This window comes from Eleginops maclovinus, chromosome 11, assembly GCF_036324505.1.
Source record: "Eleginops maclovinus isolate JMC-PN-2008 ecotype Puerto Natales chromosome 11, JC_Emac_rtc_rv5, whole genome shotgun sequence".
Lineage (NCBI taxonomy): Eukaryota > Metazoa > Chordata > Actinopteri > Perciformes > Eleginopidae > Eleginops > Eleginops maclovinus.
Genome location: NC_086359.1, coordinates 18,351,179 through 18,423,267, shown reverse-complemented (window position 1 = coordinate 18,423,267; position 72,089 = coordinate 18,351,179). Strand labels below are relative to the sequence as shown.

At 39.2% G+C, this 72,089-nt stretch overlaps 1 protein-coding gene across 1 annotated transcript; it reads left to right on the top strand.

The window, feature by feature from the left end:
* Positions 1-26,367: 26,367 nt before the first annotated feature.
* Positions 26,368-65,506, top strand: fgf11b (fibroblast growth factor 11b). Its single transcript, XM_063895546.1, has 5 exons — positions 26,368-27,309; positions 47,662-47,772; positions 49,116-49,219; positions 64,847-65,045; positions 65,147-65,506. The coding sequence occupies exons 1-5, from the start codon at positions 27,117-27,119 to the stop codon at positions 65,281-65,283; spliced, it is 744 nt and encodes a 247-aa protein (XP_063751616.1). The 5' UTR covers positions 26,368-27,116; the 3' UTR covers positions 65,284-65,506.
* The last annotated feature ends 6,583 nt before the right edge of the window (positions 65,507-72,089 follow it).

The following is a 72,089-nucleotide window of genomic DNA, read 5'->3' as shown; positions in this document are numbered from 1 at the left end:
AAGTCTATGAAAAAAAGTGACCCTAATTCTCTGGATCTTAACCAAACTAAACGTTTTCGTGTTCTTTTCTATTTAAGAGTCTTCTTCAATGCAGCATAATGGTCACATTTAGAGTAAAATACACAATAATGCAGTTTATGCTTTCGGGGGTGTCTAACCTTCGATTCTCAGGTCCAAAACAAGGTGTCTGTTTCATCTTAGAACTTTTAACGAGTTCAGTGTGTTTACAGCTCATTAAAAGTAATTGTAACATTTAGGTTGCCTAATAATGGCTTCACTATTAAAACTCGGAGGGGGCTGCTTGTGTAAACTAAATAATGAGCTGAATCTCAATATAAAGCTTTGTAAAGCTGAGGAGAGCTGCAGATCTCCTCCCTACAAGCGAGCACACATTGTCATAGATACATTATTATTCGAATATTTAATATACCTCCTTTGACTCTTCGAAAAGATAAACATATTGTCACACTGAATATGAGGGCAGTATAGTGTGAAAACAGCATAACATTTCTTTAAAAAATATATAAACTGATGAGTTTGACACTCTTAGCTACTTTATGTAATGTAGCATTGAGATGAAAAGAAATCCAATCTGTTGGAATCATGTTTTTATGTGAATTCACTACAGATGTGTCTTTTTTTTTACTTAGCACAAATACTTTGTTAGTTTAGTTTCTAATTGTATCTTTTGGCTGTTTATATTTTAATTTTTATATATGTATTTTTTTTGTTTTTTATGTGTAGGGTGGACTAGCAAAGTAAGATTTTCATCGTACCGTGTAACTGTCTGTTTTTACTGTGCATATGACAGTAAATATCTTGAATCTTGAATCTTTAGTGATGCTGATTTTTTGGGTGGTTTGAGGAGAAGAAATACACCTTCTTTCTAAAAGTGCTAAAAATAACCATGACCATATGAAGAATAAGAATTGATAATGGAGGAGAGCAAAACATGAAAGGTCATCCAACCCAATCCACGAGAGATAATAGAGAGAACATTATGAAGGCTGATTGCAGATAGAAATGAGACTGGAATGATGATTTCCTCCCTATATTTAACACCCATTTAATCTCTCTCCCTCTCGCTTTCCCTTTCTCTCCTTCTCACTCAGTCCCCCTCCCTCCTGTACGTAACACTTTACTGTCTCCCTATCCATAGCTATGTCTTTAATAGGATGAGGAAAATCATGTTAAAGGATTTAAAACCTCTGCAGTAAAAAAAGCTGTAGCTTTGCCAAGCTCACTCTCTGTCGTTGGGCTCCTCATTCTGTCTCCCCTCTCGAGCACTCACCCCTCTCTGAATTACTGTTCACTCCCACAGAATCTCGACTAATAAAAGGGGTCCAACAAGGACGCTGAAAAAAAATAGTCAATGTTTGACCATTTTCTGTCTGAACAGTTTTTACACTGCACTCACTACATGAAAAGTTAAATCGTCAGGAGAGCTCCGGTGACTGGATTTGTAGGATCTCAGAGGGCGTTAAATATTGGAGAGAAAACTGTCTCGATCTTCGGATGACAAAAAAAAACCTCTGTCTAACTGTCGAGCTTTGAGGCTGCCGTTGAAATCAGAATTGCGAAACACAGAGGGTACTGCATGTACCGCCGTGTCCCAGTTTTTCGTCATTGTATCCAAATTTGCAAAGGACCTTTTAAATCAGTCCCCAATCCATTCAGGCAGGATTAAATACGGATACTGAAATTACAATATGATGATCTGGGGAGAGCAATGTGCTGTGTTTATTAGCCGTATTTGTATAACACAGATGGGACACAGGGCATGTGGGTCATCGATAGATTTAGTAAAGCAGGTGACCACATTTGAATTAAAAAGTATTTGCTTTCCTGCCCCCTCAGTACATTTCCACATAGAAAGGAATGTGAGGTGATGGGTTACTGTCACCATTTGTTATTCAATTGTCTTTATAACTAAAAACTGAAGATTTTTCCCCCTACTGTTGAAAAACCATATACAAAATAGAGCCCATTTCAAGATTACAGAACAAGGTCACATACTGTAAATTATATTTTTTGTCCCTAACCTAAGTAGACTCAATTCACAATGATATGAAATAGAGAAAAGAAGTGAATCCTCAGAATTAGGAGAATGGTACAACCAAATATTTCCCATCTTGGCCAAACCGTTATTTGATGAAGGAAATAGTTACAAAATACTTCTCTGTCAAGGAACTAATTGTTTAAGTTCTACATCTCGCTACACACTTTGGTCAACAGCTTTGAGATATTGAATTATTCAGAAACAACAGTGCTTGAACTGACAATGAACACACTATAAATTATCTCACATATCAGTTGATTACACGTAAAATAATTTTTGTCCCCTTAGGGCTCACCAATAAGATGAGAGCAATTTCCTGTTGCTTAGTAAGGCTGTGAGGTTTATTCTTTTACAGTATGACAGTGTAAATGCAGTTTGTTATGGATAATGTAACGATAAACAGGAATACAAACAAATAACTTCTTTCTTTCCAAAATGAATGATTATGTACATTACTGAAAGACATTATTTGAGTCAATAATCAATAGCGTTTTCTATAGATTGTCAGTAAACAATGAGAAATGTCCATCCCAGTTTCAAAAGTCCAATATGTGGTCTGTAAATGTGTAGTTCTGTCAGTCCCAAACCATGAGATGATCAGTTAGTTATGATATAAAACAGAGAAAAGCAGAACATCTCCATATTTGAGAGTCTGACAACAGCACTTATTGACGATTATTCATTTTTTAAATAAAATATTTCCACTAACAGGTGCCGCTCACCTACAATCCTCACATTAACTCAATCTTAAGCCTACATGAACTTAAATGTATTTTTGAATTGAAGAATAAGGCTGCTTCTGAATCGAGAAATGCCCTTGCTGTGTTTTTCAAGGATGCAGCAGATCCGGCTCAGTTGCGCTGCGCGTACAGCAGGAGGTGCTGGCTGACTGCACTCCGCTTTCACACATGTTCCTCTAATCCTGTAGTGGCTCTGTCAGCGGGAGATAGTCACGGTCTGTGAGTAAGACTATCAAGCAGGAGAGGGAAACCAGGATCGTAAGGGAAGATGGGAGGATACACAGGGACCGGCACAGCAAATGGTGCTTTAGTAAGGTGTTAAGATGAAAAGTGGGGGTATAGGTGCCTAAAAGTGTTTGTGTGTGTGTGTGTGTGTGTGTGTGTGTGTGTGTGTGTGTGTGTGTGTTTAAGCTGGATCCTTAAGGACATGGTTTTGGTTTAGCAGAAGCACTTTACTTCTCAGTGGCTGCCTCTCTTCTACTTTCCGTCCTCTTTCTCTGTGTTGCCTGACTGGCTTCAGACCAAGCGTTGTTCTAGTGTTACATCCTCTCCCGTCCCCCCTTTGTCCATCCTCTATCCCTCTGTTTTCTTCTTATCACTCTGTCAAATACTTCCTTATCCTATTCTCTCCCAGAGGCCTTTGTCTCTTGGAGTTGCAGGTGAAATTAAAGGATATCATTTCCTACAATCAGCAGAATCTGGTCCACAGCACCTCCCACCCCCCAGTCCCCTCTTGCCTTTCCTTATACCCCCCCCCCCCCCCCCCCACGAATCCCCACCGTGGCCAGGGGGCAGAGGGACATCAGCAGCTGAAGTGAGAAAAACCTCCCTTCACTCTCCACATTGGGTCACTTTCATCTTCTGATCGGGGGGGAAAGAACAAACCGACATGCGAAGGGAAGGCACTAATGAGGACGAAAAAGCAGATGAGCGGATCTTGATCCGGTGTGTGAGATGAAATGGAGAGAGCGTAAGGGGAAGGGCAGAGAAGGTGAGGGTCAAACTTGTGTGAGAAAGAAAAAAAGGATGCGAGTGAAGGGCATACAAGAGGAGGCGATGTGAAGGAGGACAAACAAACATATAACCACATGCACGTGCACACGCTGCTCGTCACATTGAACCAATCTGCCATGGATAAGGAGATTATGCCTCTGAGTTTCCTGGAATGTTCTCTAATGTACCCCCTCAACTACCAACCGCCCATCCCCCACCCTCACAGAACACTGTCTGTCTCTGTCTCCTCTCCAGGCTGCGGTTAGTGGACTCAGGCTCGGATGCCCCGATCTTCCACAGCTCAGGTTATATAAGCACAGCCCCGTCCTCTCCTCCTGTTTGTCCCCAAAGATGCCGTGAGCACAGCGGCGCCCGGGCCCCCGTCACTCAAAGGATGCTTCCACTGGTCTGACGCAGCCCCGGCCCTGCAAGACATTCTGTTTGCGGTCCATTGGCCTTCGCATGCAGACATGCAAACTCATCTGGAGGGGAGACGGTGACAAAGATGTAAACTCCCAATGTTACATTTTGGGGCATTCAGGCCATGATTTGTATATCTGGCAGATGCACTAACATATGCATGTTCATGTTCATCTCTGTGAATATATTTGGCACATTTCTGCACAGCCTTTAAAAATGTAATACACTGTAGTTTGTCGTACAACGTCATATATCCATTGTACTACGGTTTTTAAAGTTTCTTTTGTTTATTTTAATGTGGTATAAACACTTGTTTTTTTTTGTTTTTTATTCTCATAAGTTCAAGAGAAGAAGTATTTTTGAAGTTCTTCTCTTATAACTTACCATACCACCATACACAAAAGCAAATTCCATATATGTGTAAGCGTACCTGGCAATCGAAGGTATAAAATAAAATATTTTACCTTCCAAATGTATGCTACTTGTACGTATCCTATTTCTCTCCTTCCTGCTTACCTAATTCATCATTTCCTGATTCTAAATCAGTCAGTAAATGGAAAAAAAAGTTGAATTTTCACTTTTTTATTTTTATATATGACTTAAACCGTGTGTCTTAATCCGACAGCACACTGACAATCTAAAACAATAATTCACCAGTAGCATAATTGTTGCAAAAACACTTTTCCAAAAGGCAACAGGTCAAAATAGGCTATACAACTAAACAACACGTCCTATACTATGAAACAGAAGATACTAAATTAAACGAATAATTTAAATAGATAATTAGTTGTATCTTGGCAATATGCTAATTAAGTAGATGACAATTGCTTCTGTGAATGAATATTTCTGCTCTTTTGCGTCTCGGATGCGTTTCCATTCACATGTACAGTACTAGAAACGGTGGTTCAACGTCAACTTCCATACTTGTTTGATTACGATATCTCTCCAGTGTTGTAGCCGATGTGGAACATGGGCCTCTAACACGTCAGCATTCGTGTTAAATATGCGCGTGGTATTGGGCAACTGACTGATAGGCGAATCTGCCTTTTGTTATGACCTAGCTCGCGACGTAGAGCTAAATCTTGGTTAAATATTGTGCATAAATAAAATGATAAAATAATGTATTACATTAGTAGTAAAAATAATAATAATCTTTGCTGGAACAAACAATTCACTTCTGAAGGGGATTTCCCCAAGCAGCCCCCTTGTCATCATATAGCATCTTAGCTATTTGACACCACATCTTAACAACAACCAGCTTCTGTTAACTGCGAACAAAGGAATTCCAGGAAATGCTTTATCTTTTGGCTATTGTTTTTCTTTCATTTCATGCTTAACAAATACACGTTTTGTTATCAACTTGTATACCACAGTACACCCCCTTGTTGTTCACCCTCTAACAGTGAGGAGGGACAATAAACTGTAATTATTGGGAGAACACCTTGCTCTGAGGGGGGAATGTTTTTCACCACAGAACTTAGTGTTTCCTTTCCCCCGCCTAATGAAATCTATCCATCTTTCTCTGCGTCCTTGTTTCTACCCACTCTCAGGGCGCCCCACCCCCCTCCGCTAACACTCACACACATGATGTTTTTTCTTTTGCTCTTCCATGTCCGTTTGTTGCTTGAAACCATTAATCTCCATTAACACAGAGAGAGTATTAATAGTTTCTGGGGAGCAAATGAAAAGAGAGCACTGCTGGGGGTTTTAGGGGCAGATTACCTTGGTCAATGAATAGTTGATTTACATTTTGTCTCATTATTTTATATGTGTGCGTACATGTATTATGGTCCTTTTCATCCCTGTCTTTTAATTATTATTATTATTATTGTTATGGCGTGAATAGAAGCTGTTGTATAAAGACTAATGTCCTGCACAATAGATTTATTCATTCATTCAATGTATTTCTGCAAAAGCAGTTTGGAACACTATGAGAAATAAACATTTAGTAAATCCTTTCTTTTTACAACGCAAACTACGCAAGGCTATTCCTACACTACAGCTGAGTTAGGAAGGTGGAGACCTCCACCAATGGTTGCATCTCCAAAGTTGGGCAGTCGTTATTTTAACTTTGGTGTTTCTTAGCTCATAATGTGGAAACAACATGAACACTAAAGATAAAATGATTGCTACTTCATTATTTTCATGTGTGTATTCTTTGTTGAGTAAAAAACAATTTGTATATTGATTAAAATGGCAGTAGAGTAGTTTTAATTCAACAATAAATGGAGTTATTACATGCAGAGTTAAATATTAACACCAAAGAGAGTAAAAATAATGATTTGATTTATTATCTCAAATTGTATATTATTTACTCTATTTAAGTTTAGAACAAATGTTAATATGCTTTGGACAGACAGACAGACAGACAGACAGACAGACAGACAGACAGACAGACAGACAGACAGACAGACAGACAGACAGACAGACAGACGGACAGACGGACGGACGGACGGACGGACGGACGGACGGAGGGACGGACGAACGGATGGATGGGCGGACGGGCGGATGGATGGGCGGATGGATGGATGGATGGATGGATGGGTGGATGGGTGGATGGATGGATGGATGGATGGATGGATGGATGGATGGATGGATGGATGGATGGATGGATGGATGGATGGATGGATGGATGGATGGATGGATGGATGGATGGACCGACGTATTGATGGATGGATGGGTGGATGGGTGGGTGGGTGGATGGATGGATGGATGGGTGGATGGATGGATGGATGGATGGATGGATGGATGGATGGATGGATGGATGGATGGACGGACGGACGGACGGACGGACGGACGGACGGATGGATGGATGGATGGATGGATGGATGGATGGATGGATGGACGGGTGGGTGGGTGGATGGATGGATGGATGGATGGATGGATGGATGGATGGATGGATGGATGGATGGATGGATGGATGGATGGATGGACGGACGGACGGACGTATTGATGGATGGATGGATGGATGGATGGATGGATGGATGGATGGATGGATGGATGGATGGATGGATGGATGGATGGATGGATGGATGGATGGATGGATGGATGGATGGATGGATGAATGGATGGATGGATGGATGGATGGATGGATGGATGGATGGATGGATGGATGGATGGATGGATGGATGGATGGATGGATAAAAGGCTACTTTGTTGATCCCAAATTTACAGCAGCAGCAGCAGCAGTGTGTTTAGGCAATAGTTTAAAAAAATGGAATAAAGTACAGACATAATAAAATCAAAAATAAACAGCACATTTTAAAATGTAAAGATATATATTTTTTAATTGGACATATCGTAAAAACAACGAACATTGTATTCCTAACAATAATGTGAAAGAAAGATTTGAATTGTAATTGTATTTCAGATCTGCAAGCAGGGAATCACACACTGTAACTCGAGGTAAGTATAAGAGTCTTCTAAGAAGACCAAAAATATCTCCTGCTCCGAAGCTGATGGATTGAGACTTTTCGGTTCTCACATTCTGTATCAACTTCCACTCTCCTCTCTGTTTGCGTCATCCCTCGCACTCCGCTCCTTCATCAATCTTCCCACTTTCTGCTCTCTTTTCTGTACTATTCCCATTCTATTACAGTCTATGGTCCAACATTGCTGCGGTTTCTGATCATAAAAGGGGTTGCACTATGGTGAACAATGTATCATTTATTTTGGACAGGTAACGTTTTCATGCATTTCCCTGCCATCTGTTCGAAAAAATTAAAGACAAACTAATTTGTGATTTTGAAATATCCATTAGCTGTAAATTGGGGGCATCTTTGACTTGAATATCAACACAAAAGGGTAAAAAAATAAAAAAACACAGTGGATGACGCACAGACAGAAAAAAAAAGAAAGTTGCTGAATGCTTGAGGGAGAAGAAAACAGACTCCTAGTGGGGTGTGACAAATTATTCCTAAAGCTATGACGCACTAGATGGGCTGCAGTCCGAACACAAGGGCAGTAATTAGACGAGGATGCCTTCTCACACCAGAATCACCCAACATGATCCAATGAAAGCGCAGATGGTAGTATCATGTGAAAAAATAAGAATTAATAGTAAATTCAATTACAAAAAACAACTATCTGAGAGCAACTTAAGGCGCTAAATGTTAGTACTCGTTTGTAAAACATAAACCAGGCTTTAATTCACTGTCCATTTTAATGGAGCTTTGACTTCATCTCTTTAAGTACATAAAGTCTGCACAGTGAGCGTAACGCATTTTATGGCTCCTCTTTCCAGCAATTTGTGACTTGAGATTAATCTCAATTTATACTACTTATTGCCAAAAGCGTATGTGGTCTACTTGAGAAGCAGATTCAGTGGGCTATTAAACCACCATATTACAAGGATGTACATTTTTAGTGCTCATTTTTAAAGTAAGAGCTACGATATTTGCTGTTCCTCAGATAAAAGCAAATTTTCACAGATAGGAGGAGAACATAGAGACTGACCTCCAAACAAGTAAACATCACCAACAGCAGTTTGAGCGAATGTCTCATAATGACACTAGTGTCCGTGTTGAGTGCCTTTTTATAATGGCATAGCAGGAGTATGCTGTCTATCTTTAACAATTATTCTACTGGCGTATTATTGTTTTAGATTGTCAGTGTGCAGTCGGATTAAGACACAGGGTTCAAGTCCTATATAAAAAGAAAAAAGTGAAAATTAAACTTTTTTTCTGATTTAGATTCAGGAAAGGATAGACCACATGTTTATTATTGTATCCATCGCATCAAAAGTCCTGAATCTTGAGGTCCTAACTCTTTGTCTATATTATGAAATTAAAGTATTGTGGTAATTGTTTCATGATATCGAGGTTTGTCTTTTCCTGGTTTCTGGCTCCATTAAAGTACGTTGATTTTTCTTTTTTTTTTACTTTCCCGACTGTTGCATTTACCCACTTAGTCATTGTATCCACATTACTATTGATTACTATAATACACTGTGAAATGTCTTTTAAGCAAAAGCATCAATGGGAAACCCAAGATTATTACTACAATATATCGTTTTTGGTGAAGAATATTAAGACATTTGATGTTCTTTATACCCCCTAGCCCTAACTGTGTCCTTGACTCAGTAGTCATTTTAACCAAATCTAGGATGTTTCCTTAACAACACCAACAATGATCTTTATGATTAATTAGAAGAATGTTGATAGGGGCAGCAGATCAGAAATAAGTTTCTCTGTGTTGTTTTAGAGGGCACAGACCAACAACATACTATTACATTGAATAGTGAGTGTTTATGACCATATATAAACAAAAGAAATACCAATCCCTCAACTTTACTTTAGTACTACTGTATATAAGTGCCAATAATCAAAAGTAAGAGAACAAATAAAAACATCATAGATATCACCAGAGGTGGAAGACGTAAGTAAAAGTAGAAATACTACAGTGTCAAAATACTTTGTTCAAAGTAAAAGTCCTGAATATAAAATCTTCCTTGAGTAAAAATAAACAAGCAAGTATATGTCTCATTTCAGAAAAAAGATATATTAAACGATTGGATTATTATTGTTGACGCATTTTTGTGTTCATCACAGCTGATGGATCTAATTTAATGACTGTGTATACTTTATACAGCTCCGGAAAAATTAAGAGACCACTCCAAATTTTTCTTAAATCTTTATCTCTACATGTTATGGCAGCCATAGTCTGTTGAATTCCAACACAGAGAAAAACGTAGTAGTTTATAGAATACAATTTAAAAAAAAAACCTTTTAGCTCAAAGACATGTCTATAAATAATAAAACAAGGGAAACTGATAATGCTGAAGAGGTCCCTTATTTTTTTCCGGGGTGTATATTCAAAGCAGAAGGAGTCTGAGCTTTTGGGAAGCTTCTGAACTTTGAAACTCTCCTCAATTGGATTTAGGATCTTTTGACATTGAAGACATGTAAGAAAGCAGCTAAAGACCCATTTATTTAGTCATGCTTTTGTTTGTCTTTTGTGTTTTTAGTTGATCTTTATTTCAGTTTTTTTGTTCAGTATTAACATGCTTTTGATTGTTTGTTGGGAACTATTACCATTCCCCTCTTGCATACTTTCATACATGTGACGCTTATGTGATGCTCAGTGTAAAATGAAATCTTGAAAGAGATAAAAGAACATGTAAGAGTGCATACGACTGACGCATCAGCAGTATACAAAAAGAATTTGAGTGTAAATGAGAGTGTCAAGGGACCCACACCCACACTTTGGTCTCATCTGATAAGCTGACATAAATATCCACTTCGTTTGTGCGAGTGTGTGTGTGTGTGTACAAGGGGACATCTGCACTCTGTATGCACTCACCACACATCCACGTGTGTCTGTGTGAGGGAGCAGCATCTGTGGGGATATTTTTTTGCGGATCTGATGGCGGGAGTAAAAGGTATCATATTAATATTTTAATTGCAGGCAGTGTTTAGGATTCTGTTGAGAGACAGGCTTAATATGTGGTGACAGATGAGGGTTAGGGGTAAACAAGGATTTGGCTGTCCTCCAAGGGAATTGAGAGGACAGAGTTGGTGGATTAAACTGCAGTTTTGGCTCTAAGGCACCTAGTCTGTGGCGGCATGGATGCAAATCCGAGGGCTGATTACCGGAGGGAACAAGTATTAGACACTATACACCAGTTCCCTGCATGAACTCATAAGCCCGATGTCACATTTCAGCCTGACAAATCTATCTATGTGATTATCTTCAAATCCCGATGAAAGTAACAGTTGTAGCTACAGAAGGGTACTGCCTGTGATGCCATCCACACAGCACAGGTGTTAATTGAGCTGCTTTTCAAACAATTTGGAACATGGCGCTGGGTCAGAGACTTGGTCTGCTGCCTCCCAGCATGAAGGTGCCGCTTCCTCCGAGGTGAAAATGTGACTACGACCGTGTTAATCTGTGTGAGCCTTTTGAAAGCCTGCCAACCTGCCCAGTGCATGCTGGGATAAGCTCTTACCCTTTGAGAGGTAGGGCATGCCACTGTCTCGTTTTAAACTAATTTGCTTACATTAAAAAAAATGTAAAACTGCACATGACTTTCAAAACAGTTAATGAATAGAGGGCCGGTGTAAAGAAATTAAAAACTGCTTTGATATTACAGTTAACACCGGACTAGACCGGTTAACTTTACCACTGGGTGTTGCAGTTAGGACTCTTTTTACTGCAGTGATTACACGTTGCATGTGTGTTTTAATGTAAAGATCCAAGATGGTGGCGTGAACAGACCATAAAGAGAACTGGATGCAATGTTGGAGACGGGTTCCGCCTGTTTCTAAGAATGTTACTCGGTGTCGCAAGAAGCCAAAATGGCTCAGTATTGAGTGCAAAATTACCTGGATATTCCGTGAATTTCCTGCATCCACAGGATCCATGGAGAATATGCACTTGTGATTTCCGTAAACCCAACTCCTGGATGCTTACAGCCAGGCTCTTCTGGTCTCAGCAAATTTAAATGAAGAAAAAAATACAAAGAAATGGCCATTCAATTGTCCATACTTGGGCTTGATTTAGCTAGAACACCATGAATTTTCTTTCTACGTGAACTTCCTGGAGGATTGACACAAAAGTAGTAGCCCGTTTTTGGCATGTCAACCCTAAAAACACATCAACTTTTTACTGAACAAACAACATATGCACCCCCCAACACATCTTCTTCCACTGATATATGATCTTCTTTATGTTAAAACAAGCACACAACACGGTTATTGACTTTATAATGTTACCTATTACTATAGCAATACAGGTTGCTGCAGGTAGCGCTGTGATTCTGCTGGCACAGGTTGCCTCTGTAGGCTTTCTTCTTTAATTTGCCAGCATGTGTCATGAATGGCAGTTCATCTTGTTTGCATAAAATCAAACTGGTTTAAACTTGTAGACCGAACCGTACCTAACTCTATCGAAGACTTTTTTTTAATAGAAATGATTGTGGCTTTTCTTCCACGGCCTCAATGGCTTTACCTTGGCTCCTCTGCAGACCCAGGATTGATTCATGCATAATGCATTCCCTTAGTTCAACTTAAATTACATGACACACACACACACACACACACAAACCCACACACACACACACATAGTCAAGTTCAATTTGTGCCCCACTGTGTACCATAATGCACCTAAAGCCGGATTTAAAGTTGGCATGTGTGAGATAAAAATACTGCTCTGACCACTATATTAAACTTCCCCCACACTAAACCCGTGCAGAGCAATTCTCTGGTGCATGGATGTTGAGCAACTGAAAGAAATTGCAAACTAAATAAAAACATGGCACTTATTTTCTGATCAAAATATTTCTAACTCATCCCAAAACCAGGCAGGCCTTTTATGAAATCCACAAAAACAAGCCCTCAGCGATACTATCGAACATACATATAAAGCTCTCCCTGAGATTTGCCACTTGGTTGCAGGGGAAATTTACTTTCCTGATTTCTAGCGGCAATTGTTAAGTTTCATCGTGCATATCATTTAATTGGGACGTTTCTCTTTCGGAAGACCTGACAGAGCAAACAGGGAACTATTTTTACCACTGTGTCGACTTATGTGCGCGTGTGACAGTGCATGTGGCGTTTCTTCATATCACAGCAGGTAATGAATTATCATATGCCAGCCTGTGTCTCCTGCATCTCTTGTGTCTGTGTGTTTTTCACGCAAAGGGAGTGTTAGATTGTCCAAAGCACGACAGAAAAATCAATAAACCCAACCTGGAAGACAGAAAACGGGAGATGGATTGCGTCCAGAGCGGCCATGATCACATCTTGTCAAGGGAAGGACGTAATCTGGCAACAAACTGCTATTAACTTAGAATTTACGACTGCCGTTACAGATCTCGCTACAATTCCAATGTTGTCCTCATGGACTCTTGCAATATACACTGTCATGGAAACATGGATAACAATGTCTTCCTCTTGCCCCAAGCATGGCCTTGTCATAACAACCTTCTTTTTTTTTTACATCTGAAAAATAAACACAGGAGCTCATGGCTTTGCCCCTCACTGGGCCATATGCAGGGCATGGCCTGTGGTAAGTTGATGATAACAAAGATCTGCATGGTCTGCTCATAATAGCAAAAGCAAGCCCCCAGCAAGAGTCTTGACTGCAATATCCATTAATCCACTGCAGTTTCCCACTGGTTCAAAGGCTGTCTTGCAGCGGAGCTCTATAACATCAAAGAGTCCTCTCTCATGAAGGGTAGCAGTGAAATGTGGAACTCTCAGCTCAGCTATCTGCCACGCTGCAGAGGAGTCTTTGGGATTCACCAAGAGATGCAATTAAGACTGGTTTGATTGGAATGACCTCTGCATTGATGACCTGCTAAAAGTCAGGAGAAACTGATAGCTAGCTGCTTCTGCTTATTGTACTCTCATGATATCACCATTCCTTTCAAGGCTCTTCTGTTTGGGATTATTTACTGTTTGATGTATTGGCTATGTAGAGATCACTGTTGCAACCAAGACAAAGGAATGTCATATTTTTCATGATAGTTGGAAGTGCATCATTTTCTAGACCAATTTGGTTTGTCTAAATTAAACTTGCTTTTACAATGTTTATTACCAATAGTATATTGTCATGTGGGAGCTTTTTCCCCATTTCCATTATTTCCATTTTAAATGTTTCCAATCATGAAATCCGAAATGTCTGTCAACAAGGAGAAACAAGAAAATACAAGTGTTTTGTCCCTTCAGTAACCTGCTTTGTAGAAACTGTATGTTGGCACTTATCTTAATTTTGAAAACCAAGGTTGACAGGTTTACTAAAGGGATTCTTTAAGGTAATGTAATAACCCAATATGTTTCTGATTTCCACCTTTGTTCCTGAGAAATTGTGTTCTGTACATCTATCTCCAGCAGCCATGAAGCAGAGCTGCAATGACTTCAAAATGCTTTGTCGGTTGATTTAGTCCAAAATAGACCTAAAATCCTAGGAACCATTTATTAAAACCTGCAAAAACAGATTTTGCTTTCATTCATAGTCTTGATATAGTGATCCTGTTAGCAAAGAGGCTTATTTACACATAGGGAATGTAGCGAAAGACTTGTTCAAATGCAATGGCACTAACTCCATTCAAACAAGGAAGTGTGAAAAGTCAAATGAGGTCAACAAACATTTTGGGAAATAAAGACCAAAGGTGCTTCTCAAAGCAATTCTAAATTTAACATTTTGTATCAGTTGTATTTATAAAATGTCTTTTCGTTTGTATTCAATTTGAATTCAGGACTTAAGTTCATTGCGTGGGGACTTTGGGATTTTAAGATATATAACATATATGTTTATATGTATGTTATGTATATTATTACAATATAGCAGCAAAACCCCTCTTAACTGTGAATTTCACTAATTCAATAATATTCTAATATAAACATTTTACGTATTTATTTATTGTTGTTAGGTATTGTACAATCTGCACATTTTGTTATCATCATATTTTTAAATTCTTACATTTGTATTTAGGCTTTCAAGTTGGGAATAACGCTCATGATTAATTTTCAAAACATTAGTAAAGAAAACAAATTGAAATGAACACCAATTATTCACATCACCGAGTTTGACCCCAACTTCACACTTGAATGTTTACCATGAACTGCATGGCAGTGAAAAGGCAAAGAAAGCTGAGAAAATTGGCAAATGTCACACGTCAACAAAACTGCACTCGTTGGCTTTAGGTGTTAAAAACTGGGCGTTTTGCTAAAGCATGCCAGTTATGGTTGACCAGGAGTGGAAGATAGCAGACAAGGTGACCACTGTTGGAGCAGAAATTAAGAAATAATGAAATAGAATCCCTCTTTTATACCTTCTTTAACCAGTTTGCCTTGCATTTTCATTATTACAACACCACACAACCTATTTGTTTAACTGACACGAAAAACCCAATATCCCAAAGCCTTTAAATCGTTTTATCTTGAATCTTTATCATTGAAGATTAATCAATGTCATTGACCTCGGGTGGAAAGATTAGGAAAACAGTGCTTGCCCCTCTTGCATTACAACTACCGAGGTGCCCTTGAGGAAGGCTCTTAACCCCTAGTTGCTTTAATAATGCTGCTCATGGTCCTGTAGATCAGACTGGTTATACTGGGAAGCCTCAAGGTGTGTTTGACTGTGAGTGTGTGCAGTGGGTTTCTGAAAAGAAAGTGCTACTCTCAGTGAAACTACCCTGGGCACATAAATGTTCAAAACTAAATAAAAACATACCCGCTTTCACCTTCCCTCTGACTCAACCCTATAGACATCAAAAGCAGCACTAGAAATAATTACACAAGTATGAGAGGCTTTAAGTGGATTTGTTCAGTGGCTGCTGTGACCACCTGATAGGTGACAGATGAGAAAAACAGCTGGAAATAGACTTTAGTGACCATAAACAGAATGCCATGCCAGCAGTATCAATGCCATAGATTGGCTGTACACCTTGTACAGAAGTGGAAACAGAACCCCACAGAAAGATAACACTGCCACAGAGAGAGCAATAATTATGTGTGAGAAATAACTTCAACTGCTGCCAGGTTATGACATGTATATCTGAAGTAATTGCTGACAGGGAAATCACACAGAGATGCCTTACCTGCAGAAGCCATGTTTTCCTGTATCACTGTCCGTCCAGCATGTGCACCTTTCTTGCATTGCATTGCATTCTCCTGGCGTCATTTTGTCTGCAGGAGGAGAACAAATTGTTAGTACGAATTGCATGGCATTTAATCATATGACTCATTTTGAGTTGCTTTGGTAACAAAGGCTTAGAAACACTCAGGTTTGACGAACAACGGTTAAAAAGTAGAGAAAGCAAGTACAAATACGGAAGGCTACATCCATGCTAGGAGCTCTGTGAGGTTGCACTTAGGCACAGCAATGCTTTGAGATAAATACTAACATCGGCATGCTCAGAAGCTGATATATAACATCAGTGACACTTCCTGGGGTTCATGCAAAACATTTACAGACCAGACAACCGAACGGTATTCAAATTAGAAAATTATAACTAACAATATTTTCCCACAAATACATGATATCTATATCTTGTCCACTCATATATTTAATTAAACATATCCCTAAACATTCAAAATTTAAATAAAAGCTAATTGGTATTGGCATCAAGGTGAAAACAATTCTACGCTGTCACTGCTTGAGTGTGGCTTCACTTTCGCATCATTTTATACATATATCTTTATAAGCAATATGACCTGGAAGTGAGTTCCACGCATCCAAAACTAATGCCCAGGCTCAGTTTACTGACCTTTTTATGCACAACCAATCAGCTAACTAAGCTAGCAGAGGAAGTTACTATAGAAACAAAACATAACTGGCTGGTTTCACCGCAAAGATCTCGCGGTGAGCAAAGAGCAAATCGCATATCATGTGAATGCACCTTTTGGAAAGTCCTCATTTTGTGGGTATTACGTCATAAGCCATAGTTTTGGACAAATTACCATAAAACTGATAATGGCACTAGATAAGATGTAATGGCAACACCAAGGTTAATAACATAGTTATTGAGAACTTTCACTTAAAACCATAAAAGGCAAACACATGGTTGGTAGCGTTGGACCAACAGTCAGGGGATAACAAAAAAGGATGCATTGTGGATATCAGCAGCAAACATCATGGCAATACATCCATACATGTGTTGTATGTCAACATATAATGTCAACCTCACCAAAGTCAGTAGAATTCATCCTTTGGAAACGACTAATGTCAGCACAAAATGCCATGCCTAGTCAAATAAATCCTTCCCAGACCAAGGGGTGGATCAACCAAAAAACCAGCATTAACACCACAATAGATAAAAAAAAAAAAAAAAAAAAGATTCAACTTTATTGTCATTGCACAGAGTACAAGTACTAGGACAACGAAATGCGGTCTCTGCATTTGACCCATCCTAGTGTTAGGAGCAGTGGGCTGCCATTATGTACGGCGCCCGGGGAGCAGTGTAGGTAACGGTGCCTTGCTCAGGGACACCACGGGAACAACTTGGTCTTTCGGGGACTTGAACTGGTGACCTTCCAGTTCCCAGGCCAAGCCCCTATGGACTTTGCCACCACCGCCCTAAACCAGAATAAAACCAGAATACTGAGTCAATAAGGAGGTAGAGTAGGGCCACACACCCTAAATGCTAAGCTTTCAATGACTGATAACAATTGTTTAATCAAGTGATAACATTCAAAGCAGATGAACTGCATTGCTGAAAAAGCCTCATGTACAAACATTTAATCCTTCCATAATTGTTTAATATCATTTAGTACAAAGCTACGAAGGCAAAAATCATCTAAATTACAATTTTCCTGACTGATCTTAGCAGTGAGGAGGTGGAGTTTGTTTGTGCTCATGACTCTGCCTGCTTGCTGTTTCACTGAGTCACCAAATCATGTCATAGATTTGCCGTATGCATGAAAGCCTTTGTTTATAAAGCGGAAATGCTAGGCTAATGAGTACAAAGCACTTGAGTTGACTGGTCCCACAATTCAAAACAAACTGAGCATGAAACAAAGCTGCCCTCCCTTTGTACCATAACCTAGACTGATAGACAAATTGGTAAAATAACACTTATAATCCACATAAAGTGCTCAGTGTAGTGAGCAGGTGCGGTAGTTTCGGTGCCAGAAGTTAGTTTTGAGTGTTCTAGAGGTGTTATGATCCAAAATCAGCAGAACATCTGTGATGGGAGGTGTCTATTTGATATCCTCAAGGACATGCCCGCTTTTACCCACCACTTCCTTCCTCCACCATAAGCTGCATTTCTGCATAAAACTCACAGCCCAATATGGAGTATATCAGACGTTTGTAATAAACTACCAGAAGTATTTACATATTTTGTAGTTTCAGTCATCAGTTAATTAAGTCTGGCTTGTTCAGAAGTCATCATAGAATGAAAAGATCAGATTTCTGAAACGATCGAGACATTATGCAATAATACGCTCTGAATTCTAAATGAGTTATTGTTATATCTGCAGCATATGTAGAAGTGAAATGCCAAGAAGACTGATGGAACACTTGAGAGACCTCCAGAAACACAAAATCAATATTTATATTGAAAATGCTGCCAATCTCAAAACCCATTTATGTGACCTCGTTTTGATGGCATAAAATGATCTTATTTCTGCATTCTCTTCACATGGGCATGAATGCATCACAATAATACAAAAAAAGCAGAAGGCACATACATTGGTGCACAAAGATCACACACTTTGATTTCCTGCACTGTTGGTGTTTACCCAGAACAGTTTTGGAGGGATGATGAGATTTAGTTCCAGCTAGATTAGTTCATAAATCAAAAGTCATTATTTAAAGCCAAACATTTCATTTCCACTCCTAATCCATGGAATGAAAGGTCATCCTAATCTGACATAGGCCTATTTCTGTTTTCATTCATTTAATAGAAACGAGGGATGAAGATTGCAGAAGAAGGGAAAAAGAGGTTGAGGATTGAACAGCAAAGATCATCCTAGGCTTGTATTAATCACGCCAGACATTACTGTTTCATCTGACTGTGTCATTAAACTTGTATTCAAAATCAGTGACTTTGACCAAAACCCATTGGAAGTTCTGAGGCAGTTTTAAAAAAAGAAGAAATGTCTCTCGTGAAAGTTAAATCGTTTGAAAAAGTTATCATTAGACTGAAATAAACTTTTAATGCTGAGTGAAAGACAATTTATTATAGGAGATGAAACATCACTATACAATGTTGGTCAATTGGGATTAACTGAAGCAAGGAACAACTGAGGGGCCCCATCAAGCAGGTCTTACTTTATAGAAGGGGCCCTACTATGTTCATATGTGTATTTTGTGCCTCTACTATGACATATTTATATGCTGTTATGTTCAAAGTGGTCTTATTTTTCTATGATTTGCCTTATGTCCCACCCTTCAGCCTATCATATTCAATGTGTGCACGCGTTACATAGTGATGTCACTGTGTTACACAAGTAAACAAAGGAGTCCAATGGTGGCTACACTGTAGCTACTGTGCATCTGATTATAAAAACCCTTGAACCTTGAGAAGTGTATTCAAGTTTCTGGCCAAAAACTATTTCCTACAAGACTGCATTTAAACATCATTTTATCATTTTCACTAGATAGAGAATTAGAAAGTGGCATCAGCAGGTAAAAATGGGTGCGTCAACAGATGCATTATATTACATTCCATTCAACTGAAACTTTTATCCAAAGCAAATTAGAACAAGTGCAATAAACCATACACATACACATACCCATACGTAACTGCCGATACAGTCACTTAAAATAAGCCAATCTATTGTAAGTGTTGGGGCACTACTTTCAAGTGTTGTTAATTACTGCAGAGCTTGTTTTATTAGTTTTGTTCGAAGCAAAAAAGGTGGGTTTTCAGTTTGTGTATACTTTCTGGCTTTCTGATATCTATGGGGAGCTTGTTCCACCATTTTGGAGCCAGGAGGAGTGTATGGCTTATCTATGTCCTTAATGTAGAAAGGACCGGTTCCTTCGCAGCACAGTAGCCAATACTGGTGTCTTGAAGCGGTGAAATGCATCCCTTACACATTTTATTTTGTATAGAGCCCTGTCAGTAGTACCGGGCAAATGTTAAACGGATGTGAAAATACCTTTTGCATGCAAAGGTACTTCGTGTGAGAACAAACATCCGGTCAAATGAATGCAAATGCACCCTATATCTTCCTCCACATGAGCAGGTCTGGCAGTCATCACAGCAGTAGCTGCCAGTAGTGATAGCTGCCAGTAGTGATGGGGATCACACGAGAGAGAGTGAGTGGAACCGGCTGGGGTGACAGTGGGCTTTAAACAGCACTAAAACAGAGTCTTTCCGAAATCTTCTTCCGTTCAGCAATCTTTACTTACTCTGAGAGAGGCAAGTTTAATCCTGCAGATTTACCTGCTGGGATTTTAACTCAGGCAACAACGGAGATGAAGGCAATTGAAAAAGATAGAACACCCTTTGCAAATAGAAGGTAAAAGAGTTGAGTTCATCTTCATGTTTCTTAATTCTGACAGTTTACTAATACGGAAGAAAGTCAAATCCAAGACTACAATTCCAGAACAAATCTTCTGATTTCTGTAAGTAAACAACAGATAAACGGAGGTGGCCCATTTTGTGATTGTTGGTCTTTAATGTTATTTAACAATGAATGAATGACAATGTCAAAACAACGTGACAAGGAGGTGACTCAGCGAGGATCAACCAAGGGGCCACCTCTGGGTCTGAAAGGTGAAGTCAATGGACAAACCTGAATTATTTCTAATGGCCAGCAGGGGGTGACTCCTCTGGTTACAAAAAGAAAACAGATTGTATAGAAGTCTATGAAAAAAAATGACCCCTTCTTCCTACCTAATATCTTTTTTACTCAGTAAACATTTTCCTAACACGTTTATGTTCTCAATTTCTAGTTTCAAGTAACAGGATATTATTTTCTTTGTAAATTATCTTAAAATTTAGAGTAAAATAGACTCCAAAGCAAGGTATGCTTTAGTGTGTGGCTACCTTGACGGATGGAAGAAGTCATTTAAGACAAAGCCCACTTCTGTGTTTTGTTGTAGCACCGAAACAATGATTGTAATAGGAAGTACATGTGATTCCGAACACAAATAAAACTGGGAGTTTAACAGCCCTGTGTCTAGGCCCATGTGAGTGAGTCTGACAATGGTAAACAAATACAGTATTTTAAAATGAGCAACCTACATACCTACATAGATAACGGTTTCGGATTTGCTTTCCAACAAAGCTTGACTACGCAAAATGTAAAACAATGATCGATATTGAGTACTGCATTAAATAACAAACTCCAGCATAATAGGCATTAATTCAAAACCAAGCATTTAAAGCGTGCCTTAAAATAAAATAAAAATCTAAAAAACTGATTCGCAGAAAGTCAAAAATTGGGAATCTGTCTTGTACACCAAGTCATTCTCACGATTAGGACCTAATTACCAGAGACTGATCCGAACAGGGCTAAATAAAGAATGAGACTGAGAATGATATATGCTGCTCAAAGTTAATGAGCAACTCACCCATGGGTCACGGGCATTGGAAATATTATTTCTGCATGCAAGAGGCAGGCTTCAGATTCCACATGGTCGCATAATGGAGGGGGATTAACAAAGAATACCTCCTGTCATCAGTGGACGGCGTGATGAGCTGAGAGGGGACTGAAGGAGAGGAGGGAGAGAGACAGAACTAGGCCAATTGTTCTGATGTGCTTAACTCTTTCTGGCTTTGTGTGTGTGTGTTTTTGTGTGTTTAAGTAAACATGATCGCATGTCTGAACCCAGGCTAGTTTGAAAAACGTATACACAGTGAAATATATACTGTATTATGCAAAGGATTGTGTTGATGAGCTTACAGTCCCCTAGGTAACAGTAAGAAATAAGCCAACAACTGTCAATATTTTTGAATCAAATGACACTAAATCCTGTTTTGAGCACAGCAGCATATGATATTGGCTTTTGTATTTTTCAAGCTGGACCCTATCTTCCAATGGCTTTGTTTTTTGAAGAGTACTTGTGACAACAGTTTTTGGTCCAGTATTGTGAGAGACTGCTGCAGCCGTAAACAGGGCTGGAATGCAATGCTTTTTCCACACCACCAATGTACTTCAAATGATGTGATTGTTTTTTTGCCCCTGACAGGTTCAGATAAGTAACATCACTCTCTGAGAACATTATGGAAACATCCATGTAGAGAAATAAAAGGTTTTTCTTTACCTTCTGCCTGATCCCACCTTTTTCTTAACCATATCTGGTTGAAGAAGAAGTCCTGTCCTAGCTAGATTAGCAGTGGAGCAGAATATGAAATTAAATTAAAGTTAAGTTTTGAATATACATGCCAGTGCGGAAGTGCTTTTGCATTATCTTCAATATCAAGCAGGTGCTGACTCCAACGGTTGCAAAATATTCTATAAAAGTCTATGAAAAAATACCCACTTCTTACTTAAATGATTACCTCAGTACATATTTCCCTTAATGAGTTCATGGTCTCAGTCAGTGACGTGCGGTGAAGTTCATGGCTGGTGAGGCACTGACGTCATCACAATCAGATTTGAACCTTAGAGCATCTTATTCATTATTTGAATGGCAGCAGTTAATGGTGTTATGTTTAAAATCCCAAATCAGCAGTCTTCACATATAAAAAACTGTATCACTCAATAAAGCACATGTAATTAAAAACGTTATTGCGATATTACCTTTATTTATAAATGAAGTCCATCTTAGAAAATTGTTTTAGTTTGGATATGCAATCCTCCATTCTAAAAATAGGGTCAGGCGAGACGAAAAAAAAAGCAAACGACTGCACTTGACTTAACTGTAAATTTTAGCTCGCTGTCACTTATTCTGCAGCGCACGAAGAATCACTGGACTCACTAGCACCCACTGCCATGAGGCAGGAGAACTGCGTGCCTCACCTAGTCTCTCTTCGCAGCGGTTTTGCTCAGCACAAGAGACACGTTACAGACATACAGTTGACAAAAAACACTGTTTATTATATACACCAGCTAAAGTATGGAAATGAGTTAATATAGCCAGAGTGTTTGAACATTTTAATAGCGACATACAGACAGACAGCAGTTACAGTCTCACTGTAGCCTATAGCATGTCAGCAGGTTGGTGCCTCACCGAGCAGCCGTTCTCAGTGTTTGAACGTGAATATGAAAATTCAGCGATTTTGGATCAAAATAATGTAAAACTGGTGAAATTAAAAGGAAAATAACTTTATAATACAAACAACTGGATAAATATGATCATTAAATTTATTTCTTCATTTTACTTTGAGGCACGGCCTCACCTGCCTCCCCTCACCGCACGTCACTGGTCTCAGTGACTAGTTCCAATTATTCTTCAATATATCTCATTGTTTATTTCGTGAATTATGGTCCAATTTAAAGTAAGTATGCTTTACGAGGTGGCTCTCTTGGGTTTTAAGGTGATTTTGATGTTCGCAAATTTTGTCTGCAAAGTTTAACTCCTTTACAATGTGTTTTCAGTTCATGAAAGTTGTAGTAATTCTTCAGCATCTGAGCTCTACCCTTTGTAGTCAATCTTGGTTCCAAAAAACAAGATATGATTAAGGCAAAACAACTAAACTCAGGGCTTGAAAACTGTAGTCCACAAGCCGATGGGTTAAATGTCACACTGATCACGTCCACTCCTAACTCATGTTACTAGGTACAATACTTGATTTAATGTACTTTAATACTTGACACCACTCTGCCACTTAACAAATCTATTCATCTCATCTAATAAATATAAGGAAGTCTTTGTTAGGTAATACAGAATGCACGAACACGCGGGAACCCTAATACAAGGAAAAAGCATTTCATCATAAAGGGCTTTCAAAGCGGATATTCTGTTAATACCTTCGGCTTCCATGTGAATTGATATGCATGCAGGGATTGTGGCATGGATTGTTTTTAGCAAAACATCTGCATTTAATCCCCTTTTGTGCATCATTCAGATGGCCATTATTCATACATGGACACGTGACTGAATGCTTATTTGCTATTTAAAATGGTGTTACTTTCCATTTGATTCATGTAGATTGTTTTTTCCCCACTTTCCCAAAGAGGTCTCTAAAATAACACACCAGGGCTGAGGAAACCCACACAGTAAATCCTGGATTAGATGTGAGATTAAGAACCTTGTTAAATAGCGTGCTTACTGTGTGCACATGATATATGAGCAAGACAAAAGGCTATCATTTATATGGTAATACATTGAAAATAACTAATGGCAGCAACATAGACTCCTGACATAATGGGTGTTTAGTTGTTGGTTAGGGTGTGTTCATACAGGTGATAGCTCTTGGGAAGACAGGAAAAGTGGTTTCCCTCTTAATGAGTCCACTAAGATTTTGGCAAGAAGCGTCCTAAAAATGATGAAAACACTTTTTGACCTTGAGATTGTCTAATGTCCCGAAAATCCCCCACTTAGTTTTCTTTTGGTGTAACTTGGCATGTCATTGTGATTGGAAAAAAGCGAAAAGGACAACAACCTTTGGCAATATTTGTAATATGATGTCCATTAGGAGATTGATTCTTCGGAGAAAGAAGTCGAGTGCGTGCATGGCTGAGGATGGTTGAAATATGCAGGGGAGGGACGAATCTTCAGGAAAGGAGAAAAAAAAAATCAGTTTCCTTGTCAATACAAAATGCGTTATCTCATCTGTGGTTCCTTTTCCTCCGCCCCCGCCGTGCCCTCGTCCCTCCGTGGGGACCAAACATCCGCTGTCACCTGTCAATCAAGCTCCTGACAGATGGTGACCTTGCTCGGCATTGTTGGGAACGATTTGAATTGACCTTGCATTTTCAGGTTGCTTCCGCTGCTGGTTTCCCTGGCAATTGGCTTTTAAGAGAGGCGCCATGACAAATAAAATTGGATTGATTAGCTCTCAGATAAGTTGATTTATTGGGTTCTAGTCTGAGGGGTTGGACCGGAGATATTTACAGTGTTTGTATATTCAGTTGTACTACAGATAGTCACAATCGTGAACATTTTTTGACAGTGAATAAGCTTTATGGCTCGGATGTATCAAGCTAATACATGCATCAGTGTACTTTGACATTGAAGGTTGATTTATTTCCTGCAGAAATCTATCAATTCACACTATCACACTAATGCAGTTTAGACATGGAACAGCCTTTGAGAATGTCATTTTATAGAAATGTATGTTTGAATGCTATTGCTTTGTGATTCCTTACAGTGCTCACATACTGTTTGTCTTGAATCAGTTTTTGCAGTATAAAAACTGGGAAGCTTGACTACATTGAATTTTCATTTAAATAGAACATATTAGTTTGTACTACACTTAGTCACAATCATGAGATATTTAGACGTAGAATGAGCTTTTCAAATAAACGGCTCTGATTTTTAAAGCTAATATAAGCATCAGTTCATATACTTTGACATTGATGGTTGATTTATTATAAGTCTATGAAAATGTTTGAATACATTTTGACAGGGGTGCATCAAACCGAATTCAAACTTTGTCTGAAATTGGGTTTTTTTGCAGAACGAAAATGGGAAATATAAACCTTGTTTTTGTTGCAACTTAACAAGATTGGGAATGCGTGACTACAGGGTATTATCATTTAATAGAAGCTGCTATTTTCTGCAAAAGTATGTCACAACATCTTTTGCTCTCTACTGCGACTTGTTGAAGTTTCTTTTTCCCAAAAAACATTATAGAAAACTCTCAAGTCAGCCTTTGTATTTGTAAGTGAAAGTACAACAAATGAGTAAGCTGCATGAACTCAATTCATAATAAACGTTTGTTTGTATGGATGGATTTTTTGCAGGTTAGGGGGGAGCTGAGGTTGATATGACCCTGTGTGTGTGTGTGTGTGTGTGTGTGTGTGTGTGTGTGTGTGTGTGTGTGTGTGTGTGTGTGTGTGTGAGTGTGTGTGTGTGTGTTTTGGCAGGGTTAGCTGTCTAACTCAATCTGTCCGAGCTCATGTTTCTGTCAGGGTTAGCGTAAGCCAGCAGTCAGATATGTCAGACACCAAATGCCAGTTTCGGGGGAACAAAGTCACTTTTTTTTTTTTTTTGCCTCCCATTTCATATGTAGAGCTTAAGGAAACAAATCACCGACAAACTGTTGAGGTTACTACTGTACAAGCAGGGAGGGGTGGGGGTGGGAGAAGAATAGATAGTGAGACAATTATACAGCAGGGAAGACTCTACTACAAAATATGCTGATGTGTGTGAGTGTGTGTGTACATGTAACATGGTGATGCTGTTCCTCTCAAGGAGACAGAGAACTGTCACAATATGCACTCTCCCCCCTTTCCTCCCTGTCTCTCCCCCTGGCACTGTCTCTTTCAGTGGGGCAGTCAAAATGATTGAATTCTTTCTTTTTTTTTTCTTGTTGGAAAATAAAAATTGTAGCCTCTGCGAGCGGTGTCTCTCACCCATTCCCTCGCCCAGTCAAGCTCATTCTCACACATCACAGCCTCTACTTCCCTCCCTCCCTTCCTCCCTCCCTCTCCTTCTCTGGCTCTCTTTTGCTCACTCTCTCTCTCTCATGAATGTCACCTCTACTGATGGTGGCTGCTGGAATTCACGCACACATACTCTCACAACCACTCGCTGACTTTGGATGGGAGGCGGAGGAGGGGGAGGAGGAGGAGGAGGAAGAGGGAGGGGGGTTCGGTGAGGACTGTGGGAAAGGAGCGTGCCATCGCAGATGAGGAATCTCTTGTCTGTCTGTGTCCATGTCTCCGCTGCGTTCCAGGCAACATTCCCACCAAGACCGTCAACGTCCCGCCTGCTGTTCCACCTCTGGATTTAAGTCGGCTGGATTACCGCTCCGACTCTCGCCTTGTTATTCCCCGCTGCCACATTTAAATATGAGGCAAAGTTGGACCTCCATGGACTGCACATACGGTGACAAACAGTTAGATTTTTCTCGTGCTTTTAAGAGCTTCCTAGCATCCAAAATGTTCTCACTTTTCTTCAGTAAAAGTGTTTTTATATGTAAAACAAATTAGGCTCCTTCTCTGTGGTGTTGTCTAGTCAAGTAGTTTTTTTTGCTATATACATTTGTTTTTTACTTGGCCATTTTAATGCGAAGATGAGTGGGGAAGAGGGGTAGCAATATGTCTCCGTCTTCCCCTTTTTTAATTCTAACGTTGGATTTTCTGTTATTTTTAAAACTGAAAATGTGACTGTTGCACTTTTTTGTGTGCTCTGATAGTGTGACATTTTTTGGTTGGCTTTACATCCGACTGCAGGTGAACTTACACATCTTCCAGTTATTCCCTCTCCAAGGGAACCCTTAAACTAAACTCTTCCCTGTTAACCCACTTAGACAGCAGATCTCCCCTGTGGGGGCTTCTCTAAACCGTCTGTCCTACTCTAGTTTTTTTTGAGGAAAGCAAAAGCCGAACGAGCAAAAAGGGGGTACTGGGAAGGAAAACAAACCCCCCTCCCCAAGGTGAGAGGGGGGGAAGATGGCAGCTCTCGCCAGTTCTCTCATTAGACAGAAACGGGCTGTCAAGGAGGACCCAACCAACCGACCGGTAGCCAACAAGCGGAAGCCCTGTCCTAAGAGCAACAAGTCCCTGTGCCAGAAACAGATCCTGGTCTTGATCTCCAAAGTACGACTATGTGGGGGTCGAAAGAGTCGAAACGAGAAAAGACCGGGTGAGTCAATGCTACGGTTCCTCTGCTCTTCCCTTTTTCTCCCTCATATGTTGGCATATCTGGCTAGAAATGAAGGTTTCATTTTTTTATTTATTTGTTACGTAAGATTGAGCAAATGATCATTACATTTTTACAATTTAATTAAATAAATAAAAAATGCTAGCTATTTTACTTGAAAGAGTCAAAGGCTCAAAAACCTTCCAGAGAGCTTAGTCACATATATTCATACATATAGCAGATCAAAATTGTATCAAAAAAACCCTTTCACAAGGAATCAACCAGCACGACAGCTTCATCACTTCACCCTAGATTCACCTTTAATTTATGTTGCAGTCATAGCTCAGAAATCCTGATGGTTTCACAGTAGCACTGGTTAACTGTCCAGCCTATTATTGTTGCTTCACCTGTGTGATACACTGTTGTTCAATAAACTCAGCTGAAATTACTTTCCACGCAACGAACACTGCATTAGCATTCCAAAACATCCCAGCCCACAGGAACAATAAATTGCGATGTTAGATAATAAATATCACAACAGTTGTTGGCATTCCTTGATTTCTGCACCTCTGCACATGGTGGATTTAATGACAAACGTATCTGTTCATACATGTATCTGTTACAAATTACCACATGGGCTTCTTATGGTTAAATACATTTGCAGATAATGTAATCATGCTACGTGGGATGGGATTTTCTAGAAATGTAAACAAATGTACATGAACACAACTGACTAGTTAGGTAGAGGTTAATAGTTTTGTTTTGAATTTGTCTATTGAATGTATGCAGTATATGACAGACATCTGCACTGACAAAATGTGGGTTGTAAATTCCAAAGGTTGATTTTGATTGTTTGGATGAATCACAAAATTGTTGGATTGGTCATTGCTCTGGCCATAAATGTGTACTTAAAAAAACTCACAAAACACATCATTTTGATACTAACATTACAAAGAAAGCTCATTCTAGTAAACTGAGCTCACTTATTCTACAGTAGTGCCACACAAACAAATGTGTACACAAATATTCCTGTGCTGGATAACTTTCAATATTCTGTTGTACTTTTTCTTTGGAAGCTTTGAATGATTAATTAAGTGATGCTTTGCCAACATTGATTTCCATCTTGTCAATGGAAAAGAAAAATGTGCCATTACACAAATTAGGACAATTGAAAGTGTAGAATCTCTTTGATGTAGTGCTTGCAGGTTCTTGTGTTGCTTTGTTCTTCTATTATTCTACTCAAAAAGGATACATGCAGGTTAACAATTTAAAGTAGTCAACTTTTTGGTTTAATTTCTTAATATTGTAACCCCTTTGTAACATTTTCCATAACTGCTTTTTTTCCGGGATAACGAGAATCATTTCTTGATTTGTTTGAGCAGTTTTCTTCACTCCTTTGGTGTGACTGATAGAATGCTGAATTATTGAATTCATGGCGGAGAAATGTTTTGCCTTATTCATGCACAATTAGTAAGTGTAGTATGTTTAGGCTGAATTATGCATATTATCAAAATGTCACAGAACAAAAATCCTTCATCCAGAGTGTGGCACACTTTTATGGCTGATTGGGGAAGAAACAGTGTTTTCAACCCCCGGAGCTAAAGACTGCATACAAGCAGATTGAACGTGAGAATGATGAGGAATGAGCAGAGCTTTGTGCTTGATGATTACTTTCATTTCATTCTGCACCACTGTGTTCACATATGTCTCCTATGCTTCAAAAAACATTGTAGTACAAAAACAAGAAGAAAAGACTCAAGTGCTGTAGAGGTACCAGATGTAGAGAAGATTGTATTTTATGTGAGGAAAGCAGAAATCTTCACCTGATATCCGTCAGGAAAGTTTTGCTTATTAAGTGCCATTTGTGTAATTTATGCAAACTTACACATGGGCTCAATGGATGTATTTAATGCTATCATTGAAGGAAAATAGCATCCTGCTGAACTAACAAGTAGTATGAAAGTCCAGGTCTTTAAGCGACAACCCACATTTCAGTTTTTTTCAAATGTGACAAAATAATTATAACTATATCTAATAATATTACTTTGAGAAGATATTTGGACCAATCCTTGCATATGTTTCATGTTGCCTTGAAAATCCCTTTTTTTATTATAAAAATGGCTGTAAGTTGTTTATATAATATTAGCAGATGTTCATCTGGTTTTGCAGTGGCCAAGAGGCTGACTGTAGACCATGGTTAAATAGTCGAATGTTAGTTTAATATACAGTATATTATAGTGCAACTAAAATGAAATGTAAAAAAACAAAGTACAAGTATCTAATCTTACTGAAAATGCCAAAATATTATTAACTTGTTGAAACTGTAAAATGAGAAGGCTCTTTCCCTACATGTTTACCACTGATATTCTATAAGTTTCCAGGACATAATATTCTAAAAAAAAAAAAATGTTGACTGGTCGATGTTGCTAGTGCTGAAGGTCACCATGGACCATGAAAGTCTTTACAGTGAAGCCAATTCGGAAGTGCCTTAAACCAGCATTCCTTCTAGTGGCCAGCAGGGGGAAGAAAAGGCAACTGTATAGAAGTCTATGAAAAAATGGCCTAACTCACCGTATTAATTAACACGGTAAACATGTTCCCAATGAGTTTATGGTCTAAATTGCAAGTTTCAGGTATTCTTCAATACAACATATTCATTTTATAAATAACGGTCCCATTGAGAATCAATAGACATATTCAGCAGTATGCTTTAGGGTGTGGCTACTTTGTGATTGACAGGTCACTATCATGGAGTTGTCTGGTCTCGGTGCTCTCAGTCTTTTAGTTTTAGAATTTTACCCCTTTCGTAGTGTGTTTTCAGGTCTTTAAGTTATCGGTAGGACTTTGATTGCCTCCAGGTGTTATTCAGCAATTTGCTTAGCTCAACTCTCTCGTTTCACTTCTGATAAAAAAACAAGAAGGTGACGGGAAAACCAAAGACAGATCCAAACTTGAGGCTTGAAGACCACTTTCGACAGATCAATACCGTATGCCAGGTATTAAAAATCTCTGAGTTTGAAAAAGCGTAGGGATTAGTTCACAACACAAGTGCATATAATACACATTTGTCGTTTAAACAAGTGAATATTTTAAGGGAACGTTTTTTTCTCAGCTGTCATATTAGCAAAACACAAGCACACAGGCTATATTTGAAACAACCATGAAACACACAGCTACTGAAATGATAGCAAAGGACATAAACCCTGCTGCTTATACAAGTTGTTGGCACAAAGCTTACACTGGATGAAATCCATGACAAACCATAATCTGATTTTTTCCTGTTCATCATCCTCTTCTATAGTGTCCTGTTCTGTCCCCACACAAGTAACCCTCTTTAGGGGCTGGCCTGACCAATGAAAAAACTCTCCCTGTCAGTGACCTGCACTGTTGCCCTCTTTTCAGATCAATTCAGCTCATTAATGTATAGTGGTTAATCAATAATCACCCTCTTAGCTTTTTCAAGGTGGAATCTGACTTGAAAAGGGAGGGATATCGAGCTGTTCGCCCCTGTGTATCAACTTTAGAAGCCGTCTCTAAGTTAGCTAAAATGAGCAATCTTAGCACAAACATGTGTGCATGGAAATGATAAGAAGGTATTTAAGTCCAAAGTCTGCCTGATGTATGATGCAAAGACTCATTTAGAAAAGGAAATGTCAATAGGCCGCAGAAATACAAATATGAGTTAAAAATAGCAACACTATTAGCTGATTCATTAGAAAACTAATGTATGCAAATATAGTGCAGACATAGACATCCTGTAGCATTGGCATGGAGGTGAGCTGTAGTATGTTGGCCCAGTCGACAGTTGGAGCACAAATGTAGGCCCCTGGCTGGCGAGCGGCAGACCAGGTTACAAGGAGAGATCCAGCAGAGGATAGCATTAAGCTGACCCCAAGAGATCGGGGCCTGCAAACTCGCTTACTCGACAACACCTGATCAGACAATGCAGTGTTGGGTAGCTTCTCATCAGAACTTTACTGACTGTGACAGGGGTCAGAGAGAGAGACAGAGGAAGAGACGGAGACAGAGAGGGAGGGCCAGTCTGTCGCGATGAACAGAGGTTTAAAGATTAAACATTTGTATCAAAAGGTGGAGGTGGGTGGAAATGAGGGGGGTGGACACGGATAAAGAGAAAATCTAAAATTCAGCAAGAGATGGTAGGGAAAGATAGCAGTTGAGATTAAAGGGTATGTAGGTGGGATTCAAAAGAGCTTTGAATCCGAATATCATAGAGCCAGCATGGGGAGAAGATCATGAGATGGGAAGCCATGGGGCTGGATGTGAACTGTCACTGCAAAACAGAAAGTCCTTCTCCTGTTTAATAACTGGCTATGAAGGACAACATTTTCCCTTTGTTTTGTTTGAGATGCTTTAGTTGGTTGGTTATTTAAAGGTTCGGTGGGGGGATCATGTCGGTACAGTTGCATGAATAAAAATAGATTACATCTATGGGTCTATAAACGTGTGCCAGCTTGACAATAATAACCAAAACTAGATTATCAGGCAGCCATTTTCTCATATAAACTAATGGTTTTAAGCTTTTTGTTTAGAGAAGGGGGGAGCCTGGGTAGAGCTCGCCGGAGGCAAAACTTGTCGCAGATTTACATCACGGTCAAGAAACCTGAATTTGGTAAATACAACAACTCTTTTGCCGTTTCCTGAATTTGCCATGAGCATTTCGGAGTGGGCAAAAACCCAACAATTCCTGAACTTCATCGTCTCTACAGTTGGATGTCTGTTTTCTTTGGGGTTCAACAGCAGCCGTGATAGAGACGTTATCAACCGCCCAACACTGTGAATGCCCGAGTCTTGGGCTCAATCGGACAATACAGATAATTCATATTAGAGAGCTAAAGTCTGTTTGTCGTTCTGGTCTGAATGATTCCAACATTTGAGTTCTCCTGTATAACTCCTCCGGGTAATGTCAAGAAAAAAGTGTTGTTGCAGTATGGTGGTGGTTTAATAATACGCAACAGACTCCATCATTGAGACCAAATGTCCTGTCAAAACAGCTTCGGTAATGTCACATAAAAGAGTTCTATATTTTCTATTTGTTTGTCCCAAAACTACTGAGGGGTTTGAATTGGTCAGGGCTAACAAGGGAGAATGAGATTGTGAATTCTTCCATGCAAAAAAGGATAATTTAGCAACATCTGTATCAATAATTTGATGACTGTGGGCTCATGCTAATGTTGCCAGGACACTGTCATTCAACCCTTACCCCAAGTTCTAATCAGGATGTTTTTTTCTCCAAACCCTTTATTTGATTCTTACTTACTAAAAAGGTTAGACTGTTAAATAATTATGTAAAAGCTAAACAAGTTTGAAGGGGATTTGAGGCAGCAAAAGCTCTTTGGTTAAAACATTTTTTAAACTATGCATGTCATATCTTTAACCATAACCATGTGCTGAGTGCAAAACATTACCATATAAAAATGTAACTGTATGACTATAATGCCTAAATGTTCCTTAAATGATACTATTACTTAAACTGTTTATTTACAATGTTTGTAACTCTCCTTTGGTACTCTCTTGGCTCTTATCTTACCAACCAAAATCAGAAAGAGAACCATAATGTTGATTGAAAAATAAAGAGTTTAAGAAAAATAAACAATACAAGTGCCTGTAGGGCTGACAATATCCGGCCTTAATCTAAATTTGAGAGATCTCCCAGAAAAGCTTTCTGTTTGTCAGCATCTACACAACACAAACAAAAGATTACTGGTTGATTGCTGTTGCGGTCATCCAATTCCGGGGGATTTTCAGCTTTGAACAACCCTCACTTCATCAGAGGGAACTTAAATACAGTATCCTGTACCAAATCACAAGGATGGGAACACATCTGTTCCTTAGTAGAAGGAGATCTAGTTAATCCTTTAAACTTCCTCTAAGATGTACCCAATAGATTAAACCAAAATGAAATAGCGTTTTATATAAAGTAAAAATCATCTAGAGATATCGTTTTTTTTTATGTATTTCTTTTCATTTTGAAGGATTATCTAATTTAATGTCTCATGATTGCAAATTCTTATCAGACAAATAAAGTATTACTGCAGTAAGGGTTTGGAGTTTGCTTGTGAAAAGATATTGAGCTATAGAGAGGCTGTTGACAATGGCTTTAAGTCTTATTCAAAGTGAGAAGGCGGAGGGATGTGTGTACAAAGAGCACCCTTTTGATTCCTTTAGTCCTGAAGAGATACCACCTTAACCTCCCACACATACTGCTAAATTGAATCTGTGGGTGCTTTGATTAAAGCTGACAAGGACAGATTGAATTTACCTCTAACAAGAGAAAGACAGTGAGGATGGAGGACACCTATAGAGGTAATGATGAGAAGACAAGGAGAAGGAGAAGTGGAGAAGAAGTGAGAGGACGAAGGGCATGGATGGGAGATGTACAGCATGAGAGTCCTTCAATAAGAAATAACACATGTCCTTGTGTACCCATAGTATTAGGAAGTCATGTCAAACATCTAATTATTTTATTTACTGATATAGCAGAGATTAAAATATCACTTGACAAGTGTTGAAATTGGCAAAATTCAGTTATCATTGTTATCACCCATAACTGGTGTCCATCAAATATAACCTTAGTTAATCAGGTCATCTCCTTGAGATCAAGATCTGTTCCGAAAGAGAGGCCTGAGTGCATCGTTACACGTCACATTCCCCTAATGCCAAATAATAAGCACTTTTTTATATCTAGAATGGCACTCAGAGCGCAGACTGCCGCCAAAGCCAACGGTTTATTCATGTTCTCCTAGGATTGTCCCGTTTACCGAGATGGGAAGTTGTTCTTCCAAATTTGGTGTATTCATGAGATTTAAATTGAATGTCATAATAACACAGACGCTACAAAGACGATGTGTTGTATTTCTCTCTCATAGTTGCTTAACAACACCTTCATAGCTTTTTTTCTGTGAATTTTCCTAGTCAGGATACCACATCGAAGCTTCACAATTTCAATATCTTGACAAAAGTCAAACCTAATCTCTAGACCTACCCCATGATTCCAATCTGCACCTAAATGTAATGGGTTCCCCCTTGGTCCCTGCAGGGCTCTTCATCCAAATGTAATAAAAAATTGGTCCAGTTGTTATACTGCTGACAGAAAAACCAACAATATAGTGGTAGTTAGTTGTGACATGTTCTCCTTAACAACTGTTAACCTGAGGCTTCCCCTAAGCTTCACTTGCAATAACCTGTGAGGTCTAGATTCTAGTCTTTGCCTTGTTTTTTTCTCATTTATTTTACAAAGCAGACAGCTTGGATATCTCTCATTGAAAGAAGAACAATGAGAAATTGCAGCTAATATAGATTTTCTTGGCATATACATGTGATGACCTTAAGAGTTCAGACTTGTTAGGATAAAAGCAGGGCCGTACTCACAGTGAGGTCAACAGAACAAATAGAGTACTCGAGACTGGCACCGGACCAGGTTTCATACCACAGCTGCCCAGAAGGCTGCCCCGAAGGATGACCCTGCCTCTGGTAGTCTGAGGACAGGAAGTGACAGTGACTAATCTGTTCGAGAAGTAACACATTCATGTCTGAGCACATGAGCAAGAAGCTCACTACCGCAAATACTACTTTTGAAAATACTGTCTAAAAAACATTTTGAAATGTAAAGTTTTTGGGAAAACCTGTGCTTTACTTAATAGCATGCATGTATGCATTTGTAATATACTGTGTAGACTTATATTGGAGTGGTGGTTTTATAGGATTGATCCCAATAACTCCAGAAAGTCAACAGTAATTGAAAAAGGCGAGTTGTAAATTTGTTCTAAATTCACAAAATATTCAGCTTTAATCTATATCTGTTAGCGTTTATCCTTTCAACTTCTGTTTGCTGCTTCCTGCACCAAACGGGAGGCACGCACTGATTATTTAAGTCAGTAAAGAAAGTTAATTAAGAACAATAAAGGCTAACTTTTAAGTTGATGTTTCTCTGTGTCTGTATGTTTGCATGCAGCTGCGTGAGTATGCAAACTGTCAGCTAAACTTAATCTCAGCCACTGTTTTTCCCTTAAAATCTACAATGGATTTCCTTCTTCCCGTGCAGAGCTGCTCCTCAGCGTCTCTACTCGTGTGCGTGGGAAAAGCACTGTGTAAGGGCTATATCAAAGTGTTTCGGCAAGCAAATCAATGCAACTTCTGCGAATCCCTTTGTTGTCCATTGCGGTGCTGTTTAGCTCACTTGTTTGTTTACTTGTGTGATCATCACGCGATCTGACAGAGGTCTGGACCCCTGTGGGAGTGCAGAGGAATGTTTGTGTTTGTTTGTTCTGCATATATTAAAGTGCCTATTTGTGTCCTTGCTGGAGGCTCCATGGGGAAAAAGGAAAGGTGATGGGTGGTGCGCACTTAAAAAAAACTGAAACATTGACTTTAATTAAATGTATTATGTCAACGAGATTCACATAACTGTATCAGGTTAGTTGAGAGCAATTATATTAAGTTTGAATAAAACTAAAAATTGGTTTCAAATTAATATTATTGCTTTCAACTTACCTCATACATTTTTAGTAATTAATTAAGTAAATTTTTCAGTTTTTTCAGTGTGGAGCCTTCCTTTAAGTAAGAGGGTGATTTTAACCTGGATAATTCAACTTAAGTTTTGCTATAATGTTATGAAAGAATCGGCGAGGCTGCAACACATCATAGTGACTCTCCCTTTGCTGATCATGTTGTTAACTGTCACTGATATGCACCTGTCATAATGCTAATGAGGCACATATGTGAATATTGAATGTGTGTCAGGGAAGCAGCGCGAGTCCTATTTGCCTCTGCTCGTGTTTGACAAGATCCTGTCAGCACCATTAATAAGCAGAAATAACTCTGTCTCACTTAGGTGGACTGCTGCCATTGTCACATGGAATGATTTATGGTGCCTCGGTTTTGAATCAAGAGGCCATTGTTGGGGCTGCAGGTGATGGGATACACCTCATTCATTCCTATTCCCTCTTTAACCTCTCCCCCAAAGGGTTATCTATCTTCACTCTCATCTACAACATCCGTTTTCAGCCTGTCTCCCCCCATCTCCTCACCCTACGACTCACGCTTGTCACACTCTGTATCGTTGTTTCCGTCATTGCCCTTTTCCTTCTGTCTTGCTGTCCTTCCCTCTTATTTCGGGACAAGCATTCCTCAGTCTTGCCTCCATGTTGTTAAAGAGAGACACTCCAGGGGAATAGGATTTACTAATACAGTAGATATCACCATGATATTACTACTATGGATTATTTGCCTTAAAACAATTATCTTTTGATTTCAAAGTACTTCAAATGTTAAGTTTAGATATGCAAATAAGGCCAATTTGCATGCATTTCTGGATCAGAAGTCTGAGCATTGGATAAAGCCAGGTCCAACATTTTTGTTTTATTTTGTTGACATTTTAGACAGCCATAAAACATTTTTAGGAATCAAATCATAACAAAATCTGGTTATGAATGGTTTATGAACATTTCAATCTTCAGAATAAGAAGTGCAACTGAAGAAATGATTTCTGGGATGAGAAAACAAATTCTGTATTCCATTAGATCTATACAACTACAGGTAAAAAACAATATACATATATATATATATATATATATATATATATATATTTATATTTTTAGAGAATGTATTACCATTAAGCTTCTCTAATTGAGAATTTAGAGTAAAACTTTAATTTTTATCCTGTAATACAAGTTTTTTTTCTTAAATTTTGTGTTTAAATATGCATCGCTAATGCTAACTCTTGGATAACGTATGAGAAATCTACCGACACATAAACATAAAGTGTAGTAAAATCAACACTCAAATGTGTACTTTGGATGCTTTCTTTCCACTACTCTGAAAGAAAATAGCCTAAAATCCCAAAATTGTGCAGTGCAAGTAACACAATATTTGCTGCCTGTAGGGTCTCGCCTTAACCAGCTTCTACGACTGCATCTCTCCTTCGCTCCTCTCCTTCTATCCCGCTCTATCTTCCCACAAGGTTGATAATTACAGTACTAGCAGCACTGTAGCTCATGGCCCAGTTTAGAAAAAGGAAAAGAAAAAAGAGGAAGAACCATGTTCTCCTTTTATTAGAAGCGGAATCTAACACTACACAAGAGACACACTCCCTTTTTCCTGCATATATGTTCTTCACAGGCACATGTATCATGCAGACACACGTGTACCGTATCCATGCATACATACTCAAAGGGGGAGAGCAGCTCAAAGTGAAAGTGTGATAAGGAGGGAGAGGGGAAAGTCAGGGAGTCCTGGAAATACAAGTGGAGGAAAACCCCTGTTGTGTGGCGCAGAAGAAGAAGAAATGCCCTTGGCTGCTCAGTCATGCAGGCCTTCAGTAATTACCTCCACCCCTTATCAGGATGAGCTCCACATACCGGGCTCACATCATACCAGATAAATACATTAGTGTAATGATAAGCAACACCGAGCCATACACTAGGCCGAATGGCGATAAAGCTCGACCACTGCTTACTTCTCAGGGAAATTACATGGCGGCGAAGGGTTTTAAGTGTCCTTGATGGCAGCCGTGATGCATGAAGTGATTACCTTGGGTTCTTATGTGCATTGACCTCATTTATACAGACACACACATAATTGCGGTGCGAATGATTTCAATGTTACACCCGGCTCCGTTCTCCCCCAGGTGATTTTCAAAATGATTATCAGTGCTGAATGTAAATTGATGAGGGGGCATCCCTGTGTTGCCCGGGAACTGCTGGGACTAGAGGCAAATGCAATGTAATAAACAAAATGCTTTATAGTCTCTCCCGCTTTTGCAAAACTCGGACCACTTATTAAATAATCTGTTTACCTCCGTCTAAAAGTTGCAGATGTAATTCCTCTCCCAACAAGCAAAACCAGAATCTAGTCCCCGAGTGGAACAAGTATGGAGTGTAAACAGGTACTTTGAGAGGTGACAGTACACCTCTTGGGCAGATCACCCACACAGCCCACTGCTACTAATGCATGGGTTAAATGTGGAGTCTACATTTCCATTTTTGGTGCTGTGTATATATGTGACGAAAAAGGTTGATTCCATTTAAATCCTCCATTTATATTTCCATAAATCATTTAAAGATAAGAGGAATATGGGAAGATATTAACTAATAGATATCACCATGAAACCTTCCCAGTTGATAGCTTATATTAAGACAGTCATTTTCTGTAGAACACGTTTTCCAAAACTGTCTGCTAAAATATTCCAATGAGGCATTATCCTGTTTAAATTGTGGGAATTTGCATAAAAAAATTAAATATAAACATTAGCTAAAGCAAGGTTCAAAAATGATTGTTTCATTTAATTGACATATAAGAGGGTTTGTTTATCTCTTTGTCGGAACATAAATCTGTCAACAGTTTCACCATGTTGTTACAAATAAAATATGCAAATCAAGCCTCTAATGTTTTCTAAAAGAAGTCACAAAAAATGTTTATGTCTTTCATGGATTTTTTCTTTCCATTAGTTGGAAACGCAGCAAAATCTGACTGATGTTTTAAAAAAGGTGTCTTAAAGATTGTTGTTACTTAAACAGCAACATCACAGTGCCTGCAATAAAATGTGATAATGCAAGCAGAATGAAATTCGACTTTGACTTATAGTGCATATATATATATATATATATATATATATATGTGTACAGTTTATTCTAAAGCCACATCCCTTAAGGCACTCTCACTTGCTTTTCAACTGCAAGTCATATTTTCCCTGGTTGTGCGGAGAGGTCGCTTGGAAATGGGCCTTCTGATGAGTCAACATGCTGGCGGGTGTGCTGACAACACCTGTGTGCTGATGTACATAAACAGACAGCGAGCTCGCTCTGACCCACACTCCACTGACCTGGATCAGCCAATGTTTTCTGTCACTCAAGCCCACACGTGTCCCAGGAGTGATGTAGGCCTCCTCTCCATGGGAAATACCCAGGACAGTGGAGGCTGCAGGTTGTGTTCCTGGCATAGCAAGTGAAAGCTTTGCAAGGCAGATGTAGGTGTGCTCACCATGAAAGATGGAGAGCAGCCCCCCTGCTGTTCTTTAACTACAGAACAGGGATTCACCTCACAGTATGACTGACACCGGATAAGATGCATATGGTTGGATTAATCATGCTTATGTGCAGTCTCAATGGGCTCACGAGAGCAGTTTGTGTGGTTGTCCATTTATTGTATAGAAACGATCAAAATGTAACGTCCACAGGAGAACATTTCCCTTACTCAACAACAGCTTTAATTTCCCACCACACTTTTAATGTCAGCATATTTCCTGTTTGGTCATTAGTCCTTAGAATCATCTTATTTTCATGCATAGAAAAAAAAGCTTGTCCTGAAACACGACTTCATTTACAATTCCTCAAAGGAGACCATTTCCACATTGTGGTACGAATCGACACGATACAGTACGACACAATACCAGGGTTTCTTCAAGAAAAACATAGTATGAGGGCCATACTGTGGCACTGATCTCGTATATAAGATACAACAATTCTCGTGAGAACATGGCGCTCGTATACAAGAAGGCGCCATAGGAGCTCTGTAAAAACAAAGCTGTCTAGTCTGGCGGTCCATTTGACACGATTTTCATATTTTTGGAGTAGTTATACAGTTTTTTAAGAACAGAAATATTGTTTTCTGGCATTAATTTAACATTGCAGGGGGAAATCTGCATGATCTGGTATGAGGGTGCACACCGAAAGTAACAGTAGCTCCAATTGCAACATCATCAAGGACAATTATTAAGATAAGAGACAAAGAAAAAAAGGTTTTACTTACTATTACAATCACTGCATTTGACATGGGAGTTAACTGTGTTTAATGTGTGTCACATGAATGTCAAGTCAGTTGAGCTCTTCTGAATTTGTTAAACATTTTATAAACTAAGACATACACTTTTACACAATTCAAATATGAAATTATTTTGATAATCCAAAAGTCTCTTCTAGTAATTTTAAGCCAAAATGCCAAACTTTCTGTGTCCTTTTGGGGTTGAGACTGTTAGTGAGATAAGCAATTTCAATGCATGACATGTTAGGATTTTTTTTAGGATCTTTCACTTTTTTCCGACTTTCTATAGACTCCAAATCAAGGAAATAATCTTCATTTTAGTCGACAATGAGAATAAATGCAGCCTTTAAACTTTAAAGTACATCATAAAATTGGTGGAAAAGTTATCAAATTTGTATCAATGCATCATTGTAAAATTGCTCTCAGTCTGGTTTCAAGTAATATCAGCTTAATGTAACTAAAGTTTCAAAATTAAAAATACAACAATAGAAAGATTATTAAGGAACGGTTTCCGTGACAAATCTATTGTTACATCGGCCAAGGATGTTGTCTGTTCTTCAGCACAGTAACAAAAAAAAATCCTGACTTTATTTTCATGAAATTAGGTGTAAGGGTGAAAAATCGCGCCAAGGAAGAACCTATTAAATTTTTAAAATATGTGTGATCCGGGTCAAAGGACGGACACATGCATTATTTTTCATTTATGGAAAGAGCCTTGGTGGAGGACTTTGCTCTCTGAATGTTGTTATATGATATTATTACATTGTTAATACTTATTCAACAATGTGTAAGTTATATTTTACAGTTTAAATCAGAATACCTTTATTAGTCCAACATAATTTACATTGTTACAGCAAAAGTGAAACGAAGATAGAGACAAGAAATACAATAAACTGGTTGAGTTTGCTTTAGTTTTGACTACTTTTTCTACTGTATCTATAAAACTAAGTTTGTGCTTTCAGAGAGTAAAAGGTAAACTAGCCAATGTTTTTAAAGGGGTCACAAGCATTTACAACTCCACCAACTTTCCACCACTACTTTAAAAGATGCTCAAACCTTCCATTAGTTTGGTTTATGATGGTCTTATAAAACTGCATGTTCCCCTGCCATTTCAAATATGCTTGTTCTGTTTGAATAAAAGTATGCCCTACCATACCCAAATATCTAAACATGATCTTTGAGTCAGTATTTTTCCAAATTATCATCTCCTCTGTTTACCCCCGTGGAGCACTAGAGACTGCATGTGCACGCTACGCATCCTCGTGATACAAACACAAGCGTTTTGCTCCTGTAAACAACTCTGTGTGCTTCTCTAATCCAACCAGAGGTAGACTGCTGTCACTGTCTGTCAGTGTACTTCTCCAAGGTAGGGAAAACTGTACAAATGTATGTATGTTGGACACCAACAGTTGCTTATAAAGGGTACTCCAGTGATTTACACATGCAGTTTAGTTCAGTTATCACGAGGAAGACTACTAACCCTGTGAAAAAAAGACTTGCTCTGGAAGGGGCTTTCTGTAGTTGGGATAGAAAAAAACCCAGCCTGGGCTTGATACTGCAAATTGAAGATTTGGGGTTTGAACGATTTATAGAAGGCAAGGGAGGTTTAATGATCTCCATTTGCATTGTTAAAGTGAGGGAAAGTAGGACTAGGTTAGTGAATGCCAAACTAGGGACTAAAAGTCAAGAATTCCTTGGCTTGTGCTGCGTCAAATTTGACCAGCCTTTGTCTTTTTTTGGGTTCCAAAATAGGCACAAGATGATAAATTAATCATGTGACAATTATCCTGGCCAAAACAGATGTGGTATCCCTCCGATAGACATCAAGATATAAAGACACAAAAAGAGAAATATCACACCACAAATAACCACAATCAACAACTCTGAGTATTTTTTAATCGACTCCGAGATGAAATCCTATATCATGCCATCCCTTTTCCCCAAATGTAACTTTAAGTGTCACGCACAATCTCTCCAGTACCCCTTTCATTTATTCCCTGCAGCAGATTGAAAGATAAAAAAAGATGTGATCCAGTTCATGAACACATCCTAAACCACATTCAAGTATCTGTTAGAAAAACATTGCATGTGTTAATAAAACAACAACAAAGAAAACACAGGCTTTCTATTCTGGCTTTTGTTTATAAAAAAGACATGTATTTACTTAACTGTTACTCCTTCAAGACCCAAGAGACAAACCTGACCTTGGCATGTTCCATCTTGATAAAAGCAGCGTTTTACTAAAGACACTGTGACATGTTTGTTGAGGCCTTGATGTATTCCCTCCTAATGCTAACCTACTGCAAAATTAACAAGAACGGCAGAACAATGTGTGTCCGTATGTGTGTGTGTGCACATTATGCAGACAGATGCTGTCAGGAGAACAGTGAGAGGGGAGCAGTTGGCAGGATACGCATGGGGATGTAGTGCATCTCTGCTACTTGATGACACTGAGTGGAGTCAGTGTTGTGATTATGCACAGTTTTGTTCATTTGCATGTCGGTAAAAGCTGTGTTGATGCACTCAACTATTAGAGCCAAATAAGAGCTTTGGAATTGTACAGCTAATTCAAAAGACTGGGGGGAGAAAAGCTTCAATTATTTGAATATAACTTAGTTTGTATTCACTTTTTTAAGGTTAATATATTACCAGTGTCCACTATAGATACTGTAGATCCTTGACCCAGTTTGAGATGTGTTTTTTTACTTATGACATTCAAAAATAATTCTGGCTTCTAGAAATATCTGTCACATTTGTGACATACACTGCAACTCATCTCCCCACCCGCCTTATGGATGGTATTAACATCTATTATTCACACCTGTAATGGCTTGTGTTTTACTCAGAAGACAGGTCTTTTGAAGGAAAGTTGACTTGAGTCCTTTTTAGGTCGCCTTGACTGAGGACCGTGACTGGTTCCGGTGTTGATTAAACTGAGTAGCTTAACGTTAGCGTGGAGAGACATTAGCAAGTGACAGAAAAAAAGGGGTATGAGGGAGAGGAAGGCAAGCCGCAACCTCCGGGTCTTAAAAGTTGTAGCTCCTTAGGTCTGCGTTTTTAATATCCAGCAGTTGGCACTTCAGCTGGTAGCAAAAATAAGTCCAATTGTATAGATGTCTATGAAAAAATTACTTGAATTATTACCTCTGTAAACATTTTCCTGAAGAGTTTATTGACTCAATGGTTAGTTTCAAGTCTGCCACAATACAGATTGACGTTCATTTATTAAATTATTCTCGCATTAGGAGAACAAAAAATTAGGAGGTATGCTACCTTGTGATTAACATGTAGCTAATATGGGGTCTTGGATGTTGTTTGCATTTGTGTGTAAGAGCTTTAACCCCTTTATAGTGTAATTTAGGTTCAACATGAGTTTATTGTAACATGTTGGTTAGCCTAGGATGTCATCAATGTTTGGTTGTACTGGGCTCCATCCTCCATGATGATGGCAGGGAGGTTGAACATAAACTGGTCCACTTCACTTAAAATGTTTATTTTATTGTATTACTAGTACTATTCTCAGTCGTTCCTGCTCTATACTATCAATGGTGCCGACAATGGTTTGCCGTATATTTACAACTTCATATATAGCCATATGTTTGTTTACTATGGCTTTGTTTCAGTAAAACAAAGCCTGGTTGTTCAGGTGAATACAGCTTTGTTTATTGTGCTAAGACCTAAAAACAAGTTGACTCCTTATGCAGTACTGCATAGCAATAAAGGTAATAAAACCTTATTATGCCCCGTTATTGAACCCTGGAGTTCTAAATGTCCACAACATCTTCATAATTATGTCGCAGTAGCAAAACATAAGTGCACTTCCTTTTTTGTCAATATCTCCACAATAAAAAGATGAATGCTTCTAGACCACAACAATATAAAATCATGACTTTGGGCCTCAATAAACCAAAGTTGCAATATTTGTATGGTAATAAGATGGCACTAGCCCACGGGGGTTGTTTTTATCCGTTTTATCATCTATGAATCTCTTATGCAGCTGCAGTAAAACACAACGGTTAAAGTTTTTGCTGGGAGCTTTCATTACACTGTATGAGAATTTATTGTGCGTTTGGGACGAAGATTCTGAAGTAGGAGCCAGCTCTGCTAAGTGAAACATTAGTTTTACGGCCCCTGACACTAAGCATGGGAGTTTTGATTGCACCCATATTGCACAAGCTGTCAATTGAAGTTTTGTCCAAATGTGTTTTTTTCCCTTCTCACGCACATACAGCCGATGCTCCTAATGAAAAGACAGTGTCATCTCACTCACTGTGTTCCCTCTGCTCACTTCTCTCCTCCCTGATCCTCCCATCACATTCTCTCATCTCTCTGTTTTGCATCTGTGGGGACAAAGTAATGAGCGGAGTCCCTGCTCTGATTGGATGATGTATGATGTTATTAGGTGGGATGAAAGCGTGCACAGCTCAAAGGACAATGAAAAGGAAAAGGGAAGAGAGACAGAAGAAAGTGCAGGACTAGAGATACTGAAATGTTTTTTGACAAGCAGCTTTGAAAGAGAGAGGATGGGGGGAGTGCTGCAAATGCTTGCATGTAACAATGGGAGTAGGTCACAGTTTCACTGATGCCTCAACTCTGGCACATTTCCTGTGGGAAATAGTCCTACAGATCTCCTCCCTGCATCTTCTGTCACTCTCTCACTTCCTGTGCTACTCTGAGGAAGACAGGCGGATTGCGCAGTGCCCTGGGCCCCCTCCCTGGGGATCGAGCGTGAGGACATGGATGACGTTTAGCAGAGGGGGGACTCCCTTGATTGCCCCTTAGTCCTCCAGAGACTGTCATGAACTGCACCTTCAACCATGGTTCATAGCCCTTATTAAAGCTGCATGGAAGGAGAGCATCAGTTCACTGCGCAGACTAAAACACTGAGCTGTAAGCGTACAATATGTCCTTTACCTCTAGGGGTCTCTCGAAACTTCAGTTTTTAACGTTTGTGACGTTTTTAAGTCTCCTAAACTTCAGAAACAAATGGACCAGGTGATTGAAACTGGTAAACATTTAAAAATAAGCAATTTCACGGTAAAAATTTGTGTTTCCTGTCCCCAGCCGTGGCGCAACTGGCTGGGGCACCTGCACCGTATGCCGGTGACCCGGGTTTGATTCCTGACCCGTGGTCCTTTCCGGATCCCACCCCGACTCTCTCTCCCACTTTCCTGTCACTCTCCACTGTCCTATCCGATTAAAGGCAAAAAAAAAATCTGTGTTTCCTGATGCAGTTTTGCAAGAAAATTCAGAGGGGCAGCAAAATAACAACTAACGTTTGCTCAGGTTTTTTAACTTCTTACTTAGAATGCACTTACCTACACAACTCTCACTAGGTCCAAACAAATGAACCCGTTGATAAAAAATAATCAAGTGTATCTTTCGCCTACGTATGCTCAGCTTGTTTATCCTATAACTTAAGATCAGACGTCCGTTGACTAAAAATAGTATCCAGTTAATACAGTTAAAGCAACTAGGGGTGGGAAATAATCAATACAGCATAGTATTGCAATACTTTGCGTGGCAATATTGTATCGAAACGTGGATGCCAATAATCGATATTTTTTAATATAAACTATTAATATTGCAAATCCAAATTAATGTTTTTGGTAACAGTTGCTTTTTCAATCCACTAGATGGTGCTAAGCTTTTTCTTGTGCGGTCATGGCCATGGGTAAAATCAGTGAGATTGGCAGGAAGTTAGTCAAAACAAAGATGGAGTCAGTGGAGAAAGAAATCAGAAATGCGCCAGTCACATTTCAATCAAAAGGTGTGGAATCATATATCGCAATGTATCGTATCGCAATACGTAGCATATCGTAGAATCGAAATACTATCGTATTGTGGCTTACGTATCGCGATAGTATCGTATCGTGGGGACCCTGGTGATTGCCACCCCTTAAAGCAACCAAGATCTCCAAGAAGTGTATTGCAAAAAATGTGGCAAAAAACTCTGACGCATTTTCAAGAGGATGCCCAGCCATTACTAGGCGACCAAATGAAACAAGCGTGTTGGTTATGTCTAAAAAAAATTGGGATAGTGTAAGTACACAACACGACAGAAAATATACAGCTCCTGAAAAAATTGAGAGAAGACTCCACGTTTTTCTTAAATCTTTATCTCTACATGTACGGCAGCCATTCCAGTGTTTGTTGAATTCCAACACAGGGAAAAATTGTCAGTAGTTTATAGAATACAATAAAAACATTAAAAAACTCATTTAACTCAAAGACAAACCCATAAATAATAAAGAGAAAATGATAATGCTGAAGTGGTCTCTTAATTTTTTCTGCGTCTGTATAAAATAAGTCTGGTAGTTGTTTGACATTTGAATGTGGAATTGTTACATATTACGCTCTTAGGCCATGTCACGGGACAGACAGTACAGGGTTCTCCTGGCTGTTGGGAGTAGCCACTCAGGAGAACTTAATTTCCTCGACACAGTGTGAGTGCTTCGTGTAATTGAGGGGCGCACTAGTGATGCCTGAGAGCTGCTGCAAAGACTCTGTCTGTTTCTTAAATGAACGTAAAGTAGGCTGCAGGGACTCCACTCATGAAACATTCAATCTCTCTGTTCACCCTCCACCCTCTCCTCCACCACCCGGCTCCCTTGATTATATATATTTTATTTATTTAGCAGGAGACAGACTAACTCTCTCACTTGACTTCCTCCCTTTGATGGCCCGAGCTCTGGCTATAAATAACACATGTAGCAGTCCAGTGTGCTGATGTCTTTGCTTAAGTTATACATGCATTGTCTTCATCAGTTGAACTACAGAATTATTGTCAGATGGTGAATTAATCTAACAATGTAGCTTGGGCCATTCACTTATTATCCAGCCTAAACTCTTTCTCTAGGGAAATATCGCTAACCTATAACATCCTATACACAAAACAACATAGCTGTATTCTTTTCTTTTGTAGTACATCAAAGTGTTTAGAGGTTGAGAAGTCTTCCTTTATTATGGTAATGATGTCAGAGATCAATCATCTGTTCTTCCCGGCATCTTATCTGCTGTCAAAACATCCTAAAGACGTTTCATTGATGTCCAATAAGTCTTTCATGCGTCTTTGATTTTTAAAATGCTTTTGTTAATCATATAGGGAAAATTTGGAGGCAGAACATTACCTTTGGAACCAATATTCTTTTGTTATTAAGTCAAGAATTTTAAATACACATATCTATATTTTGCAGTAATTTTGTCTTTGTGGATTGAATAGCAAACCTAAGTATTACATAAGTGAAAATTATATAATATAGTTCATAAAGCTTGGCAATCCACGGTGTTATCGTGCTAACCCAAACCCTAAAAACCCTTGGATATGTCAAAGAGTACATCATTTTCGTACAAACCTAAAGCAATCCAATAAAATAAACGTATAGATAAAACACATAAACCATGTTTGAATTTCAGATATAGCAGAAATATAGTAAAACTCCTTTCTCTGTGGTTGGTGTCTTGAAACTCTGAAATGTTTGAGTAAACCGTTCTATTTCCAGGTTCTGTGAATGTCATTTCTGCTCTCGTCTGTACACCGGTCTAATGCCATTTGGACTTCCTGTGCTTCTCTTGCAGAGCCACAGCTGAAAGGCATTGTTACTCGACTATACAGCCAACATGGATACTACCTGCAGATGCAGCCTGACGGGACCATGGACAGCACAAGGGATGAAAGCAGCTTGTTTTGTGAGTGTGTGTCTGTGTGTCTATTAGGGGTGGGAATCACCAGGGTCCTCACGATACAATACTATGGCGATACTTAGGCGATACTTAAGCCACGATACGGTAGTGTTGCGATTTTACGATATGCTAAGTATTGCGATACGATATATTGCGATATGATGGATTTCTGATTTCTTTCTCTGCTGACTCCATCTTTGTTTTGACTAACAAAACCCACTGACTTTAACCATGGCTGCACAGGAAAAAGCTCAGCACCGTGTAGTGGATTGAAAAAGCAAGTGTTACCAAAATCTTTAATTTGGATTTGCAATATGAATAGTTTATATAATAAAATATTAATACTTGGCGTCCGTGTATCAATACAATATCGGCAAGCAACATATCGCGATACTATGCTTTATTGATTATTTTCCTCACGTCTCTTCTCGTGGTCGTGGTGTAGGTTAAAACGTAAATCAATCCCCCAAAAAACGAGTGAAACAGGATCAAAGTCCCGCTGTGATAAAAGCCCCTGTGGCGGAGGAGTCTTGGCAAAAGTTTGGATTTTGTGAGCTCATGTCAAAATGATCCCAATTTGTATTATTATTGTTGTCGTATAAAAGGAAGTAACATCTTGTCAAACTGCCGAACTTTAGTAATTTCATGCGTCCTTGCGCATATGTGCTTTTAAGGATAAAAGCCATTCTTATACTCCTTTTGAAATCCCATATACTGAGTGGATCTGCTACTGTATTTGAAGTCCATAAACCACAAAAAGCTGCCGTCTGACTTTAAAGTGCTTCTAAGTGACATACTGCCACCGTTGAGAGGATGTGAATGTTCTTCCTGACCTTTAGCAATCTAATTGTGGGCTTCAGACCACAAACTGTGCAGTGTTCTTTCCGTAGTATCATTTGTTTGGTTTTTAAGCTGTTTGACCTTCCAGACACAGGCCCTTTTTTCACATTGTTGTTGGAATAGGGCATTTTTCTTTGAAATGTAAAATGTATTCTACAACCTGCTGTACCTTATTTCCTGATGAATTCATTATTTTATTGTTAATATGTTCACACAACAAAGATACTATATCTAAATATCCTATTGGCTCTCTATTATCATCAAAGGTTTAGATACAAAGCATAGTGAAGGTGATATATTGTTGTTTGAATAAACATGAATTCTGAGCAGTCACAGCATTTAAGCTTAAGAGAGATATAGCATGCAGCAGCGTTGGTGCGGCCATTCAGCCTATTACAATAAAGACAAAAAGGCAGACTTTGATATCACAATCCTCTCTGACTTTCGCTTTTTTCCCCTCTCCCTCTTTGTCGTGCCCTATCTATCTCCTATTTTATTCCCCGATTCAGCACAGTTCAACTTAATTCCGGTTGGACTGCGGATTGTGGCAATCCAGGGGGCAAAGACAGGATTATACCTGGCCATGAATAGTGAAGGATACGTCTATACCTCGGTAAGTATGCCCCAGATCCGTCACAGGTACATAGAAGAAACTATTTCCATTTGATCGCAAAAAATGTTGTTGTGACACTAAATCCCAGGTAAAACCCAATTATGAGCGCTGTGGGTTCAGCTTGTAATGTCAGGTTGGGATATACAGTATGTGGCATGTCTTACTGCGAATTGGCCTGATATCTTCACAACGGAAAAAGTTATTACCTGTCCACTGACATGGAATCCTCAAGGAGACCTACCAATTAATGCTTTCACATCTAGTGTCATTGTGGATGTTAGGGTTTAGCTTTCTGTCAGGTGGACTTCACTTTGGCTTTCCTATTCCAGGATAATATGGAGGATAAGGATTGGTCGGGACAGTGTTGGATGACCCACAATTGCCAGCTATTTGGCTATATACCCGTAATTCACGCTTTATTTTTTCTTTAACTGTATTTTTCAATCTGTAAGCAGTACCAGCTACTTCAATATTTTGATATGGTCTTTTTTTTTTTTAAATATACTGCTACTTTTTGATAATTACTTTTTACCAATAGTATGTTTTTAATTTATCTGCACTATATTCTTGCTGTTGTTATACCGTAAATGTCCCTGTTGTGGGACAAATAAAGGAATTCTGATTCTTAGGAATTCTGATTAATTCAAGGAGGGGGGTGGGGTCAAGACTCTAATGCCAATTCCTCATTAAAGTCAGATAGAAGGAATGTAATTTGGAAATAAATGATCATTCCATTCCCAATTAATCATGACAAACATCCGTGTGAGTGTACATGAATGTTCGAGAGGAAGGTGAGACAAAGGAGGTACAATAGGCTAACAACCTGAACGACTACTCCAATTAGGTTTGGAAAGACATGGACGGGTGGGTGTACAAATACAAATGGAGAATCGGGTGTATTTTGAGTTGAGGAACTGGTGGCAGGTATAAGGTACAGGGCAGGTGGGGATGTGGCAAGTATGCATGTCATGCTGTTCATTTGAATAGACAAACATTTAGACATTTCTCAACATTTCGCTCACTTTTAATTGGGGATGTCACAAGAACTAGTACTTTGGTACAAGTCAAAGCTGAGATGCTGAAACAGCGCTTGTTGGTACCATAACTACTGTGGGGGGTTCAAGACTAACAGAGTCCCGTTTACGTGTTGATTTTATCGGTTCCTAAAGCACACACGTTCCTCCTTAGCTACTAAGAGCTGTTTGCTGTCGCCCCTTCCTATCTCATTCAACAAAACACTCGCTCATCACTCACATTGTGTACATTATTAAGCTCACTATGACGTTTCCAGGATATGCAGCCCGTCTGCCCATGTTAATGTTACATTTTAAACAACAAACCCATGTTGAAATCAGCAGGAGGATTAATTAACATTAGCTAATAGCAGTCAGTATCAAAGCTGCTCTTGAGCGGCGCATTTAGGTTTCATTCAATAAAAATGTGTACTGGGTAGAGTATAACATTACCAGAATGTATTAATGTTTAATTTTCTAAAAGAATGTGCCAAAAAACGTAAAGTCAACAGTTTTAAAAAGATGTAATAAGAGCAAAAAAACAAAAGATACTAGAGAACAATTATGCTTTTTAAATTCCCCTAACAAAACAGTATTCAAACATAACAGAGGAGTTTATGTTAAAGAACGTGGGATTTATCGTCTTGTCTTTCTTCCGTGGCACTGAATCGGCCTTCAGAATCATAGAATTTCACCGGTGTTTGTAACACCTACAACATTTCTGTTTTCTTAGGTTACATCCATACTCTTAATATTCTACATTACATCAATTATGTGAGAGGTGCTTTTAAGACTCATTTTTTGTCAAGTTCTCAACTTGCACTTTGACTCTGAATCCCTCATAAAATGAGTCTCTGAGATTGCAGAGAAAAGGGAAAAAATGCAATCAGTTGCATGTAAAAACTCTGTCTGATTTATTACAAACATTTACATACCGTTCACAAATGTGTGAGCAGCAGGAGGGTTAAAAGAGAGAACTCTTCAAAGTGCAACACCCATGACTGAGTGACAGTATAAAACATGTCGTGTCTAATTAAGTCAATGCTGTAAAGCCCATTACTAGCTCTTAAGTATCGTTTAAATTATGTGTCACAGACTATCGGCTAATAGGCAAACAACAAATTGATGTATTCAGTATTAACTTACAGTCGACAGAAAGGCTGCTATATTAGCAACAGGCACTGTCTTTATGAGCAGTCAGGTCTAATATTAGAAGGACATTCGTGCACTCTCAGGATAGTGCTAGTCCCAAGCTGCACTCGAAAACCTCATGATGTCAAAGAAAATATGTAAAGGAGAATTTATCAGGACTTAAGAAAAAATATTGCAGTGCTAAGAGAAGCCGACTGCTCTAACACGTTGGCGGACAGTTGTCGTTTTTATACATACTCAACTCAATACTGTACATATCAAGTGAGGATTCCTGTCCAACTACAATAACAACCCAGATGTTTTTAATTTATTCATAGTTTACAATTACACAGAAAGTGATTAACGCCCGAAAGGTTTTCTTGCCGCAATGAATTGTGGGACAGAAATATCTCCTTTCTTTTGGAAAAAGGATGGACCACTTTACCATATGCTAGAAGTGATAAAAACGGTATAATTGAAGCACCTCTCCTTCGTATTTTGAGAATTTGAACATGCATTATTTATGTCACTTACATATTTCTGGGTCATTCGGTTAGGATGCTTCCTAGGCAAAACAGACTGCAGCCTCAGTGTATTCAGTCCCTTTGGCAGTCTGATCAGCACCTTGGACAGAGCTTTTAACATTCCCTTAGCATGATGATATTGACAAAACGATCAAGATCATCTTAAAATCCATAGCAAGGATTGGAGCTAATCTTGGATGCTAGTCTAGCTTTCAAAGCTTGCATTGCGAACAGTAACTGACACCATGAGTGCCAGTTTAATAGTGTGTATATCTGATCAGCCCCTGGACATGAACATGATTCTTAATACTTAGTTAGACTATCTCTTTGATGACATTGTTTTCTATCCAAGCTCTGTTTTGCATAGCATCAAGACAGCACTAAAGTTATACACCCTAGAGTTGGACGATTCTACAAGTATATTGGCTCTTTGCAGTAATTGTTTAGTTCTTCTGACAAACAAATAAGAGTCAGCAGGTAGAGAGAAACAGCTGGGGAAACAGCATTTGGAGCGGATATACTTTGACATGTAACTAGGTGAACACACACACCTGGGCAGTTATATCTGCAACCACAGGCTGTTGTGCTGACGCTGGCTGGTTTGCAACATTTTAACATATAGCTCAACCCTCATACACGAACTACCACGCACAAAAAACTGTGACTAGGCAGAATATGGGACCCCTTCTGTCATTACACCTTCCGAGTTGCTGTGTTTTCACACACACACACACACACACACACACACACACACACACACACACACACACACACACACACACACACACACACACACACACACACACACACACACACACACACACACACACACACACACACACACACACACACACACACACACACACACACACACACACACACACACACACACACACACACACACACACACACACACACACACACACACACACACACACACACACACACACACACACACACACACACACACAGCCCTGATCCTCATTCCTTTTCCGATACTTCAATTTTCTTGTCAAATTTACACCAAAGATAATTTTATGTGGCCCATCAACAACACAGTATCATTTTTGTGAAAGTTTTTCATCGCAAACGAGGGCGACATAAAGCTTTTTTAATGTGCAAGTCCAAAATAAGTTGTGATGAAAAACACTTACCTAATCAGACTCTTAGGAAACCATCCCCCAGTAAACTTTCCAAATGTTAAGAAGCTGGCAAGGATATCTTTAGTCAGCAATGGATTTAGTTTTCCAATTTCCAAGTTGATTCTAGGGACTGAAATATCCGTGTCGGCAGGTTGAATGTGGAAATGTTAATAGGCCAAGACAATTGGTGCACCTCTATTAAATATGAAACCGGAGACCTGGCAGCGAGAACTTGACCCGTAGAGGCCTGCAAAGTATCACCAAAATAGGGACTATAAGAAAGTATTGATACGCGTGAGTCTTATATTATGTTCTGTGATGCTGTATTGATTTTTAAAAACAGTATTGATTTTTCATTGATAGTTAACATACAAAGACTTTGTCAGATTGCACAAAAACCAGTATAGGGACTAAGATCATTTCAAAAGCAGATTCTTTTTTAAATTTGTAAGCTTTTTATACTGGCATATACACCGATCAGCCATAACATTATGACCACCTGCCTTATATTGTGTAGGTCCCCCCTGCCAAAACAGCCCTGACCCATCGAGGCATGGACTCCACTAGACCTCTGAAGGTTTGCTGTGGTGTCTGGCACCGGGACGTTAGCAGCAGATCCTTCAAGTCCTGTAAGTTAAGAGGTGGGGCCTCCATGGATCAGACTTGTTTATCCAGCACATCCCACACATGTTCGATTGGATTGAGATCAGGGGAATTTGGAGGCCAAGTCAACACCTTCAACTCGTTGTCGTGTTCGTCAGACCATTGCTGAAGCATTTCTGCAGTGTGGCAGGGCGCATTATCTTGCTGAAAGAGGCCACTGCCGTTAGGGAATACCATCTCCATGAAGGCAAGGCAAGTTTATTTATATAGCACCTTTCAACACAGTGCTTTACAAAAATGAAAGACATTAAGAGCATTATGAAGGGGTTAGCATGGCCACCCTGATTGCTCTGTGGCTTCACAGCCCCATATGCAACAAGACACACACACACACACACACACACACACACACACACACACACACACACACACACACACACACACACACACACACACACACACACACACACACACACACACACACACACACACACACACACACACACACACACACACACACACACACACACACACACACACACACACACACACACACACACACACACACTCCTATACAAATATATTTGTTAACATATATACAAACTAAATATCAGAGGATAAAAAAGAGGATGTTATCAGCGGGCACATTATTAAGAAGCCGTTTGTTTGGCCAATATGAACATTTCTTGTCACGATTATCCTGGCCAAAAATTGCATTATCGTCCAAATAATATGCCTAAAACTTTTGAAATGGCCCCAAAAAATACTGGAATCACATTACCTTACATTTTGTCAAGAAAAAAATATTTTCTAATCCTTCAATCAATCTTAAATAAAGTAATCATAATCATAAGCTTCTCTGGCATAAATTAGGCAGAAAAATACCCGAAAAAAAACAATGCAAGTCTTTTCTTTCTCACATTATAATACCTGCATTTCTAACTCTGTCTTTATTTTTCACTTCTCTACCATTACAGCAAGTTGGACAGCTTTTTCAAGTCATTCAGAAACCACTACAGTGAACTTATTGCACGTTTTTTTAAATCCGCGAGTGAGTTCCCATTTCTAGTTTAAAAAGAGCCCCTGATTAGCATGTGTTACACTGTAGTGCCATGCTCTCTGTGAACACAGAGGAGAGGGGATTTCAGGCTCAGCACCAGTCAATATCTGCACTGCATCCCCTCATGAACTCTTTCAGAGAATCTCCTCTCTCTAACACACACACACACACACACACACACACACACACACACACACACACACACACACACACACACACACACACACACACACACACACACACACACACACACACACACACACACACACACACACACACACACACACACACACACACACACACACACACACACACAGCAGCTACATCAATGCTACGGTGCAGTACAGCAGAACAGCTGCCTTCCTGTGTAATATCATGCATGTTTGATTTAATGGCTGCACTTTGTTCTTTATATTGTATTTGATGTGCTAATGTGCTGCTGTACGAGGGAGTGCAGGTGGCACAATATGGCCCCTTATCTGTGTGCTAACAGCATGTTCATATTTGCTTTTACATTTACAAGCATGCCAAGAGAGTGCGTGACACAGAGGAGGAATGTTTTCATTGACGATGAATAAGTTCATCACTGTCACTCACTGAGGAGCGGGTGACTAGTCGCTTCCTCGCAGCTATTTTCTCATCTTCTTGCATACTGACACTTCTGCTGCTGCATAATGCTGCTAATTATGTTGTTTTACCGTAGATAACTCTCTCTTGCACACCTGCACACACATACTGTATAGTGATTAGGTTGTAAGGGCGAAGCTCCATAACAAGCAAGTCAACTGCTGCCTTTTCTTACACATAAATCTCCGCCTCAATACCTGAGGAAGAATTGGCTGATATGGATATAAAAATAGAGCTAGGTTCATCTGTGCCCTATTTTATAATCTATGTGCTATGTGCTCTGGAAAAAGAAGGCCTTGTGTTGAGGGAGGCTGTCTCACAGAAGCAGTTTTTGTGCCAATCAAGATTTAGACATGGGCTTTGCTTGTCTGTGGGGCCTCCATGCAGCTGTGTGTTCACATATTATTTTTAAAATCTCCCCTAGGACTGCACATTAGGCGTATCACAGTGAGAAACATTTCCTACAAACCTGTTAATGTAATCTTATAATCATTCCCAGATAAGATTCTCTTAAATACCTTGTAAAGGCAAGAATACATACATGATACAATTTGCTTGTTTTGACATAGTAAGCACACGTGCTGCTTTTTTTAACTAATTGCAGAAAAATGTTCATAGCATAGAGGATGTACACTGATCAGCCATACCATTATAACCAGTGGCAGGTGAAGTGAAGAACATTGATTATCGCGTTAGAATGGCACCTGTGAGTGGGGGGGATATGTTAGGCAGCAAGTGAACACTTTGTCCTCAAAGCTTGCCCATTTTTCTTGTTGGGAGCAAGAAAAATGGGCAAGCGTAAGGATTTGAGCGACTTTGACAAGTGAAACAATGCGATGGCTAGACAACTCGGTCAGAGCATCTCCATAACTGCAGTTTTTGTGGGGTGTTTCCAGTCTGCAGTGGTCAGTACCTACCATAGGTGGTCCAAGTAAGGAAAATCGTTTAACCGGCAACTGGGTCATGGGCAGCCAAGGCTCATTGATGCGCGTGGGGAGATAACGCAAGCCTGTGTGGTCCGATCCAACAGAAGAGTTGCTGTAGATCAAATTGCTGAAACAGTTAATGCTGGTTATGTTAGAAAAGTGTCAGAACACACAGAGCATCATAGCTTGTTGCATATGGGGCTGTGAAGCCACAGAGCAATCAGGGTGGCCATGCTAACCCCTTCATAATGCTCTTAATGTCTTTCATTTTTGTAAAGCACTGTGTTGAAAGGTGCTATATAAATAAACTTGCCTTGCCTTCATGGAGATGGTATTCCCTAACGGCAGTGGCCTCTTTCAGCAAGATAATGCGCCCTGCCACACTGCAGAAATGCTTCAGCAATGGTCTGACGAACACGACAACGAGTTGAAGGTGTTGACTTGGCCTCCAAATTCCCCTGATCTCAATCCAATCGAACATGTGTGGGATGTGCTGGATAAACAAGTCTGATCCATGGAGGCCCCACCTCTTAACTTACAGGACTTGAAGGATCTGCTGCTAACGTCCCGGTGCCAGACACCACAGCAAACCTTCAGAGGTCTAGTGGAGTCCATGCCTCGATGGGTCAGGGCTGTTTTGGCAGGGGGGACCTACACAATATAAGGCAGGTGGTCATAATGTTATGGCTGATCGGTGTATATGCCAGTATAAAAAGCTTACAAATTTAAAAAAGAATCTGCTTTTGAAATGATCTTAGTCCCTATACTGGTTTTTGTGCAATCTGACAAAGTATTTGTATGTAAACTATTAATGAAAAATCAATACTGTTTTTAAAAATCAATACAGCATCACAGAACATAATATAAGACTCACGCGTATCAATACTTTCTTATAGTCCCTATTTTGGTGATACTTTGCAGGCCTCTACGGGTCAAGTTCTCGCTGCCAGGTCTCCGGTTTCATATTTAATAGAGGTGCACCAATTGTCTTGGCCTATTAACATTTCCACATTCAACCTGCCGACACGGATTTTTCAGTCCCTAGAATCAACTTGGAAATTGGAAAACTAAATCCATTGCTGACTAAAGATATCCTTGCCAGCTTCTTAACATTTGGAAAGTTTACTGGGGGATGGTTTCCTAAGAGTCTGATTAGGTAAGTGTTTTTCATCACAACGTATTTTGGACTTGCACATTAAAAAAGCTTTATGTCGCCCTCGTTTGCGATGAAAAACTTTCACAAAAATGATGCTGTGTTGTTGATGGGCCACATAAAATTATCTTTGGTGTAAATTTGACAAGAAAATTGAAGAAGTATCGGAAAAGGAATGAGGATCAGGGCCAGTGTGTGTGTGTGTGTGTGTGTGTGTTAGAGAGAGTGAGACAGACAGGCGGACACAGGAGAGGTATAGAGAAATAGAGCGTGAGACCTGCAGATGGAAAGCTATGTCCTTTCTATTCTTTCCGTGAGAGGGGTTGCATTGAGATGCAGGACAACACCAGCAGCGAGATAGCATCTCTTTATCACAGGACAGGATAAAATGTGGACATTAGAAAAAGTAGGGGGAGAGGATAATTGGCCTGGAGGAAGAGGGAAGAGATGAAGTGCAGAAGTGCAATGATAAGGACATACTTTTTTGCCAGGCAGCCAATTAATAGCACTTAGGGAAGGCAAAACCTATTCTTTTTGATTGTCTTATGATAAACCTTCTACCGGTAGCTCCTTCCAAAAATTCTCCCGGGGATATATTAGATTGTAATCCTTGGGATCTGCCAAGATACGAACAATCTCTCTCAAAGCTTTGCATTGGCTAAAATTACGTTTAATAAAAATGTTGTACCTGTTTTATTCAATCAAATCAGTGCGATCACACTTCCTCGCATATTGTACGTCTTATTTTTTGTGAAATTTGAGCTAAATGAATAATAATTTGCCAAGATATCAGTGAACAAGAATAGACCATGAGTAAGTTGGGTTGACTTCAGGTTTTGATTTCCAGTTTGATATGCAAGCTTGAACCAGTTGGATTTATGGGCAAACCTGCTGAATGACTATTTCAGATAATGACGCATCCCGGTAAAATAAAATAAAACTTACATGCCAACGGATAGTTCAGTTGTTGGAGCTGGTGGCCCAAATAAGGTGTCTGCTGCCAAGTACGAGCCTGTGAAAAAAGAAATTCAGGCAATGTCATGTCATGGTTGTCATGGCGCTATAAGCAGTATGACAACATAATTTAAAGAATATTTTTTTCTAGGCAATATTTAAGAGACCACATTTACGGTAGATTCACAAGTAGAGGGAAGTGCTACACAGCAAATCATCTGTTTGTTTACTAGAAAGTTGAGGTGTCTTTGGGGGTAATAAGAAAACTAAAGCACCGGACTGATGCAGCTCTGCCTGCCACGGTCTTGGATCGTCACGTCAAAATCAGAAGAGGCATTGTGTAAACTGCAGGAAAAAGTCATGGACGACACTGAGTGGAATATTTGGGTAAACCGGTCCGATATTTGGCGATAGTCTTTGTGAGACACATTTCTTATGTATTTTATTTATTTCTTATTCCACACATGGCAGTTATTTTAATACAAAACATGTACACTTAACGTGTATAGCACCTGGTGGAAAGGAGCAGAGAGAACAGAATCTTATTTTACTAAAAAAAAAGTCAAATAAAAAAGTCACAGTTTCTTACAAATGCCTACAGAAACACAAACCAGAACACAATCAAAAGTCTACTTCACATTGTCTGATTACTTGTTCTTTATACATTTTCTTAAACTTAAAAATATTTTCACCACATCAGGGAGTGTTGTGGATCGATACATGTGCATGCTTAAAATGCCATACCCGCTCCGAGGAAAAACTGCCTATCCACGTGACTGTGGCTGTACGTGAAAGTGAAAATGTTCAAGCCTTTCATAGCTAACGGGCAGATAGAGTCTGTATGGAATGAACTGAGAATATATTCTGAATCACAAAAAAAGAATACCATCACAATAATGAATTGATGGTGAAAATGCTGATACATAATCACTTCTTTAGGTCCTATCTTTTTCTGACAATTACAAGAAAGGGCGTTTACTGATAAAGGCGGCAGGTCACCTCTGTCACTGAGGGGCGAATAGGAAAAGTCATCCGCCACTCTTCCCTCGCTACATCATATTGACAGGACCCTTTCAGCTGTCAGTCAACACTGCAGAGGCATGCACATTATTATCCACTCTGCTGTTGCCCTGTGTGCCTCTATGGGGGCTATCGTAATGCTCAACAGACAGACTGTACATGTGTTTTCGCTAGACAGTATTAAGTGTAAGTCTCATCCCCCGTAAAGCCCTCTTAATAAGCACGTCTATGCCCTATTCACTTATGTAACTTTGCGTTGTGCATCTACATCTGGTTGTGGTAGCAACAAAAACAACCTGCTGGTGGCTATGCAAACACACAGATTATATGCATGTGTACTGGGGATTGTTGTGAATGAGCGTCAGTGTTGACATGTGAGGGGGGGTGCTGCAGGAGTAATGCAGTACTACGGGGAAACGGTGGGATTACTGCAGCTGGGCAGATTTGACAGCTTCCCATAGATTACCCTGGGAGCTGAGGGGACGGTCAGAAGATGCAGGAAGCGTGCATGACACTGTGACCCCTGCTGTCTAAAATGGGGGACTGCAAATAATTACACGTCAGAAATGCTTAAACATTGCACAAGCAGAGTTATATTTACAGATTTCTGATTTCACGCCCGAGTGTGCATGACGAAATGAGAGTAAACAAGATACTCAAGGATCTTCTTATAACTTTCCTGTTGTTAAACCATTATTAGATGCGGGGAAAGACGATTTAAGGAACTCTGCCCTTTGAGTGTGTATTATTAGGACTTCACTGTCCTTGTTTGGTGTGGAGTGCAATCCCAGTGTATGGTGGCACGGAGAGTTAAGCTTCCTGGTAGAATAGATGTAATCAGACACGTTGGGGGGATGAGGGAGGAGGTGGTGTGTGTGGGCGGGGAGGGGTTGGGGGGGTGTCGGGACGCTGCTCTGCATCATAAAAAGGTTCTTCCCCATCTTGGGGATTCTCGGCACGGACGAAACATATTACCTTTCTGGTTTGCTTTCATTTAAAATTCATTTTTGGCTTGAGACGCGTGGAAGGGAAGCGACCCAACTCTCTCAATGACTCACAGCTGAAGAAAGAGGTTTTTATTTAATTTCTTGTCCGAGCACCCCGCCATTAAGATGGAAATATTCCCCCATCGCTCTTCACAATTGTGCAGCCCTCAACACATTCTCAACAATTATTCACTTGCGCAGGTAAATCTGGTGCTTTGAGTGATATCTGCGGTCAGTACACGCCGGGTGGTCTCTGTACTTCTGCTGAGGTTACCTCAAGGTGAGTTCCAGAGATGGGGATAATTCCAGCCACATATTTGTATCCTTTAGGGACAGGTGTATTGGCCCTTAAGGGAGTTTATGATGACAAATCACCTCAAAGTAGAGATGCACGAAATAAAACGGGGATTTAATAAGAAATGTATAATATTATGTATTATATCGATAACACATTCAGGCTGATAAATGATCATCCGAGAATCCAAAGGCAAATTGCTACACACAACCATACAGTACAGTTTCCACTTCCGAAGTTGTTTTGCGATCCACCAATATAAAGGGTAATGGAAGAATAAGACAACAATCTTTAATAAATAATAAAGAACAACATAATAAAATCTTTATTTTTGGTTTGGTCAGAGCTATAGATTATTGAATCTTTGCTCAAACTGAATCCATACCATACTGTACATTGTACATGTATTCTATTTATTATTCCACACCTTTCACACTTATTGTACATATAATATCCTGCTTTATATGTAGTTTTTGTTTATATTTTGTGTACATTTTTAGTCCCAAATGTATATTTTTGACTTTCTCTTTAAATGCTATTTATTGATTAATTGCTTTTTTGCTGCTGCAACGGAAAAAAATCCCAAATTGGGACCAATAAAGTACTTCTATCCATCCATCCATCTATCTATCTATATTTCTATCTATCTACAACTTAGCCTTTCTTAAAGTGACATTATCTGGTACCACTTTACAATAAGGCTACCCTTATAAAGGGATTACAAATAGTTTGTAATTCATTTATTAATTTTGTGTGAACACTTTATAAATCATCAATAAGCTTTTATAACACAAGAGATAAACAAAACATCAAGATGGATGGGGGGAGAATCAACTCCATGAACAACAGATACCAAGGATGTTGGCTGATGAAGACGAAGTAAGCTAGGTAGCCAATATAAGGCTTAGTCATCTTGCAAAATAGTGAGCCTGTGTTGATGTATGAAAACTATGTAAGAAAATGGTTTATAAATGGTTCTTAAGGATTAATAAAGTGTTAACAACCTAATTAATAACCTAATTATAAACCCTTTATGAATCCTTTATAAGTATAGTCCTATTGTGAAGTGGTACCCATCTTAACTGCACTGGCCATGAGAAACCGGTTATTGTGGATAATTGATATTGACTGAAAAACTCCATATTGTGAAACCCTACTTTAAAAAGGCCTTTTATTACATTTTCAGCCCATTTTATCATTATCTTGTTATCTCGGTGTATTTTAAGATTACTTGAATGAAACACAGAACAAGTATCATTAGGCTAATTTAAGTTAATTTAATTTAGGTAATTATAGGATGGCTTGGGAGAGGGTTATCAGGGGTGTCGTGCCGGAGGTTGAGCTGAAGGGTATTTTGTTGCGAGTGATGGCTTCTCCTTCCAGAGGGACACGAGAGTCAGATTGTGGGGTGCAGGGGGCTGAAGCCCTTGTCAGCCTCGGCGTTTCTGCTCCTGTCCCCGGGGGAGATTCAAAAGAGCAGGTCTCTCTCTCTTCTTAATCTCCTCTATTACCCAGCAACCCCTCTGTCCTCTCCGATCTTCTGCTCTCTTTCCTGTCTCTCCTACCTTTCCCTTGGCCTGATTAATAATGAATGAAGCAGATCATCTATCGATCCCATCCTCGTTGTGTTAGCACAGCAGAAGATATCAAACCTGTCAGAGGATCTTAAAATAGCTCGGCGATTGTGGTGTTGATGGTAGTGGGAGAGGTTGTTGAGTAGAAAGTAGAGGCTTGTTTTTTTATGTGGGGAAAACAGCAGTTAAGAGCAGAGGGTGAAGAAGTATTTAAAGGTTGTATGAATACCACAGTGTAGAAATATTTGTGTTACAAATATGTCCTGTAGTCAATATGAATCTCAAGTAAAAGTACAGAGGAATAAGCATCACAATACACTGAAGGCACAACAATTAAAAGTTATTTTGATGCAGAATTACAGAACAATATATTCTTAATTGAATTGATCATTTTCTGGTAAATATGGAGCTAATGGAATTTATAGACTTTATAAGTTATATCTTGTGACTTTACTCATGGTATAACTAAAGGCTTATGTATGTGTTTGTTTTTGTATCATTAATGCAAAGTACCCAAAGTGGTCATTTAAATGTAGTGGAATAAAAATACTATATTTCCCCCTTAATTGTTGCTAAATAGAAGTATCAAGTGTCAGGAAATGGAATAACTAAAGTTAAGTAGCTAAAATGTTTATTTCAGAACTTAATTAAGGACTTAGTTACTGTCCGCCATTAGTTAAAAGTGCATGAACTGTGTTGGATCAGCAGGACAGTAGTGGACGGAGAAAAGGCTTAAAGTCCTGAGTTCTCTCTGCAGCTAAAGTAAGCCGCCTCCCTGTGAAGGAGAAAGGTGATGATCTGTGATAAGTGTGAAACTGAAGGTCTCCTATACCTTCCCAATCTACCTTTGGCTCTTCCAGAGTCTCTGAGAAATTCTCCACTCAGCCATTTCTGCCCTGCTGCTCTCACTAAATCAATCCCGCAGATTGGCTTTGCTCTCTGACAGGGGAGACCCTGATGGAGGCTAAGAGAGATGTATATCTGTCGCTATTGGTTAATGTCACCAGTCAACATTATGCAGGGTTCAGTAGTCCTTATGTTGAGGACAGAGAGAGGGGGGAGGGGGAGTGCTGCTGGAACATGATCATTTACTGGCTATACTGCTGGATTTCATCCAAGTTCTGCTAATTTGATTGTGTAATGTCTATTCAGATCCAGCCAGTCTCGGACAATTGACAGTACATGAGAATATATTGGAGGGATAATTCTCTTTTGGCGGAATGAAGAAGGATTAGTCTTTCAACTGTTTCTGCATACTCATTACCAAGAGTCTGAAAAACCAGCTAAAGTAGTTGTTTTTTATGCTTTGGGTTTATAACCCATTAAAATAGTCTGTTGTCTTAGTTTATACGACATCAAATCATCTATGAGTTGGACCAGCTCCACCAAACTGTTTTCATTCTGATGAAGACCAAGCATTGTGACAATATAGCAGCTAAATAATTAAAACACTGCTGAAACAATTGGCTGAATCACCCATTCATTTATGGAATACATGGCAACAGCTTTGAAAATGTACAGATCATTTTAGAAATGTCTATGATGTTAGAAAAGCATGTTATTGTAAATCACTTTTACTGTAAATTGATTTTGGTTTTATATATATTTATTTAATTATAATTGTTAGGGTTTTTTTATATCAGTAATTGTCTCCATTTCAATTTACTATATATTTTTTCAATTATTTTTTGTATTATAAGTGATATTTATTTTTAACATTGATGCACAGAAAATACACATGTACAGTGCAGAAACCCTGATCCAAATATAGTACATTGTGAAGGACTTAAATAAACACCATCCTACAAATATTCTAAAGATTGATACCCTCATCGTGTTTATTATATTACTCTAGGCTTGTGGAGTTTGTTTCCTGAACTTAAGATGACTCTGATGCAGTTGGATGTCAGAATGATTCATTTATTTGTACAAAATGAAATGTATGTGTAGACAGAACATGTGTATATTATTTGTGTAGGTCTCAGTGTTTTATTCCTTTTCATCTTCTTTGCTCTTCCCTTTTGGGAATGTGTTATGTTAACAAGAGATGTGAGTGCTATTTCTACTCAGTACAGTAAGCAATGGCATCCCTCTCTTCCCAAAGGACCAGGAGAAAGAAAACAAGTCCAGATTTAAATTTTACCCATCCTTTCCCTCAGGAAACAGTCACCAATTAAGGTTTTTTCCTTCTTAGATCCATGGTCTTTGTTCCTTCAAGTCTGTTCTTACGTGTATTAAAGGTTATGTTCAAAGATAGGGTTGGGGGAGAGATGCATAGATAATTAATATATATATATAATGAAATTGTAATGATGTCAGCGGAATTGGCAGGAAGTTGGTCAAAGATACAGACATTGCCAAAATGTAAGAAAGTTGCCAAACCTTTACCTTATTTAATACAACTAATTATAACAAATAATAAATAATATATTGCAATATATATGATGAAATGTTCCAAATAACATTGTGGTTAGTGAAGTATTGCTTCGTATTTTATTGTAAAAAATGTGGCTAAGACTTTCACAAAGGTTGCTCTTATGGTGTTTACCCTGTTTTTCTTCCCTTTCTTTATTTGTTAACATAAATCCCCCTCTCTCCCTTTTCCATATATCTTCTCAGGAGCACTTCACTCCAGAGTGCAAGTTCAAGGAGAGTGTGTTCGAGAACTACTACGTCACATACTCTTCCATGCTCTATCGGCAAACCCAGTCTGGCCGCTCCTGGTATATCGGTATCAACCGCGATGGACAGGTCATGAAGGGCAACCGGGTGAAGAAGAACAAAGGAGCTGCGCACTTCTTGCCAAAAGTTATAGAGGGTTTGTGTCCTTTGAGTCACTTCAGCACAATTCGAACCAGTACCTCACTTATTAATCACCTCCTTTATTATTAACCGACAGATTCTATCTTTGTCTCACAGTTGCGATGTATAAGGAGCCGTCGCTACACGAGCTCGCCCCTGAACCGGTGAGTCCTCCACGCAAGACAGTGAAGACGTCGGATTCGCCGTCCCTGAAGAACGGACGGAAAGAAGCTCCCAAGGCTGATGCTTCATAGCACAGGAGACCGAGGGTGGGGCAAAAAGGGCAGCAGTGACACTGGGAATACAGCCGCCTGTTATGCACTGAGGGTGGCTCGGGTAACGGCCCTTCAATGGCCACCTTATTCCAGAAGTGCGCTACGAGATGCTGAATGATAACAGGTCAGCGGTCCATCAGCAGCCGAGAACACCTGAGAGAGGAGTCCCCCCCTCACCTGTCACCGCAGCGAGGGACTGAGCCAGAACTACTACCACCTCCCCCCTCCAACTGTTTGTCTCTCCCCCTGTCACTTCCTAATGGACAGTCTCCTTCTCCTCGTTGTCCCACTGACAATTTCATCTTTTCTCACATGCCAGCCCTACTGTCTGCTCGATTGTAGTATATCCACCACTCACGCATTCCCAGCGCTGACTCGGCACCATAATCCTCACCCATGGGCCACCTTCTTGAGCCCTAAAGTTGGTGACAGTGCGGCTCAGCCCGGCTTTCCACCCACCAGCTGCCTACCAGCTAAGCTAATCACCAAGGTCAACTAAAGCTCAAAGTGAGATGAAACGGCTCACAGGGGGGAGATATCTGCAGGGATCCTGGGTCAGGTCAGGTCGAATGAGCAAGATGAGGGCTGTGAGAAAGTAAAGAGAAAAAAAAGAAACAGCTATATTTAAAAGAAGAGTAATAATACTAATAGCATTTTATTATGTTTTTCTTGTTTTTGAAAGGCAATCCTGTGAAAAAAAAAATTCATGAAACACAATAAGGACATGGATAGGAGCTGAAAGAAGATAGCAATGAAATGTAAGTTAAAAACGAAGAGGGCACTGCTTCCATAAGTGTCATATTGAAAATAAAAATAACAGTTCTTCCTGGGAAGATGAGCCATATAACAGAGTGGTGCAGGAATGGAACCTAAAACCCGGAAGTGACTTAGCATGTTACCACTTCTCATTCCCTCGTCTCAGAGTCATTGGGATATCTCCATAGGATTTTGGAAATAGCTTGAAATAACGTCTGTGGTTGACACACATTTAGGAGACAGATCAGATTTTGTTCTACGACATTAAATACATCAGCAGGGCAACACTGGTTATTTTAGAAGAGTTTATGTGTCTGAAAAACGATGGTTGTTAACAAGTGGCTGAATAGGACTACAGAAGTTGTCCAGACGTTGTACGTTTATTACGCCTAACACGTAAACACTTTGTTAGCTCATCTTTGTAAAACGATATCAGACTGCTAATCGAAACAGCCATGACTTCTAGTTAAACTCAGTGTGGCTAAAAGGAAAAGCTGTGTTAAAACATGCAAGCGTGCAAAAGTCAGTTGAAACGATCCTAAGTTGGCGTGACGTTGTCGTGCGACCCTGCTGTACTCGTCTGTAGTTCGTTTATAGCACAACGTTAGCATTTTGCTTCTGGCGATTAGATTTATGATTTGAAAATGATTAAAGTAGGGTGGACATGTGGAGATTATCCGGCTGAACAAAACGTGCATTTATCAAACAGGTTTGTTTTCCACAGATCTTATTTTTTACAATATTCCCAAATCCTATGGAGAAATCACATTGTTTTTTTGTCGAGGGAACCGATGTGCAGCTTACTTCCGGGTCGGCCTACAAAATACATCATCCCTGCACCCCTCTATAGAGCATACGTAACTAGAGTTTTCCAGACTCTTAAACACATGAGCAATATTTGTACCAACAAGTCAGAAGATAAAAAGAGAGTGAGTGTGTGAATGAGTGAGATGTGACCACTTATTATTGCACTAGCTCATTTAAGGCTACAATTGAACAAGTGGGTCATGTTTTAAATCCATGGTGGACCTGTACTCAGTCACCTGGAAAAAAAGCAGCCGTAGTGTATACTTCACTCAGCATCTGCTGTCAGCATAAAGCCAGGTTTGAAGCCGAACATCAAAGCCGGAGGAGCCTCTGAGCTGGAGCACTTGTTATTCTGAGGACGTCTGGCAGCTTATCCACTCACTAGCTTTATCAAATCACCTTGGAAGAATCGCCCTCGAAAATGTAGTGAATGTCTTGGTGTGATTGTGTTTTAACCCCAGTGTGCAGACGTCTTCTACAGCATGGATGCACTGTTGGGAAATGAGCGCCGGTACAGAGGACGTAGATAGAGATACTGTGGGTAACCTTAACCATGTCCTTCAGACGTGGCACGCGATGTGTCTTTGATTTTTCCGGTCTTTGAATAGGTGACACTGTCATATCCAGCATACCATTTTCACCTACATTTGAGAGTTAAATATAAAAAATAGCAGGAAAGGGGGATCTTTGGTCAACCCAATCAATGGCGAACACATTAGTCTCCTCATTAATTTAGGATTTCAACAAGGTGCAATCACTCGTGTTTTGATTTGCTCTGACTTTTTCATTCATATACAATTTTAGAAAAATATGACCTGATTCGATCAGTCAGGGTGTTGGTTGTTTTTGTAATGTTCTCATACACAGTGTGTAGCTATAGCCTACCTACGAAAAGTAATGCACTAAAATAGTATACATCCCACAAATTCAATTTGATATAATCCACGTAAATGTGAAAAGTATTACAGAACGACATAGCCTCAGGGTTGATGTCTGGGTCCAAAAAACACTGGACTTTCATTCAGGAGATCGACGTCTGTAGGTTCGCTCTGGTAACCCACTGGGGGGGAAAGGTCATCAGAATGATTAGTCAAAGTCAGTTATCATATATCCTAACAACAAACAATAATAAGTCTCTTATGTAAGTGAAGAGAAACGCTGGGAAATATGGAAAGCAAAAGAAAAAAAGATGCTCATTATATGTTCGCTAACAATCACAGATAATCTCTAGGAGGTTCAAAGCATCGGGACGGGGTCTAATTTTAATGGTAACGAAATGAGGGTACAGAATGTGAAACGAAGGCTTTACGAATGTGCTGTACCCAGGGTTAGAGCAAGTCTGAAATAGTGTGTGGAATTGTTAAGAGGTCAACGCATGGAGGCAGTTATTTAGAAAGATTAGCAGGTGTATTCTTGTGGAATGTTGATAAGGAACGTCTGCAGTAAAGTGAGCAAGATTCTTGGCAGGGTTTGTGCAGCATGTGAATATGATAATGAATGTAAAACAAAGAGACACGTAAGGCACTGTGCGCTATTTATGACAGGGGGTCTATGGAGGAAATTAGTTGGAGAGCTTTGCATTTTTTTTTCAGTCAGTCTGTAATTTTCTGGGCTTTTCCAGGGGGAATATGGTCAGTACAAATTTGGATATTTTGTCCTTGTGGCAGATTTTGTATTGTAGACCTACAAATCTCTATTGTTGACAGCCTCCCCGGTGAATTTGGTACGAAAAGAATGGTTTCCAACTGTGCATTACTAACTAACTGTTTGATATCAAAGTGTGTGCACAGCAGGTAGCATAATATGCTATACAGGCTTATTTTAGCTGTCAGGAATATAGTTTTCAATTTCTCATCTGGGAGTTCTTCATGCCAGTTTACATTTCCAAGATGAGGATAAGTTGGTTCTATAAAAGGAAAGTATTAAGAGGTGCAAAGCAGTGACAGCAAGGGCATTTTGGATGACAAAATGAGACATATTGGCAACAAAAAAATCTCTGAGTCTATAGGAAATAACTGCATATTACTCTTACATCAATTAATCTTCTTATAATTCTCTTGATTAATCATGTTATCTAAGAGATGGCCCAATTAGTCTCCCAAATACAGGGTGGATGTCTATAAATGTATTTATTTCTTGTCCAACTTAGAGTTCAAAGCACATAAATATACAGTTTATAATGATATAAATTATAATTATAATATTAAAAGTGAAAATGATTACATCACTAATGCTGCAACCAACAATTTTGGGGTTTGAAAAATGTCAAAAATAAATATATCAATTATAAAATGGACTTATTGATCGGTGGTTGCAGCTCTACTTCACAGTTAAGCAGAGAGAGAGAGTAAGTTAACTTACAAGTTCAACTCTCAACATGATTTAAATGTCACTTCATATTGTGTAAAACATTAGAGACTCGCTAAATCCTCCATGGATTTCCTTTCTCACAAAAAGCAACCAGTCCTTACAATCGTAATAGAAAAGGATGCCAGAGTAAGTTGTCCGACGGTGATACAGCAGGTAGACAGACAGGAACAGAATGTTAACAAGTTGAATGTTAAGTGAAGAACAAAGAAGAATGTAAGACAGGAAAGTCTAAAGGGAGACCAGTAGGTTTTTACAATGAATGTGAAGTTAAGGATGTCCCAAAGTTCAGAGAAAAAGTAAGTGCAATGCAGAAAGTAGGATTTTGGTAGCAACACTAGATCTGCGAGATCTGCTCTTGAATGTTAAAGTTATGGTAGGAAAAAAAAGGGTCATGATGGAAAAAGCTAGCCATAGAGAAGCGATATTAAGAGTTACTGTACTGTATTTTGATGGGAGTCAGAAAGTGTTATGTGAATATATTTATCTTCAAAATCCAGGTGGTAAAACAGAAAAATAAAAATGCAGATATAGCCTAGTTTGAGTGCCCACGCATGAGAGATTTAAAGTCCTAATCCCTTTCCTACACACCTCTTTTTATCCACATCCTACAGTATCTGCAGCCCATTAACTTTCTTTTCAACACTATGTTGCCTGTGTAGGTGTATACTTACAGTGTGTTTGTAAAGTCTGTGTGTCTATGTGTGTGTTTGTGCATCTGTGAATAAGCGTCAGATGAGACAAGACAGAGAGGCAAGGAGTAAAAGACAGGGTGTGAGATTTAAACAATGATCGATGGACTCAATAAACCACAGCCACCCTGAGTTGGGTTTGGAAAAATGTCCCCAAGGTCTCCCAGAGACAGCAAAATCCATTAGTTCATAATGAACTCAGAGGGCTGTTGTTTGATTTCTGCCTGTAAACTCGACACAGAAGCCTGTTGGACGACAACAGACATCTTTTTTTTTTTTTACACTGACAAATAGTTTCCTGAGCTTCAGCCTACACTCAGAAGTACCGTGTATAGTGACAACACAAAAACGATGTCCCTAAACTTCCAAAAGAAACTCAATGGAGAACTCGAGGAACATTGCATATTAAAATAGCTTGAAGCATTTAAATGACACTGTCTTGGGATGTTCTGAAGAGAATACAACAAACAGGGAGCCCCCCCTTATTTATAAAAAGTGAGTTGGAATAAAGGCAATACTTGATATTAAACTGCAGCGAAGCTTTAGCAATGCAGGAGATTAAATGTTTTTAAAAGTTACCAACATCCAGGAAAACTTTCTGTCCATAATCCTAGGTGACATTTGAGTTGAACAGTATTATAAATCCCAAACAAGGCATTTGAAATTACATTAAATGCAGTTTAATAATGTTTTACGGTAGCACAAAATCATGTGTTCAACATTCTGGAGTTTGTAAAGGATTTTTGAATGTTCTCTTTTTTTAACCAAGTGGGAAAAAAGTAGAAATGTTGAAGTTTAATGATATGGTCCTTTGGTTAATAAGCTAAACAATCTTCAGAAAAAATAAAATGTATAAAACAGACCGATTAACAGAAGCTCATTACTGTCCAATCTTACTGTCCAATATTATATTCTCAAATGATGACAGTTACATCGCGGAAAAAATTAAGAGACCACTTCAGCATTATAATTTTCTCCTGTTTTATTATACATGTGTTTGAGTTAAGTTATTATTATTTATTTTTGTATCGTATTCTATAAACTACTGACAGTTTTTCTCTGTGTTTGAATTCGACAGACACTGGAATGGCTGCCATACATAAAGATAAATATTTAAGAAAAATTTGGAGTGGTCTCTTAATTTTTTTCGAAGCTGTATTTGCAGTTGGCACGTTGTCCCAAATACTGCTGTTCTATCCAATATGCATACCGAAGTGTGTACCATTCAGTTTGTCAATCTTTAGGGGAAATCTGTGTATAACTGGCTCCCTCTAATGGAGGCAGCTGGTTGTTAAAGGTAACACTGATATTGAGGGGCACAGTGAAACACTGCTGGGTTTGAAGGCCAAATTCCAAAACATCAAAGCAATTACAAGTTACGAAAAGGCTCAGTTTTTTACATCATGCTGTAATGTGTAAACGCACACATAATGGACTCATAATATTGGCTTTATGTGCAAAACCTCCAAATACAACACCTCCTTACACTTTTTAGATACTTTTTTTTTAATGTAAAAATGTCAAAGATTTCGAGAATATTGATGGCAACCGAAAGTATTCCAAACAGTAAGTCAGTAACAATATATGTGATTCAAATAAAAACACAAGTGGGATTCAAACCAAGTGGGTTTTTCCACCATGCATGTCATTGTTTGTGTCGCCTGAGTTCCCTTCAAAAATGCTTGGATTTGGACATTGCTAATTAAATCAATATTCATTTCCTTTTATTTAACTTATTGATGCTGCTGCAGCATAATACAAATCCTGTTTGAGGAATGCTAAAAAAGTGAAGGAAGTCAAATATTCCCCTTGATCTCAATTTGAAACAGGCATCCAGACAACGAAAACATGTCGGGTGGCCTAAATGTATGGATTGCTGCAAGTGTACATGTATCTTTTGTCAATAATACGAATAGTATAGTATAATGTCAGGTCTTTTGTTTTCACAAATGTACTTAAATAATCGATGTTGATGATTCTTTTTATTGTCTTTCAGTTCTACCTTGTCATGTTTTTAACTCCTCAGAAAAAAAGGAGGGATTGTTGTTGATGTCCAAATGTTCCTCCTCTATTTGTTGTGTTTTTGTGTTTGGTCGGCATTGTTGTTTCCACACTGATGTGACCCCTGAGTGGACTTAACCCAAGCTGAATCCCCACTGTGCC

Bases quoted from the DNA above. Each gene is read 5' to 3' on its own strand.
- fgf11b (XM_063895546.1), top strand. From the start codon at position 27,117: ATGGCAGCTCTCGCCAGTTCTCTCATTAGACAGAAACGGGCTGTCAAG. The intron at 27,310-47,661 runs GTGAGTCAATGC...CTTCTCTTGCAG, and splicing joins TCGAAACGAGAAAAGACCGG to AGCCACAGCTGAAAGGCATT. The intron at 47,773-49,115 runs GTGAGTGTGTGT...TCCCCGATTCAG, and splicing joins GGATGAAAGCAGCTTGTTTT to CACAGTTCAACTTAATTCCG.